At 33.9% G+C, this 70833-nt stretch overlaps 7 protein-coding genes across 17 annotated transcripts in view; 4 read left to right on the top strand and 3 right to left on the bottom strand.

The window, feature by feature from the left end:
* The window catches only part of LOC109710984, a 4546-nt gene extending 1317 nt beyond the window's left edge, over window positions 1–3229 (bottom strand). Inside the window, exons 1-8 of one of the 4 annotated variants that reach the window (XM_020233829.1) lie at window positions 3188–3218; window positions 2296–2412; window positions 2112–2183; window positions 1910–2004; window positions 1040–1107; window positions 830–902; window positions 271–380; window positions 67–171 (exon numbers count right to left, since the gene is read on the bottom strand). In XM_020233829.1, coding sequence (XP_020089418.1) covers window positions 67–171; window positions 271–380; window positions 830–902; window positions 1040–1107; window positions 1910–1993 — 440 coding nt within the window. In that variant the 5' untranslated portion in view covers window positions 1994–2004; window positions 2112–2183; window positions 2296–2412; window positions 3188–3218. Of the gene's footprint in view, window positions 1–66; window positions 172–270; window positions 381–829; window positions 903–1039; window positions 1108–1909; window positions 2005–2111; window positions 2184–2295; window positions 2413–3187 lie in introns of all 4 variants that reach the window. The other 3 variants (XM_020233828.1, XM_020233831.1, XM_020233830.1) reach the window with 3 other exon arrangements.
* LOC109710310 (protein MICRORCHIDIA 4-like) lies at window positions 6265–13988 on the bottom strand. Its single transcript, XM_020232820.1, has 21 exons — window positions 13895–13988; window positions 13724–13816; window positions 11696–11770; window positions 11161–11195; window positions 10984–11062; window positions 10793–10885; window positions 10562–10646; window positions 10219–10294; window positions 9794–9922; window positions 9341–9439; window positions 9112–9213; window positions 8625–8786; window positions 8436–8531; window positions 8142–8193; window positions 7937–8048; window positions 7773–7843; window positions 7307–7671; window positions 7094–7200; window positions 6936–6999; window positions 6668–6790; window positions 6265–6555 (listed from the first exon to the last, which is right to left on the bottom strand). Exons 1-21 carry the CDS (start codon window positions 13986–13988, stop codon window positions 6484–6486), a joined length of 2184 nt encoding a protein of 727 aa, XP_020088409.1. The 3' UTR covers window positions 6265–6483.
* On the top strand, window positions 19500–25349 carry LOC109710787. Of its 4 annotated transcripts, none has more exons than XM_020233542.1 (7): window positions 19500–19623; window positions 21297–21352; window positions 21976–22269; window positions 22720–22826; window positions 22938–23070; window positions 23572–23766; window positions 24796–25349. In XM_020233542.1, exons 2-7 carry the CDS (start codon window positions 21347–21349, stop codon window positions 25078–25080), a joined length of 1020 nt encoding a protein of 339 aa, XP_020089131.1. In that variant the 5' UTR covers window positions 19500–19623; window positions 21297–21346; the 3' UTR covers window positions 25081–25349. The 4 variants fall into 4 exon arrangements, with proteins under 4 accessions (XP_020089131.1, XP_020089133.1, XP_020089132.1 ...); XM_020233544.1 differs by having other exon boundaries at window positions 21297–21378; XM_020233543.1 differs by lacking the exon at window positions 21297–21352.
* On the top strand, window positions 30699–40131 carry LOC109710955 (uridine kinase-like protein 4). 5 transcript variants are annotated; one of them, XM_020233780.1, is made up of 16 exons: window positions 30699–30895; window positions 32160–32326; window positions 32467–32558; window positions 33409–33478; window positions 33837–33952; window positions 34524–34620; window positions 34969–35048; window positions 36044–36238; window positions 36392–36475; window positions 36554–36614; window positions 37757–37817; window positions 38097–38190; window positions 38264–38336; window positions 39059–39141; window positions 39280–39501; window positions 39822–40131. In XM_020233780.1, the coding sequence occupies exons 1-15, from the start codon at window positions 30741–30743 to the stop codon at window positions 39427–39429; spliced, it is 1578 nt and encodes a 525-aa protein (XP_020089369.1). In that variant the 5' UTR covers window positions 30699–30740; the 3' UTR covers window positions 39430–39501; window positions 39822–40131. The 5 variants fall into 5 exon arrangements, with proteins under 5 accessions (XP_020089369.1, XP_020089371.1, XP_020089370.1 ...); XM_020233784.1 differs by having other exon boundaries at window positions 30757–30911; window positions 32423–32558; XM_020233782.1 differs by lacking the exon at window positions 39822–40131 and having other exon boundaries at window positions 38097–38182; window positions 39280–39334.
* On the top strand, window positions 42906–45684 carry LOC109711026 (60S ribosomal protein L7a-1-like). The gene is made up of 7 exons (XM_020233901.1): window positions 42906–42988; window positions 43216–43263; window positions 43375–43576; window positions 44510–44679; window positions 44862–44990; window positions 45083–45175; window positions 45287–45684. The coding sequence occupies exons 1-7, from the start codon at window positions 42986–42988 to the stop codon at window positions 45416–45418; spliced, it is 777 nt and encodes a 258-aa protein (XP_020089490.1). The 5' UTR covers window positions 42906–42985; the 3' UTR covers window positions 45419–45684.
* LOC109710309 lies at window positions 50189–60161 on the top strand (the record flags this gene model as incomplete). The annotated part of the gene is made up of 10 exons (XM_020232819.1): window positions 50189–50270; window positions 50712–50774; window positions 51488–51582; window positions 52578–53342; window positions 54730–54823; window positions 54937–55605; window positions 55709–57739; window positions 57829–57901; window positions 58696–58817; window positions 59548–60161. Coding segments are annotated over 10 exons (4329 nt in total), but the record flags the coding sequence as incomplete, so codon positions are not given.
* Window positions 69199–70833, bottom strand: part of LOC109710308 (ACT domain-containing protein ACR4-like) — a 6116-nt gene continuing 4481 nt past the window's right edge. Inside the window, exons 6-8 of the mRNA XM_020232818.1 lie at window positions 70009–70626; window positions 69781–69885; window positions 69199–69702 (exon numbers count right to left, since the gene is read on the bottom strand). Coding sequence (XP_020088407.1) covers window positions 69358–69702; window positions 69781–69885; window positions 70009–70626 — 1068 coding nt within the window. The 3' untranslated portion in view covers window positions 69199–69357. The remainder of the gene's footprint in view (window positions 69703–69780; window positions 69886–70008; window positions 70627–70833) is intronic.

The raw sequence follows: 70833 nt of genomic DNA, 5'->3' as shown, positions 1-70833 counted from the left end.
TAGAAAAATGGCTTTTTCTGAAGAAGAAAGGAAAGAACCATAGTTTAGATAGAAGAGATAACATACCTATGTTTCTCTATGTGAGCTTGAGCTTCTGCATCCAATCCAATAGGCTTTCCTAAATCAGTCTCTTGCGGCTCATGAGAACCTTCTCCAACTTCTCTATGAGCTCTGTTTAGTTGCAGGAAAGCAACCAATAACATTAAAAGAATAAATAAAATTTGTTGTACATGAGCACGACCAATATGTGGACGTATTAGATTTACTTACGTGGCTCTCCTCCTTAATCCTGCTGAAGAGGTTATAGGATCTCGCACCTGTTCTGATTTAGGAGAATTTTCCTCCACTCTGTTTTCATGAAGCTCACTCACAGCTTCTGGCTGAAGAGATTTTTGTCAACAATTAGTAAATCATTGGTGCAGTGAATAAGAACAAATTTGCTCTAGGCAGGAGCATATACTACAAGTAAACAAGATTAAAGATCTGTTGGTCACAGGGAAGGAATGAAGGGGAAAGTTCGGTCTCATGGCATGGAGATTGTTTGTGAGGCAAGAGAAGCACAAATAAATGAATCGAAAAGCACGGTATAGGAGTTAATGCACTTTTTCTACAGGGCCAAGAATCATAGAATTACAAATACAAGAAAAATACTTGACAATGAGAAACATAAGGGTGTTTCCAGCTTAGCCTTCAATGAACTTGCCAAACAGATTATATAGATGTACTTGAGATATCTCTAATTTCTGCATAACCATTACCCGCACAATCAAGTAAAGGGCTACTTCAGCAGAAGATGGAATTGAAATTCAAACAAGAAAACATAACATACAGGTGAAGCAGCTACTTTTGCAGCGAGGGCTTCAATCTTCTCCGAATATTCATTCAGCTTTGCTTTTGAAACACTGAAAACCAATCGAAAAGAGCTTCCCTTGAAATTGTTATTTAATGGGATTCACATGAAAATACTTACACCGACATTCACTCTAATTCTCTAGCAAAATGTCTGAGAAAAATAAAGAAAAAGGTAGGTGAGACAAACCTTGGTATTCCTTCTGGAGTAGTCTCTGCCCCTAGCTGCTCTAATTGTTCTCTTAAAGTGGTGACATACTGCAAACAGTTACACGCAACTTTTCAATCAATAAAATCCAACCAACAGCAACATAGGGCATGATTCTGAGACAGTTCAAATGTTAAAACAAAGACAACTATCCACTGTAAACTCCACCGGAACCTTCTGACTAATGTAAATAAACACAAAAGAATCCCTACTCTGAAGACCTAGAAAACCAAAGGTACAAGTATTGTACAAGATTAAGATGGTGATACTGATACGCAGTAATGTTCATGCAATCGTTGTGATTAATGATTTCAGGAAACCTATAGTGATATTATAACAGTTCATTTTACTTAAATTTAAAAGTATGTTTCTGTAATTCCTGTGTTTTTTAAAGATGATTCCAAGTCAGAGAAAGGATGAGGATTACATTACCTAACATATGTGAAATCTTTCCAAGACAATAAACAACGCATCCCAACAAAACAAATGACACAAATTATTCATTACTGACCACAAATAATCTGGACTTAGCAAGGCTTCACTGTCATAATAATTACAGTTATGTTGACATGGCATCTCTTTTCCAGAAAACTTATTTGTTATGCTACAGAAAGAAAATTCAAGGACTAAATAGTTAAGTTGAAACTCTAAGGATAAAATTGAAATAAAGGACAAAATTCAAAGAGAACTATATGGTCAGCAGTATAAATATAACATATAATGAAAAGATTCAAGATCCTTCACAAGCCTATGAAGTATCAACAAGAATACTGCTGTTTAAAACCAAAATGCTCTTAAAAACAAAAAAAAGGGTCCACTTTTACTGCAAAATGAAACTGAATTTTCACCCACATGAATAAGCTTTGCTTGATTTTGCTGTTGCGGAGCAGCCGCGAGCAACCTTCGTAAATTCACTTCAGTCTTGCTGAGTCCCATTATAAGGAGACCTAACAAAAAAGTTGCACAAGATTATAAATTTGCACCCGAAACACCCCAAAAACTACCCCAATTTGGTCTTAAATGGCTCAAATTCTCAAGTTTGGTTCTAATTCACCTGGTGATTGTTGCCGCACTATGGTTCAATTTGTATCATATAGTTTGGTCATACTTTATGGTATGCTATTACCTACATGTTAGATTATATATTAGTTATTAGTCTCAGAAACTGTCAAACTTTATGACCATTTCAGACCATCACCAATGTTTGCTTTCAATATTAAGGACCACATTATTGTGACCTCACTATTCTGTGGCCCCACACTGTGGATGCAGCGCCTCCACGTCCAGCGGGCGCATGTGAGGCAGCAGATGGCGCGGGGAGGAGAAGGTCACGTGCGAGCGACATGGGATGCGGCCTGTAGGAAAGAAGAAGAGAAGAAGAAGCACAAGTAGTAGTATAAGGCAACTACAAATTAGGCATTGAAGTGGGAATTTGGGATCTTCGAGGAAATTCTACAAATAGGAGTTGTACAAAATAATTGGATTATGAGCAGAGAAAAAATGGAGATTAGAGAACACGGGAAGGATTTTTGCATAAAAATTGAAGCTTTTGATTCAAAATTACGTGGTCATTGAATCAACACTATTATGCGTACTAAAGAAGATGAGTTGAATTGGGTATTAACAACAATGGGATCTTGAGAAGAAGAAACGAAGAATTGAGATTGAAGATGAATCTGTGTATAAAGATCGAAGCCTTCGAGTATGAATCAAAAGAAAGGAACGAGAAATTTAACAGCAATAGTGTGCAATTTGAAAGTGCCGGGACAAGAAAAAGTGTTGTATAAGACCTAGGTCACCTCAAGCATTATCCACGAAACTAATCACAAAATACACCAAAAAGTTCAAATTAACTTGAATATATCACAGAGAGAGTTAAATCGGGTAGGGAATCGCTCCTGAGCCAAAACCGAGCCAAAAATAACCCCCCAAAAAAATAAAAAAGAAACAAACAAACTGCTACGATCAGTGTTTACATCAACGGATTAGGTCGATTAGGGCACCCAAAATCAGGAATCGACGAGAGGAAACATAAATCGAACGCGAGATGTTTAGAAAAAAGCTAGGGTTTTCCATTTTCCACTATGACTCCGGAGGAGAAGGGATGAGAAGGGTAAAAGGCTAACGCACCGAGCGGCGGCGGCGGCGGCGGCGGCGGCCGGGATCGGCTCGGCGATGAGAGAGAGAGAGAGAGAGAGAGAGAGAGAGAGAGGAAGGGAGAGATACGCGAGGGGGAGAGAGAAAGAAATGAAGAGGTAAGTAGAGAATTTTGGGATTGGGAGGNTTAGTTTTTTTTTTTTTTTTTTTTTTTGATTTTTGTGAACCGGAGAATAAAGGCTCTTTTAAAATATATATATATATATAAATAAAATTTTTATTATATTTATATATATAAATAAATTCGGTCGCATTTATAAACTTTAAATAAAAATGCAATTGGCTATTGTTAGTTAACCGTTAAATTTTTACTGTTTCAACTGATATGTTCCGGTAAAATAATAGCTTTTTTCAAAAAAAATTTAGCTACCGCTTGGTTTGAGGTTAAGAAAAAACTAGTTATTCTAGGAATAGAGTTAAGTTCAAGGTTAAGGTAGGATTAGAGTATTTTTTAGAGTTTATAATATATAGCTTACATAGAATTGTATAAAAGTTAAATTAAAAGTATTAAATTAATAAATAATTTAAATTATAGTTAAAAAGATATACTACTTTAGAAGGATATATATAAAGTTGAGCTAGAATACTCTCAAAAGCAACAAGGGAACGGTGCTTTTGAGTTTTTAGCCATTGGATAGAGAGATGTAGGGTTGAGATGATGGTGGTAGGTAGAATAGTGTTTGATCCAAAGACTATTAGTAATGAAAGAGTAGATCCAAGGGCTAGAAACCTAGAAGCACGAATAGGTTAGTACTTCTAAAAGCATCTTAGCTCAATTCTATATATATATATAGAGGCAGAGTTGAGCTAGAAAACTTTCAAAAGCACCAAGAGGTTGGTACTTTTGAGTTTTTAACCCTTGGATAGAGAAATGTAAGGTTGGGATGATGGTAGCAAGTGGTGGTAGGTGGAATAGTGTTTGATCCAAGAGCTATTAGTAATCAAGGAGTAGATCCAAGGGTTAAAAATCTAGAAGCACCAAGAGGGTGAAACTTCTAAAAATATTCTAACTCAATTATATTATGAGTAGGACTGCTATGCTCTCAAAAGCACGGAGGCTTCCGTGCTCCTGAGCCATTTTCAATGATAGAATTTTCGAATCGACGATCGGCTCCGTTAGACTTGATCTAGCATATTTGAAGTTTCTAGAAAATAATTTTTGTGATTTTTTGATATCATTTACCTAGTGATCAAATGGGTTCAAAATCAATAATTTTTAATGGTTGATATCTGCCGTTTTTAAGTTTTATGGTGCAGAAGTATTCAAATCAGATGAAATTTTAATACAAAATTATTTATACTATCTACAACAAGATCAATATTTCTAAGTGAAAATTTTAGTGCTGTATCATCACTTTTTATAGGATTTTTATTTTCAGCCGTTAAAAATTATTGATTTTGAATCCTTTTGATTGCTAGGTAATGATATCAAAAAATCGCAAAAATTATTTTCTAGAAACTTCAAATCCGCTAGATCAAGTCTAACGGAGCCGATCGTCGATTCGGAAATTTCATCATCGAAAACGGCTCAGGAGCACGGAGACCTCCGTACTCCTGAGAGCACAACAGCCTGCTCATTATATTTATACATAGAGAGAGAGAGAGAGAGAGAGAGAGAGAGTGTGTGTGAGGGTACTATGCTTCTGGAAGCATAGAGTCTTCCGTGCTTCCAGGTCGTTTTCGATGTTGCGACTTTGGAATCGTCGATCGGCTCCGTTAAACTTGATCTAGAGTATTTGAAGTACCTAGAAAATAAATTTTGCAATTTTTCGATATCATTTGCCTAGTGAACTAAGAGGCTCAAAATCAACGGCTGAAAATAAAAATCTTACAAAATGTGATAATACGATATTAAAATTTTAAATCAAAAATATTGATCTTGTTTTATATAGTATAAAGAATTTTCTATCAAAATTTCACGTGATTTGAATATTTCTACACCGTTAAACTTGCAAACGGCTCACCACGGCCATTAAAATTATTGATTTTGAGTCCTTTCGATCACTAGGCAAATGATATCGAAAAATCATAAAATTTATTTTCTAAGTTCTTCAAATACTCTAGATCAAGTTTAACGGAGCCAATCGACGATTCGAAAGTCGCAACATCGAAAACGATCTGGAAGCACGAAAGGCTCCGTACTTCCAGAAGCATAGTAACCTCACTCTCTCTCTCTCTCTCTCTCTCTCTCTCTCTCTCTCTCTCTCTCTCTCTCTCTATATATATATATATATATAATTGAACTCCTATGCTTTTAAAAGTACCAAGTCATTGGTGCTTGTAAGTTTTCGGCCCTTGGATTAAGGGATGTGCGGTTAGGATGGTGTGGGTCCCTTAGGGTTGAGTGGTTAGTTGGTTGAATAGTATAATCTAATGGATGAAAATGATTAAAGGCGTAGATCTAACAGTAAAAAATTCACAAGCACCAAGTACTTGGTGCTTTTACAAGTACCATAGCCGGACTCATATATATATATATATATATATATATATAATTTAATTCACCGACTCTATTATGTGTTGTTAGTAATAATTCTATATTATTGGGAGGATTACATACGGGATGAACAAAATGTAATGATCTTAAAAAAAAATTCCCATAAGATTCCAGTAATCCTAATGTGAGTAATTTTGTATTTAACGATGTGGTATTGTTAACGGGATTACATCCATCATGAACTAAAAGAAGTTGAAAAAAGTCCTTGCAAGATTCTCAATAATTCTGGTTAAATAGCATGAATCAAATATGCCCCAAGGACTTTTTGCAACAAACACTTTTATCTGTCAGTACAAAACTTCACAAATTATTCTTTTTACTGCTTCAAAGATACTTTTTTTTTTATTATTTTCTCTTGCAAGATTAATGGATTCTGATTGCAGAATCATTGGAGAGTCCAAAACTGCATCTCATATGATGCAAAAGAGTACCAAATATATCACAACATATAATTAAAATGAGCAAATGGAAACAATCCAAAAATTAATCTACTTCATAAGACCTGTTTATTATTTATTTATACATTAAACTGTACAAACTATCACATCTTGCAAGAAGTTCTGAACAACAAATTACACCGCGAGAAAAGAATAATAAATGATTAAGCTCTTAGGAGCACCGTCACTTGCGCTTTAAAATTACTAATTTCCTAACCATCTATCGATCTTCGAATGCTATAAACCTGCTAGATGAGGCAACCAATCTGCATAAGAAAGAAAAGGAAAAAAAAAAGGGAAAAAAAAAACTTCTCTGCTGCTTCTCTTGGAGCTAGCTAGTGTTCCAGTTTCACATTGGATACTGTGGAGTTCTTTTTTACCAACTCTCTTATGGCTGCAGTAGCATCCTATAAAAAGGGCAATAGCTTTAATCAGATTAGTAATATGTTATATTGAATACCGCACAAAATATTATAAGATTAGGAGATTAAAATGTAGTTTTGGTATGATTTTTCAAACCTCTAGTTTCTTTCTCAATCTTTCCTCCTCTGAATCCCTCCGACAGCGTTCTTCGGCGAATATGTCGAGAAGAGCCTCTTGTTCCTTGGTTAGCTTTTCCACCAGTTGTTCTGCTTCTTCCAACTGAGTTTGAAGAAACATAAAAGAAAAAGGAAAAAACCAACACAAAAATTTGGAAATTAGCCAAATATTGCATGAACATTCCACAAAGAACATTATTTTTCAGAGAAATCCATTTACTGTTTGTTTAATTGGGTATAAGACTTACTTTGGCAGCTAGTAATTTGGTTCTATCCCTCTCTTTCATGCTTAACTGCTCAATTTCCTTTATCCTGAACGATTCGAAAATAACACTGTTTGAATCCACCAAAAAAAGGAACCAAAAAAAAAAAAAAAAGAACCAGAAAATGTGGGTACCATACTAACCGATTCTTCAAAGCTTCATTCTGAGAAGTTAACTGTTCAATCCTCAGACTAGAGTCAGTACGGCTTGCGCCATCTCCGTTAAATTTAATATTCTTGGTGTCTTGTACCTGCCAATTATCATACTATCAGCATCATCATCATCTTTGAATAAATTAAAACGCAAAATTATAAAAGTACACATTCTAGCTAGCAAAAAAACAAAATATAGATTACCTCCGCATTATATCCGCGAGGAATTTTGGCAATTTGAGTGCCTCCATTTGAAGTACAAGCTTCTGCCATTCTGCAATTATCTGTATTTTTTACTTCAACATAGTTTCCGTTCGTAAAATTCTGCGATTCCTTCCTCCTGGCAGATGGAATGTGACTAACATTTCCTGATTCCGCGGTATCTGCAGAATCTTTATGTCGAGTACCACCACATTTCTCCACATTGTGGTAATTCGAATGCGAGTAAACCTTTTTGGGTATTTGGCACTTGCCAAAATCGTTTAATTTGTCGTCGTTATTAGGAGACACATTTCGCGAAGAACAATTATGATTAGGATTGTTCTTAGACGACAAGTTTTCTGGGCTTTCTGTTGAGAAAAGAAAAGGAAAGGAAAATCAAACATGTTTAGAATCAAAAGGAAACTGCGATTGAGTGTCCTCGCTAAAGTAATTTTGTTTATTTAAGTACCTCTGTCGTCTAGCTCGTTTGTCGACTTCTTCCTCTTCGCAGCATAACCAATTCGATCGCAATTGTCTTTCCTGAACACCGTTAAAATAACATAATTCTCAGTATCTCCATGTAGGGTGGGTAAAAAAAAAAGAAATGAAAAAGTTAAGATGAAGAGTGCAAACCAATAATTTTTCTGTATCCAATTTAATCTAGCTTCAAGCCGTGTAAACACGGTCGTCCGCTCAAAATCTTGCTTGTCATGAGCCGGTTTGATAAAATTGGCCTCAAGAACACCTAAAAGAGAGAAAAAATAAACAAGTAAATAGCGGCATAAATTAAAATTTGAAAATCAAGTTATTGACAAGCATAGAAATTAAGAAAATTCACCTATTACTCCACGCCCACCACTTCCCGCGGCATTCCAAACTCTCCAGAAAGGCTGAGATGAGGGGAGAAAAATTAATCCATCTATTGAAAGGCAAATTTAGGCCCCTAGAAGACCCTTTTTTTTGTTTGTTAATGCCGAAGCGAGTTTTAGTTTACTTCTAAGAAGTGACAATATTAAAGCTACATCCTAACTTCTTCTTTGAATTTATCACAAACAGAAAAGGGGAATTTACTAAGACTTATATGCAGGAAAAATAATATATATCAGAGATACAAAAGAAGTTTTAATACAACCTTTATTAGCCTATTTTTGTGGTAGACATTGAATCCTTGAATATCAATGTGATCTTTTGCATCCTTCGCGAAGCCCAAATTCACAACAACACACATCTAATGGAAAAAGCCACACAAAGTTAGCAATTATTTCGCGAAAGATTTGAAAACTACGAACTGAGGGATTTGAGAAAATAAAGAAAAGGTTACATTTGGATCTTTCGAAGGCCCGTAAGCAAAAGTTTGGGGACGATAAATGACTTCGGTTTTCATCATCATATCATCGATAATGTTGTGATGCTCGATTTCTTTACCGCGCAGGATCATTCTAAAACTGGGAGGAAGCCGAAGATACAGAATTGATGCATAGCTCTATCAGAAATAACGAAATTCCCAAATTAGAAAGAATTTTAACGCAGACGAATAAGTGCAACAAAATTAACTCATATGCATTTTTCTTAAATGGATGTAGCTTGTTGCAAATCAATTAAGAACAAGAAAAATATCGATGGCCACTAAATAAATCATGATTTGCATTTTAACCTACATAGAACAACTCACTAAATGGAAAAAAAAAAAAAAATCCTGCATTTTACCTCTCTATGTATTGGGGGAAATTGCACATCACCATGTATTTGTTGGCTTATCTTTATGTTAGCCTTAATTGAAAAAGAAAAAAGAAGCACAAAAGAATTACCCTTAATGAATGGCGGTAGGTTAGAAAATGGCAGGAATTAGGGAACTTCTTGGCCATTTCGATTTTCTTTTCGTCTCGGTTGACTCCTCTAATTTGAATGTCCTGCCACCATTGAATCTTACTGTTAAAACTCATATTACGCATAAGAGTGAGTACAGAGAGAGATGAACACACTAATTGAGTAATTTTCTAAATCATCAATTTAGAATACTAAACAAATTAAACTTGCATGCTCATCAGCAACAAAGTCGAGTTCAAGTTCTCCTTCATCATCCTCCCAAAGATTGTATATGACTATCCGAGTTCCTTGATCAGTCATCGAATTGAACTGCACATAAATGTATAATATGTGGATAAGTATCCGGCATGCCAACTAATATGTAGAAAAACAAAAGTGCGACGCAACTCTCATTGATCGTGTAGAGAAAAAAGTTACAGTGGATATTTAGATGGTTCTATTGTTAAGCAATAAAATTTTCGCCCAGAGAAATATCTAAAACAATAAATTAACCAAAGAAGTCTCTGTTTTAACTGTGAGCTGATGTCTAAATAAAGGGTTTTTGTGAAATGAAATTTAAAAATTGCCAAAATAGAGCCTTAGATCTTAGTAGTCCTATAGAGGACATGGCTTGAAAGATAAACATTTAAATCTGAAAAGCTTCAGAAAAGAAAAACAACTTACCTGCTGAAGAAGATCAGCTTCACTTGAATATGGAGACCATTGAATTATAGTGTCTAAGTTATTACTCCACGATTCCGCACTTGTTCGCGTTAGCATACTCCATCCCTGTTCTCTTCTTTCGTAATCAACCTGCATGGGTACAAGTGATGTATAATATCAAAATATATTATGTTAATTTCTAATTCCACAAGCATGAACAAGTACAATATCTTATACGCATGAGTGTGCGTTTGTACAGAGTTTATATTTCCACAGAGATGTTGATAATATGTAGGACTAAAAAGGAGTCTTATATAACGATTTAGCATGCTTTCCAAAGGCACTTACAAGTTCCATACATTGGTATACATAGAGAATTAAAAAGAATAGTGTTAACAAGCAACTTTTCAATCTGAGCAATCAACGAACAGAATATATATACTTACAATGGGGACTACAATATCTTCTTTTCCAGTAGATGTAAGGAATGTGTAGGACAACATTCCAATGCTCTGAGTAGGACTAAAAGACCGAGAAGAACCAAAAAAGAGCCAGTTAAAGTTATTTATGAAAAGATAAAAAAGCACAAAACACATAACTACCACATTGATTTGAAATTAAAACTTGAAATTTGAAATCTTAAATTTGATATAGATCTCTCAAATATTATGCAAGGAAACTTGTTTGTTTTACTAAAACTTGCTCAAATTGAATAAAATTTTATCTGAGGAATCCTTTACTTAAAACAAGGAATCTAACAAAAGTGGAATTGCAAAAAAGGCAACAAACCTTTCTCCATCTTTTCCACTGCAACGGGAGAAAACAATCACATCCGCTCCGAGCCTCATGGTGCTTGTCTTAAAGCCATTTCCATCTGAATAAAGTTCGAAACGAATATAGAATGATGGTAACATCTTGGAAGAAAACATAATAATAATAATAATAATAATAAACGACAATAAATGATGAAAATGGCCAGGTTATCGCACAAATATTTTTCATTTAAATGTGAGAACTCACATTGTCCAATAGTATTCGTTGATTTGCTCTTAGTTGAATAGCCCAAAGACATGCATTGTCGCATTTTATCAGGGTTTATCCCTCCTCCATTATCTGTACAACTCGGAAAACATAAACATGAGATATTGTTAAAGAACCGATTAATATATATACGTCTTATTTGGACAATCAAGAAGTAATTTAGGAAATACCTTCAACAAGCAACATTTTGCTCCTACCCTTCTTATTTTCCAGCGTATCTACGTTAACAAATGTAGCTCCATTGCAAACCTTTAGAGAAAATGAAAATGCAACTTGTAAGTTTACTAGGTATGATAGGGAAATTATTTACAGATTTATTTAATGAATTTGATTTAAGGAAAAGGTACCTCATCAAGAGCATTGTCCAAAAGCTCAGCCAAAGCTAGTAGGATAGATAAATCAAAGTAAGTATAGTTAGATGTCGAATAAAGCAGCACAACTAGAAACTTGATTCAAATTTGCCAGTAATACACATATAGTTTACACGATATAACATGAATGCTGCCGAAATGATTAAAGATATATTTATTAGTTTGTTAAATGCACACATGTCTATCATTGCCGCATATGTTTTCTATTTGTTTAGACTTAAAAACTCTATGTTAACGCGATTTGTTCGATAGCTAAAAACGAAATATATGTAGTACACTTTTCTGTTTCTTTATCTTAAATTGTTAGTTAAGCAACAAGAAGCTAAAAACTAAACAATTAGTCCTTGGCTAGATGCCTCTCACCATATAGAGTGAAAAAAGAAAAAAAAAAAAAAGGTTGATAAAAAAAACAAAATGTAAACAGTGCTAAATGAGCATTTAAAGATGTGGAGAGTGAGGAAACAGTTAAAAAGATGTTTTTAATATATTAAGTCTCATGGCATAAGATTACCTCCAAGAGCCCACTTGTGGCTTGTTGCATTTGAATGAAGAAACTTCGGATGAACCCTTACATGATCCATGCCAGCTGAAAAGAAGAGAAAATAATTGTGATTTTCTTTTACCAATAGAAGTTTTAAAAAAATATATACATAGGATTATTAGGACCTTTTTACAAAATACCCTTTAAAAAATTTGTATTTGGCCAAAATAACTACTTTACAAATTTATGCGGGCAAATAACTCTGTTTTTTTTCTAACTGAGAGCCAGAGTAGAGTAAAAACTCAAAGATGCTGAACAATTCACTGTTCTTAATAAAACATAAAAGCCAATTAATAAATCGTTCACCGTTTTTCTCTTTAGAAAGAAAACGATGAATAATTCACTGTTTTAATTTATATTCTTCGCATACAATCCTGTTAACCACACAAAAATCTCAGTAACTTGATTCACCGTCTTTCACTTCTCTTTCCAACATGACGCTGAGTTAGGTAAAATAGACTAGTTCATCAATTAAAATTTTAATTAGGTTATTTAGCAAATTAGAAATTTTTCAAGGATCAACTTAAGAAAAGGTCTGAATTATTACTATTCAAATTAATGAGTAATTTTAAAAGAACCATAGCTTTATCAAAAGCTAATATATATAAGGAGTCCAACTAAAGTGCTTTTAGAAGCACTGAAGCCTATGTACTCTCAAGTTATTTTTTTTTTTATGATAAAATTTAAATCACCGATCGACTCTATTATACTGGATCTAGAATATTAATTTGAAGTATGTAGAAAACACTTTTTTCGATTTTTCAATATTATTTACTTAGTTATTAAAAAGACTCAAAATTAATGATTAAAAATAAAACTCACAGAAATTAATAATACAACACTAAAATTGTAGATAAAAGATATTGATCTTATTTTAAGATAATATAAAAAAAAATCAATTGAAATTCTGCTCTTGCTTTTAGGTAATATAAAGAATTGTCCACAAATTCGTCTAATTTGAATATTTCTACACCATTAGCTTTGCAAACGGCTCACTTTGACTATTAAAATTATTGATAATTTTAAATCATTTCGATCACTAGGTGAATGATGTCAAAAATAATAAAATTTATTTTCTAAATATTTCAAATACTTTGGATTAAATCTAATGGAGCCCATCACCGAATTCGGCAAATTCCATAATCGAAAAAAATTGGGAGCACGAAGGCTTTTGTATATTTAAAATCACCTCTACTGTACACTATAGATATATGTAAGTAGATAGATAAATATAGAGTGAGACTGGTATACTTCTGGAAGTATGGAATCCTTCATGCTTTCAAGTCGTTTTCGATGTTGGGACTTTCGAATCGACGATTGGCTCTGTTATACTTGATCTAGAGTATTTGAAGTATCTAAAAAATAAATTTTGCGACTTTTCAATATCATTTGCCTAGTGATCGAAGGAGCTCAAAATTAACTGCTGAAAATAAAAATCTTACAAAATGTGATTATATGATATTAAAATTTTAGATAAAGATATTGATCTTGTTTTATATAGTATAAAAAATTTTCTATCAAAATTTTATGTGATTTGGATATTTCTACATCGTTAAACTTGCAAACGGCTCACCACGGCCATTAAAATTATTGATTTTGAGCCCCTTTGATCACTAGGCAAATGATATCGAAAAATCACAAAATTTATTTTCTAGATACTTCAAATACTCTAGATCAAGTTTAACGGAACCGGTCGTCGATTCGAAAGTTTCAATATTGAAAAAGACTTAAAAATACGGAGGGCTCCGCACTTCTTGAAATACCAACCTCGCTCGATATATATATATAGATACAGATGTATGGAGCGATAAAATTGAGACTGATCAATATATTATACTGTTAAAAAGCTACTGGTTAATCATTAAACCACCCAAGAAATATATTGTGACTTGATCATGCATCTTTTTTGTAATCTAGCAAAAGATATATCCGAAGAAAATGAATTATGTCCTCAAATTCACAAAAAAAAAAAAACAAAAAAAAAAAAAAACAGTTTACCGGATGAGGAGGCGGAATCCTCCGCCTGCGGCGGCCCGTCGTAATCCCCGGCCTTCCAGAACTGCCTGCACCGCGCCGCCGCCGTCGCGACCGCGCATTCTTCCCGATCTTTATCCTCTTCGTCCTCGTGCGGAGGCGGGGGGCGAACGACGGAGATCGGCATCGGCATCAGGACCGGGGCCGGCCCCGGGAGCGGGTCGAGGAAGCCGAATGGGAGCAAGTCCTCGACCTTCGCCCTCTTCGCCGGCCTCTTCGTGCTGATCATCCTCCTCCAATCCTCCTCCGAATCTTTAATGAAATAAGAGTCTATTATCTCAAAAGTTTTGATATTAAGAAATACGTAATAACCTATATTTATAATTTTTGTAGTTAGACTAAGAGTTTATTCTCTAAAAAGTTTTGAGTATTAAGAAACATGTCGTAACTTATATTTATGATTTTTGTATCAAGAAACGATCAAATTTAAAAAACTCTTGTTGCTATATAGCAAAGGGTATTAAATTATAGTTTGAGAAGAGGCCCAAACAACTAGATTAAATTGTACGTATTTACAAAACTGACAAAGTCTAGCACTTTATAAGCCACGCCGTATATTTCATATGTTCTTGTGGACCACGTCCGTTATTAAAGGTTCATGAATTTCTTAACTTTGGGGGGGAGAGGAGAGAGAGAGAGAGAGAGAGAGAGAGAGAGAGGCACCGGTACCCTCTCGTACACTTCCTCCTCCGCCACCGCCGTCCGCGTAGCGGGGAGCTGTCGCTGAGCCTCCNAAGGGTACTAAAGTGAATATTCGATAATATTAATGGAGAAGGTGACGAAAAGATAAAAATGAGACCACGAGACACTAATTTGATACACTTTAAATCATAGTACACTAAAGTGAAAAAAGTGTGAAACTACAGGGGTGATATTTGAAGTTTATCTTTTTTTTATTTAAATGCATACAGTACATGCAAATATAGTAAATTAAAAAATATTTTTATGAAATTCAACTTCCATATATATTTTGTAAAAAATTTAATATTTTTAAATATTTCATATCTGTTCATGTAAATTTCTAATATTTTTAAATATATCATTCTGATTTGTTACCGTTGGAGAATTATTTATATTTTAACAGCAGATATGTAAAATATCAATTTTACCATCACAATATACCCTCCAAAAGCCATAACAACTATATAATTGTACAAAAATATTCCCCAAAAAATTTCAATGTTTATCTTCTTCCTCATTTTCTTCTTATGTAAAATTCAACTCATTCCACCGTTGTTGCAATATCTTTTTTCACTCCTCTTTTTTCTAAACTTTTTTTTGAGCCATAAAAAATAGAGAGAAAATTGAATGGAAAAATAACACGTGGGCAAAGCAACATGCATCGTGATCTTCGTGGATAAATGGAGACGGAGAAATTTTAGCTGTGGGTTCGAAACCAACACGAAGGAGAGAAAGGACAGAAAAGAGGAAAAGAATTGAAAGGGGAAGAAAAAGAGTTCTCGTCACTAAAATTTTGATTAAGAGCATAAGCTATAATATAAAAAGGATAAAAATGTCGAGTTACCTCGTTTACTAATCAGGGTTAAGTATTTAACTTATAATTAACTAAAATTTTCTAACGGTATGGACATACTTGAAAATATTAGGACTTTTGTAGAAACAACATATAAAAATTAAACTTTGTAAGTATATATTTGCAACTTACTATATTTTTACAGGGACCAATATGTAATTAATCCGTTTGTAAAAGTCCTTTCTTTCTTGCACCGGGTGCACCTCTAGGAACGAAAATATTTTATGCGGACCATGTATCCACCGTGCATCACCTGCCCGAATATCAAAGCAGTGATGAACGGTTGATTTAACGATCTCACAATAGAGATGTTCCTTAAAATTAGAAATTGACGGACTCGATTGAAAGTTTGAGATGAATAAGGACCCATAAGTTTGTGGTGTATAGATATGGCAATACCAGGTGCAAGGATTAAAATGCGAACTATACCGTGTTCACGTATCGGACCCGGATTCGAAGTTTGGAAGGCATGTTCGATCCGAAAAACCAAACCCGGTTGGGAGAAGGATGTCCGAATCACATCCGATTTGGCTTAATTTTTAATCAATCAATGTTTCAAATTAGTGAAAATATAATAATAAATAAAATTTAAAGCGCATGGTTATACATTAAAAATGAAAGTACTGTAATCATAGAGACGCTTTTATATAATTTCAAATCAAACTAGTCAAAACTTTAAAAAATTATCTAATATCATGATAAAATTTGCTTTTTAAACTATTAACACGAAATCGGATAGTTTACAAGATTTTTTTTTTCAAATATTTTAATCTGGATCCGATCCGATTTTTAAACTAGCCATAGAAGAATTTCGTGGACTCAATTTTCCGAACCGAAATTTTTATTCAAATCAACTTATTTTTTTAAAGTTGGATCGGATTAATAAACGGGTCGGATTAAATTTTGCCACCCGGAGGAAGTTGAGAGAGAGAGGAGAGAGAAAATATGGGTTGTTACACATTTGATGTCATAAACTCATAATAATGTTGTTCTTCAAGATATTACTTAATCATATCTATCCTCAAATAAGATATGCACAAAAATTTATCTTAAAGATTACTTTTTAAATCATCCCAAATTTGAGCCTAACCAAGTTAAAGATTACAATTTACAACCAAATAATATTCTAATGTGTATCTATATTGCCTACGTTATATTATAGACAGAATACATTACATAAGATAAAAAAATATGGTTAAAGAATATATCAGATTGAAAAAATATTTTATTTGTTTCGATAAATGATAAAGCATATATATATCTTTAGTTCAGTATTAAGTCAAGTAACCTTTTATATCAAATGGGTATTTACTTTTTAGTAGTTTAGATTAGATATATTATATATATTTTTTGCTTTTTAAAATTACCTACTAGCCGCTTTAACAGTGAAAAAACCAGCGAATATCTCTTAATTTAAAATACCCATGTTTAGGGGTAGCAATCCAGCTAGCTGTTCGCGAGCCAGCTCGTGTTCGGTTCGAAATAAACTTAAGATCGAATTGCTCGTTTAGTAAACGAACTGAAATTTTCAGCTTGTTTAATAAACAAGCCGAATAGGAGCTAAGACCAGCTCACTCGTGTTCGACTCGATAATAATTCGAATATATTCCATATGGGGCGCATGCCGCATATGGGAAGAAGTTACGGTATATTTTCTCATCTCCTCAGAAAATGAAAAATTATTTTGCTGTATGTTTTCACCGTTACTCTGTTTTGCCTAAACTATCACGGGCCTCATGACACTTCTCTGATTGGGTTTAAGTAGCCGGTCCACCGTGCACCACGGTCCAGGCAAATTTCCCCCTGTTGCAGCCGGCCCTCATTTTTATTGGCCGCTTCTTTACAGTATCTGAAGGCGGGGTTCTGATGCTGCCACGTGGCAGAACCGAGAGGTATTGGACGGTCGGATTAAAAAAATATCCAAAACCCGGTGTTGCCCAATCAAAATTTAGTTTGATATCTAATAATTTAAGACATATTAAATACTCGGCTTTAGATTCAACCGATTTCAAATTTTGTAGTCGAATTTTAATTTGACTTTTTTTTTTTCTTCGGATGCATCTATATATGATTGGATTTTTGGGAGGGCGGTGTACGGTACACAAGGTGCAGGGAAAAGTTGCGTAGCTGTTGGATGTTGCGGTGGGCCGGGTCCAGGAGTTATAACCTGTGGAGAGATAGCGGGTCGTTTTCCCACCATCCGAGTCAACAATCCGGTCCACCTAACACCCCCATCTCTCGGAGGCCCCCATATTTTACTTATTTTCAAATAAATCATATTTATGGGTACCCCAAAATCACCCTAGCACATTGCTTCGCTTTTAAACACCAAATTTCCCCCTTTTTTTTTTTACCAAATTTCCCTTTTTTTTTAATACAGCAGTGAAAACGGCGAGTAGAAAATAGGAATCGACGTGCTATATATATATATATATTTTTTTTTCCTTCTCTCAAACATTTTCTTGTACTACTACTTTCCCTCTCCTTCTCATTTCCATCTTTTCATTTTCACTCACTTTTTATATCTTCATCTTTTCCGGATATTTTGATACCTAAATGCCTTTTCCTTTGTGCCGAGGATTTGAGCCCCGCATAGAAAACGACAATAAAAAAAGAGGGCACCTTGTACTTCGCTACTTAGAAATAAATATTATATGTACTCATTTTACTATTTTCTGATCTTAGCCAACCTACCTATTTATATGTTCTAAAATATATCAAACTTGGCAACTAATCACTCACAATTACTTACCTACTATGCCTACTAAAACAAAGAAAATAGCCCTCATCATTACAAAGTGAATCCCAAGAGTTGTCTCATGATCTTTGAGTTTTTGATAACAGTTATAGAGCCTTTATGTTCAACAGTTATATAACCTTTTACCTCCCATGGCTGAAGCAGATGAAGAAAATCTCGGTTGAAGAACGATTTAGGGTTTAGGCTAAAGAGAAGAATTTGATTCAAGTAAGCTGGTTTGTTCAAATAAAGAAATAAAGAAAAGCAACAATTGAGCCAGTATGGTTCAGATAAGAAGAGAAGAATCGGGTTCAAATAAAGTATATAACAAACTAAATCGGTTCGGTTCAAAGAAAGAATAGGAAAAAAAGATGAGCTGGTTTAGTGAAGAATATAATTCAATACATAGTATATAACAAAATAGACCAGTTCAGTTCAAAGACAATCTAAGAAAAAAATGTGGGCCGGTTAAGGGGATTCAGTTCAAAGGAGCACTACTTAAAGGTATAGCCCACAATCCAAGTGAAGGAAAGAATTTAATGTGACAACATATTACAGTTTAATATCATGGTATAGATAGATGGTATAAATTCGTGAAATTGCAGACGTAATCATTATAACTATGCCAATTTTATTTATCATTTTCTCGCATTCTGCAGGTAATAATTTTTATTTGATCGTTAAAATTATATTTATTTATTTTTAAAATTGGATTATTGATTTCTGGCCAATTGTTGTAGGTGAGATTGTAAATTGAATTCAAATACTATTCCAAACATTATTTTTGAATTCATACAGTAAAGTTGATAAGATTTTTGTTGAAAGAAATTAATTGAAAAGACATTAAGATCTCAAAAATTAGGAATTATATTAAAAATCGGTAAATAACAAGTTCTCTCGTCAAACTATGAGTTATGTGTAACACTGTGATTCTCAAACTTTGATTTACTGTATTTTTTAACTGAAAATTTTTGAATTATTATAATTAATTAAACCTCATTACTTAATTTAGTCGACTAATAAATTAGTAATATAAAAATAATATAAAAGTCTTATAATTGATGATACAATAATAATTAAGATGTTATATTATTTTACATTAATGATGCATCAAGATTTAGTCGACTAAGTTAGATTGCAGAATATGATTGTAATAATTCTAAAAGTTTAAGCTAAAAATTACAATAAATTTAAATTTGAGGTCAAAAATATCACCGAGCTCATAGTTTGAGGACCAACGTGCAATTTACGCAAGATGAAAGTTAAATGGTTGGTAAAAATAAGGGATGTGTGTAATTAAACACACAAAGTTATTGGCGGGGGACATTCTTGGTACGTAAAGCCAAACTATAACTAAAATAGCACAGCTCTCATAAATAGAAATTTTTTTTTTTAATAATGGTAGTTTTTTCGAATAAATTAATTTACAAAAAACAAGAATAAAAAAAAAAAAACTATAACTCCCGACATTTCCACGAGGCGGAGAGAGAGAGAGAGAGAGAGAGAGGGGAGGAGAGAGGAGAGAGAAGCGAGAGCGATCCCTCCCTTCGCTACCTACGGTCCCGTCCATTTCCCTCTCCGTCGCTCTCTTCGGTAAGCGCTCTCTCCTCGCCGATCCTCTCCGCTTACTCCAATTGGTTACTGTTTACACTTCTCTTTTCGAATCGACTCATGTAAGTTTTGTTCGATCTCGTTCAGGAATCTGGTTTTTTGTTTTTTTTAATGGGTTAAGCTCTTCGATTTGATGCGTTTGTACTAATTCGAGATTCGTAGATGTCAGATTCGTTTCTTTAGTGATTCGTGGTCGGATCTCGTGTGGTAGATCTTGTATTAAGCGCTATGAGATTTGGGAGTGAGACCGGCGTGATCTGAAGAAGTTGTAGCTGTTGATTAGGGTTTTTACTTGCACTTTCATCGTTGTTGAAGCCGAAATTAGTATGAAATGGGTATTTTGTTGGAGAATTTCAGTGTAGTTTTGAGCTGAAAGGTGGTAACAAAGTCGAGTTCAGGGAGTGAAGATGAGTTCAATTATGTTCATGATTGGTCTCTAAGTAGTGAGTGAGTAAGAAATGATTTTTTTGGGAATGTGATCGTTCGCTGTGGCTACTTCTTTGATGAGATCTTGCATTGATTGATCGGTATGTAGATTTAGATGTGTAGTCTATGCGGTTGTGATGCAGGCAGAAGCGAAATATTTGATTGAATTGATGTGTTAGTCGCCTAATTTATTGGGTGCCGTAACTTGAAAATTGCTCGTGCTGTAACTATCTTGGCAAGGTTTGATAATGACCTCCCATGAGGCGAGTTTCCGTGTACTCTAGCCTAGATCTGTTAAGAACATTTACTTATCATTATAACTTTGTTGTGCAAGTCCTTTTCAATTAATGTTTACATCTTTTCGGCGCGCAGACCTAAAGTTCTGTTCATTTTCTTCTTTTGTAATTCTGCAGTCTACAACTGACCACTGCCTTAGAAGAAATAAGTGAATTAGTCTTCCACATAGAGTGGCAGAGAGAAAAGGAAAGGGAAAAAAAGAAGCAAAATGGACACAATGATTTCTTTTACTTGGCCGATACTGTGTAGTGTAGAACAGTACTATAGTTAATGCTACTACTGCATACAGGGTGATATGTGTGAACTGGATGATTCCATTTGTTCCTCTAGCGTATTTGTGTTCAATGATGATCAGAGCTTCCATCTCACTTTGTTAATATGCCAAGGTGCATAATGGTATATGCACATTTGAGGATGTCACAGAATTGTTCAGCAGTAGCACTTTCATTCAGTGCTATAGTTTTATACAAAACTGATTGTACCATCAAAATGCATTTGGAAAGTTATAGAATTTTAAGAGGCATTAGTTGTCAGCTGTTCGAACATTTCCTAGATGGCAAATCTTGTTACAATCCAACAACAACACGAGATTGATAACTGGTAAGGTGCAAAATCTAGAATCTAGAAACATAGGAAAAAAGGAAGTTTTTCTTGTCTATCATGTGTTTAGCATCTTACCATTGGTTTATGGCAGTCAACGCGTTATTAGTGACTTAATTCTTTGCATGAATGGCCATGCTTAGTATCCATGTATCTCCTTTTTTCTGATTAAAAGTCTTAGATCTAGTGCGTATTGAATGCGCTCTAAAGGCATGCTTTACATTTGTTGCATATTTGGTTTCACAGTGTGTACCTCTTTTCCTTTCCCTTCCTAGCTGGCTGTGTGTCCTTTGCTTTACCTTACATCTCTGACATCATTGTTCTCGTTTCAGGAGATTACATTAATGTTATTGCCCCATCATGTAGATCTGAACCTGCACTAATGCAGGCGCAACTACTTTTCCTATTCTTCAAGTACTTTTCTTTTTAAGTTCATTTTCTTCCAGCCCCAACCTGAAATGCATGATTTGTCAATTGAGTGTTCCATAGAGTGCACGAAAGATGATTTTTCTTGGGTGCTGTGGTTTTCTTGAGAGTTATTCAAGCTTACTGGTTTCTGAGGGCTCTTGTTGATTTGGCTGAAAGGGATTATTGATGCATTGATGGAGACTGCCTCTTGATTCTTATGATGAGCTGCATAATTTGCATTACATGGTTCAACATGAAAGGAGGATATTTTGGCAATATGTTCACCGAATATACCATAAATAAGGAATCAAGAAAATAAATTTCCATTTTAAAAGTCTCAAATCATAAGTACTGCCGCATGGTTGAATATGGACAATTAGTAATGCACAGACATGGCTTGCAAAGAGAGAGCATATTCTCTAAATTCAATGCGAATGTTTGGTCAAGTTGCAATTTTGCAAGCAAAAATTTTGATTCACCCAAACTTTGATTTATATAATTTCTTTTTTTTTTTATTTTCTTGTTCGGTGGTTAGAGGAAGTACCTTTTTAATCCTCATTTGCTATGTGTTCTGTTTCTCCTTTCTTTGCCCTTTCAATCCAGAGTTGCAAGGTGAACATGTCAGGAACAGCCCTGAGAGATCTTAACGTACTTCCACTTACAGAATTAGAAAAGTTACATGAAAGCTCTGCTAAAGGAAATATCACTAAGCATTATATCTGGAACGGCAATGAGAGTATTGATAAGTCGCAGAGCAAGAATCCTCCCTCTGTGACCTCTTCTCCACTAAATGAGGTTAATGCTGCAGTTAATGGATCAGAAGTTGGGAATTCAGAAATCGAGTATATAGAATCTGAGAACCTGACAGATCTTTCAGATGTTGATTCCAGTCTTACTGTACGACTTAATATCCGCTTCTTGATTTCTTCATTTAAAAGTAGAGCTATTTACATGTATATATCCCTGCAGAATTTTTCATTTGTATATTTGTTCCTGCTAAATCTTAAGTTTCATCTACGCCCTTCAAAAACTTAATATTTTACATATATAGCCTCATACTTTTGGAGACGTCCCTCTTTATAATACAATACCAGTTCATCCCATGAAGTGGATGACTCCCCCCCAACTTAAGATAGAGTTAATTTTGTAAGAAACTGCATTTTAAGGATTAGAAATGAAATTTTAAAATTTTATAAAGGGTAAATGAGTAAGATAGTTGATTTTGGGATTTACATGTAAATGGCTCTAGAATGTTTTTTTTACTTATCAGATCTATTTTCATCATGTATTCCTTTTCATTTTATCATTTGTAATAATATCTTCAATGTCTTCCATAATCTTGCGCAGACACTAGTTAAAAGATTGGACTCAAAGGATTGGATGGTGATATGTGAAGCATTGAATAATGTTCGCCAACTATCGATATACCACAAGGAAAAGCTGTTTGAGCTGTTGTAAGTCCTTTTTTTTCGCATATATATAATTCACTTGCATAGGTTTTCTTCCCCATTTAGTTTGCATTTTTGTAACACTATTGTAATTAGAAAAAATTATCTATGTAACAGGGGAATTGTGATTCCACTGATTGTGAAGTCGGTAAAAAATCCGAGGAGTGCGGTCTGTAAAACTGCAATTATGACATCGGCAGACATCTTTAAGGTTTACAATGATTTAATAGTTGATTCACTTGATCCACTGGTATGTCCTCATATATTTTTTAATTTCTCATTTTGTTCGGTTGAACTGTAATCAAGATAGATACTATAGATTGTTCCTGTACTGTGGCGATATTGTGACCAAGTCCCAGAACTCTTTGTACATTTTAGTCCTTGAACTTTCCTATTTATTGCAGGTACCGCCTTGGACCCACTTGCCATCCAAAATATCAAATATTTTTAAATGACCATTTCGACCCAGTTTCTGATTAACTGTGTAATTTTATAGGGAAAAGGTCATGTGCCGAGTATGTGACTTCCTAAACATCGGGTATTTTGTACGGCAGACTGGGGGCAGGGATGCGATTCAATATATGAGGAAGTTAGGGGCTAAAGTGTTTGAGTGAGTTCAGGGACTAATTAGCAATGTTGCAAAAGTTTAGAGGCTACTGGTTAATTATATTCTATTTACTAGGTGCTAGCAACTAAATAGGCATTCTCAAAATCTTCTTAACCAAAAAAAATCTTTGTGCTGGTGTTTCAGCTTGTACAACTGCTTCTGAAATCTTCACAAGACAAACGCTTCGTTTGTGAAGCGGCTGAGGCAGCCCTAATAGCCATGACAACTTGGGTCTCTCCTTCTGCATTGTTGCCAAAATTGCACCCGTATCTCAAGAACAAGAATCCTCGAGTACGAGCAAAGGCATCAATGTGTTTCAGCAGGAGTGTTCCTCAACTTGTAAGTTACATATTTGACTCATCTTTACAAATACATGAATCGGCAGTTTTCCCATAGCCACGTGGGGTGCTCTCGTAATGTAACATTTCAAGCAATTCTACTTTTTTTCTCGATGGAAGCTAATCATTGCTATACATTGTACTGCAACCTTGAGGGGAGGTTGTTTTTTTGTTCTTTTTCTCTTCTTCTGAAGTTCACAAAGCAAGGGACCTTCAGTTGTCAACCAGATTAGAAATTGAGTAACTAAATAACTTGACTCTATAATACAATTGACCAGAATACTGGTCAATATTGTTTTTCTGTGCAAACTAAAGTCATAAGAGCTTTTTATCTATGCACAAAGTGTTATTCTTCTCATTAGGTTTTTTCTGTTGTACAAATATATCAGTTTTCAATATATGATGCATCCTATAGAAGTGTCTAATTGGTAGTTTGTTGCATGTTCTGTTTCGCATCAAAGTCGCTATGTTTCTTTCTATTTCTTGCCAATTGAAAATATCTAAGATTCTAAATGTCATTATCCCTTGATTTATTGCTTTTTCTTGTTCTTGGTTTATAATAAAGGTGTATTAGATGGATTTGTTTTGATGTATAAGTATGTATGTAACTATATATACACGGTTAGATTTTCTATATGTTTAACTACATTTCAGGAACACTGTTTTTGGTTATACCATCGAAGGTTTCTGAGAAACCTCTACTGCACAAGTCTTTATGTAGTATCTCTCTTAAACAGTAACTTGTTTTAGACAGAAGTTTGAAATAACTTGAGAATAGTAAATAAGAAATAGCAATGGGAGAAGATGGCTACCCTTGTCTTATATCCAATTTCTACTGCGAGTCGAACAAGGGGTAAATCTCAAGAACTGCAATTGAATGAAAATTTCATGGCTTCAGAAATTGGTTAATAAGATGTAACTTATTTGTTATAGATTCAACCATGGCATACAGGTTTTATGCCGGCAGTACTAGATCTAAGTATGAGGTTCAATTTATTTGCATACAAGATAACAATCATATCTTTTACAGGGAATAGATGGAATTAAATCATATGGGATCGATAAGCTAATCCAGATTGCGGCATCTCAGCTTAGCGACCAACTACCTGAATCGAGGGAGGCTGCTCGGATCCTTGCATTAGAATTGCAAACCTTCTATGGAAAGTTTCAAGCCCAAACTTCCAAAGATTCTCTCGAGGAATCGGACATCGATTCTTGGGAATCCTTTTGCCAAAAACAGCTTCCTCCCTTAAGTGCTCAAGCAATTCTGCGTGTCACTTGCGCTCCAAAAGAAGGTATGACTGCTGGTTCCTAGCACGAAGTAATGCTTTCGGATGTTAGATTTCTTTTACTTTTTTGGTGTACATGCTATTATGACTGTGGGAATGATCAATTACGGCTTGGGCTATTTGTTGAGGGGCTCTAAATGGCTTATGATTTTTGTTATGGTTGTCCATATTGATTTTCTAGTCTTGACCATCTTCTTCCTAATTGTTGGTTTTGTCGATCAGTTTCAGTTTATTGCTTTAATTGTTCGATTTCGATCAATCTTTGCCAATGGAAATTTTTGTAGGCTTGACTTAATAGTCTTTTTGTTGTTCTGGATGTTGAAGTACGGAAATGGGGAGAGAAGATCTGAAAACTGCGTAATTTGTGGAACTAATACTCTTAATAGAAACTGCTTCTCAAGCATCTTTTTTTCTAAACATTACTCGACTTTTATTTCCATAATTCAAAATGGAAAGAGATTATGACACAATTGGCATGTTATTAGGAGAGTATATTAGCAAGCAAGAGAACTTGTAAGTATTCCTTGGTAACGTTCAGAATCAAATCTATCAACTGCTGTACTTATGTGAAGGGTATGAAGTAGAATCTGTGGAAGTACTTAATTTTAGTATATTCTGACCACATGACTGGAGCTAGTGTGCCTGAGTGGTGTAATGCGGGACTGCCCACATTCACCGGCGGCCTGGGCCAAAATCTGGGCCAGGCTGTGCCGGGCCGGATTCATGGATATCCTGCCCAGCACCATCCTTCGGCCTGGTGTTTATTATTATGTGCATTAGGGTGCGTTTGGTTCGGGTTATCCTGGCAGGATAACAAACAATCCTGTCAGAGTTACTGCGTTTGGTTTATTTGATATGTAATATGTTCGGTATTGCGTTGTTCGGTATTGCGGCATTACAAAGTGTAAGATTACACTGAAAATATTATCGAGGAGGTGTGTATCTTGAATTACTGAAAGCGACTAATCTTGCATGTTATATAAAATTACAAATTTACCCTTCCAACTCTCGAATCCTTTCAATACGTCATTTTAAAAGTTTTAATTTAAAATTTTGAATAGTCAACTTTCTAATTTAAAATTTAAAATTATAGATTATAAATTTTAATTTAAAATTTAAAATTTAAATTTAAATTTTAATTTTAAAATTTAAATTTTAATTTAAATTTTTAAAATTTTATTTTAAATTTCTAAATTTTAAATCTAAATTTAAATCTAAAATTTTAAATTTTAAATTTTAAAATTGAAATTTGTATTTTAAATTCTAAATTTTAAGTTTAGATTTTAAATTTTAAATTTTAAATTTATATTTATATTTAAAATGTTAGATTTTAAATTTATAAATTTAAAATTTAAAAATTTAAATTATTTAAAATAAAATTTAGTGAAAAAAATATTATTTGTAAACAGTAAAAAAAAGTTTGCCAAATATGGCTAAGGATGATTTTGAAATAAACTATTTTTTATTGTGAAAATTACTAAATTTTACAGACTGAATCAAATATAGTAATGTTATAAACACTATAATCTAGTATTACATTACTGCATTAAATCAAACGCGTTAATACATCATTAGTAGTAATCTCATTTAGAAATTCAAGATACTTGGTTCGCATTATCCTGTCAGAATTATAGAATATCCTACAAGAATATTTTCATATTACTATATTTTCAAATTATTATATTTGGTTTATCTCGCAAATAATCCGATTGATAATGCAGCATTAATACTAATAGCACAAGATATACAGTAATCCGATATTATATTATTGTATTGAACCAAATAAAGTAATACAGCATTAGTAGTAATCTGAATAACAGATGTCGGATTATTAGTCATGCTGAGATAACCGGTAATACAACGTAACATGAACCAAAGTACAATGGTAAGTTCCAAAGTTAATCTAACTCATGTATATATATTGAGGGGTCCACTAAAAAGTACCCATAGCATGAGTACAAAACAATTAAGTTTCTAACACAATACATTTCATGTGCTGATGATGATGCGAATGAAAGCACCAACTCAACAACTTCATGTTCATGCACCTACGTTGGGACGTCGCAGTCGCCACCGAATTCAAACTTAGAACTCCCACCAAACCAACGGCTAAGTGGACACACAAAAACCCTAGCACTCACATATATGTTTGTAATTTGTGCTTGTATATTTCCAATGAAACTAAGTTTAATTTAATCTTCATCACCACTTCTTAATTTTAATTTGTTTGTTTTGATTCGACTTTTTCTTTTCTTAATGAGTTGAGAATTTTGTTTACGGGAGCTGTTTTGTTAAATTTTTCATCTTCGTCTGAAATTTAGCTAGCAAATATGTACATTTCAGTTTACTTACTCTGTTTGGAATTATAAGAAGATTGCGGTACGTACGTACAGTGAGAAAGTCCGATTACGCAAATCGTAATGAGATATATTTTTTTTATGGTCCATCAAAAAACAAAAAAATTTATTTTATTTTATTTTTTCCTCCAACTCTGTTTTGCATAATAATATTAGGCTTAATTTGGTATTGAGGCCTATCAAACACTGTTAGATAAAATAGAGTTGAGAAAAAAAATATATAGAGATATGATTCTGCGTTCTCCGGTGGTACCGCAGAAATATATTGTAACTGACTCATCGCGATATGCGAAACGCAATATTAAATACGAAAATAAACATAATATTTTTTCAATGTACTTTCTCACCGCACGTAACGCTATCTCCCCGCAATCCTAAACTAAGCCTTAGATGAAACTCCCTACCAGACGGGCTTTAAAATAGAAACAACAAAAGGGAGTCAATGCTTATATGTGTTGTTGAGAGGATTAAGGTGTTGTTTTTCTTATTTAAAATGTGAAATATATATACCCGTACTTACATACTCAGATTCTGAACTTTTATTCATATTACACTCTAGTGGTAAAATAAATACATATTAATTTATTAAATTTTATCTTGAAACAACCTTTTTAAAGCTCAATAATCAATATTGCCAAACAAATAGTATAACAAATATTTTACAATACTAAAGAGTATATGAACTATTTGTACATTATTTTATATTTTAAAACTCCTCTATCCTTCCTTCTCCCAGATCCAGTAACAGTGAGACCCATAACTTATCAGATCCAGGAGAGCTTTTATTATTATTATTATTATTATTATTATTGTGACATAGAAAGTTACTATGCTATCGTTTTTTTATTTTTTTAAAAAATAAAGTTAGCTAAAAATATAAAATAAAGTTTTAAATTTAAAATCTTATATGCCAATCATTAAGATTTTAACCAAATGTGCTAGATATGGTACGATCAGTGCATTGCTTTGAAGTGAGAAGTTTGATCCTTATTTATCGTGCGATATTATTGGGCTGAGTTTTGAAGCTTTTCCAAAAAAAAGTGAAAAGTAAAAAAAATTTGAAGATGTGCCTCTCAATTATGGGAAAAAATATATGTATACCTGTAACGGATGTACATCTTATATCCTCTTAATTTAAGGATTTATAAAATCTCAATAGATTTTATAAATTTTTTTTAAAAAAATTAATGTGAGAAGTGAAATCATATATACACCACCAAAAAGTCTAGGATGTAAAGTTTATATTTTATTATACGGTGTATGGATAATATTGCTGCTCCACTATAGGGCTACTTTAAAATTACCTCCTCAATTTTTTTTTTAATTGAGATTGTTTTACTTTTAGTTTTTTTTTTTTATAATTGATCAATTGTTTTAATCAATGAAATTGAGAATTTTATTAAATTGGATTCTATAATCACTTTTATAGCAAATATAAACTTGGACTAATTGGTGGCTAGTAGCTACTATATATAGCCATAAGTTTAATAAAATTTTTTAACTTAACTAAATATAATAACTCAAAAAAAAAAAAAGAAACTATAGTTGGGGAGTCTATTTCAAAATTCTATTGGTGAGGGGTCTCCATACATTTTACCCAAAAAAAAAAAAAAATGAACGGTAGATATTTGTATGTCCCTATAGGGCTTTTATGCGGACGGTCGGAGATGAACCGGTCCGGCCCGTGGTCCCCACCTATCGCTCCGGAATCTGCGAATCCCACCGCTTCATCCCCCGGATTCTTCGATTACTTCTCCGACAATCCCACTCGCGTAGTACCGTCCACCGTCCTACCATTTCGCGCCACGTGTCCCTCACCGACCCAATACACAGAAAAGTACACCATGCGGCCCTCCACGGGTCCACGTGGAGGTCTCTCGACCCCATCGCATTAAAAAGCTACAGAACGCTAATATTTTTTGGGTGTGGTAAATATGCACCGAGACCCCTCTCCTATTGGCTACTAATATATCTCACCTGAGTTATCTAAGTTAATTACATTTACAATTTTTTTTAATAAGTTTAAAGAACTATATTGGCATTAAATGTAAGTTATCAATGCCTTTTGTAATTTTTTTCATTTGTTAATGTAATAAAATATTCAAGCAGTCAAATAAAAGATTTGTCGAGCGCCAGAAAATAAAATAGAAACTTCTGAATATATATGTCATTTGAAATTATATTTTTCAAATTTTAATATTTTATTATTCTCAAAAGAATATGAATGGTTTATTAATAGCTCTAAACTTTTGATTTCTAATTCAAATTATTTCTAACAGTTACCTTGCAAACTTTTGATTTCTAATTCAAATTATATTTATCGAATATTCATTTTAGTACTCTTTAGTTTTAACTTTGTCATTGATTTAACAAAAAAAAATAGTAGAATCAATAATAAAAAGATAAAAATGAAGCCACATGACACTAAATTGGTACGCTTTAAACCACACGATACTAAAGTGGAAAAGTGTGAAATTACAGGGGTAATATTTGAAGTTTTTTTTTTTTTAAAACGACACCCACCCTACTCGAAAATATTTTGAATAATGTAATTTAACCAATTTTGGTTAGAAATTCTGACAAATTCATTGGTAAATTTATCAAATTTAATAATCTTTTAATCAATTTTATCAAATAAAACTAGTGCAATTTAACGGCGAATGGTTTGTGGGGTTCCTTTGTATATTTTAACTGAAGAAAAATAAAAATATTCACAAAACTCCAAATAAATTATAATAAAAATCAAAAAATTAATCTGATAAATAAAAAATTATGACTCAGAGGTGTAAGAGGTACATATATATATTGCACAACAAAAAAAAAAATTCAAATACTATTTTTGTGATTTTTAATTTTCTCACTTTAGTATCCTGTGGTTTAAAGTATATTAATTTAGTACCCTGTGATTTCATCCTTCTTTTTTTATTATCCATTTCACTAATTTTTTTTCGTTAATTCAGGGACAAAGTTAAAACTAAAGGGTATTAAAGTAAATATTCATAAACCTAGATAGGATATCTGAAATTTTTATATATAGTTTAATAAAATATTAACGGATGAGCTGATGAAAAGAGAAAAATAAAACCACAGTGTACTAACTTGGTATACTTTAAACCACATAGTATTAAAGTGAAAAAGTGAGAAACCACAGGGGTGATATTTGAAGTTTACCCAAAGAAAAAACCTGTTGCAAACCGAAATATAGTTGAGGGGTCTCCATACATTTTCTTCTTTCCTTTTATTTTTTTTATTTTTTATTTTGTTTTTTAAATTACATTCTCGTCCTAGTTTCCTCCTCCTCCGTCCCCCTCGCCCCGCTATTCGAGCGCATGCAAAGGTGTTCGAACCCCACACACACTCTCTCTCTCTCTCTCTTTCCCCATTATTCCCCAATCTCTTCGGATTCGATCCCCGTCGACATTGTCGCCGATCGGAGACGCAGCGCCACGGAGATCGCCGGAGGCGGAGGAGTCGATCGGTACCGGTATCTCCACACCCTTGTACGTTCAGATTCTAGCTGGATCTGGGAACTCGTTGAGTACGATTGGTTCCATAATGTCGCGATCGGAATTCTGATCGGATTCTGTTGTTGTTTAGATCCTCGCATTGCCTCCAAATCTTTTCTCTTTTTTTTTTTTTTCTTTTTTCAAGAGATCTGTCCTTTTTATTTGATTCCGTTAATTAGATTGTGGAAGGGTTATTCGGGTTTAGCGAAGTGATTTGTGGTTGGGAATCAAATCGAGGTGCATTTGCTTGTTAAATTATCGATTTATACTATCGGGATGTGACTATGTTTGCAAGATTAATCCCACTAGTAGCACGGAGGCACCACAAAACGAAGGCCATTGCCTTTTGTGTTTCCACTTTATTTTTTGATGATAGGGCATCACAATTGTCGATTGACATTGTTAAAGGTGATCTGGTATATTTACCTGATGAACGAAAGATGTTAAAGTTGACAGTTTGATGACCGACATGGTGTTTGTTCATTTAATCAGTCTATTTTTTCTGGGAATATTCTCTTCACTGTCCAGATTTAGATCAATAACCCCAACCCCGAATTGAACAATCTTATTCTCCAGTTTAAGAAAGCTGTTTAGTTTTGACATTCGTTTTGTAGTCAATTGATGTGGTAGAAAATTTTTATCCAAAATCATGAAATTTGGTTTTTGGGTAGTTCAAATACCTTAGGCCATGTTTAACAGTGGTGACTGTTGATTCAGATGCCATGTTATTGAAAGTGAAGCAGAACCATGAAGGTCTCCATGGTTCCAAAAGCACAATAGCACCACCCCAAATTAATCTACTCTTTCCTAACATCTTGTTCTTTTAACCATTTGTTTTCGTTGTTAGGCTTAGAAGAGTAAATAAGCTCTTAGATATGCATAATGATGTTTGCTTCAGCACAGGATTCAACTTGTTATTGTAAACGAATGTAATATATCTGGTCGTTTGGAGAATTAGAGGCTTACCAGCAGAATTTCTACTTTGGCCGTATTTCCTTGGGCCTTTACCTTGAAGATTAAACTATAAATGGAAATAAACGGTGAAGACTTGCTGGGTATCGTTTTTTAGCTTTTTAGCAGTTTGATTGGTTATGGCATATCAGATAACCTGTTGATGCTATCTCATTAGTTTATTGAGGAATTATATATTTGGACTGAAGCTTATGAAATATTAATAATTTGGAAGATTCTTCTCATCTTAAGAACCAATTCTGTTTTGCATGTGTTATTCCCCCACATAAGCTCCCTTCTAATGGGCTCAAACTCCGTGAATGGTTTTCTGGAGAGCCCTGCTGGAGTTCATTTCTCAGGACTTCATCTGGATGAGTCGCAGCTAAAAAGTTCTCAACAGGAGAAAAAACCAACAACCTCACCAAAGGAGTATGGACACAGAGAACCCTTTGTTATTGGTCGGTAATCTTAGTGATTTGCTTTTTGCTATTTGTGTGATTATTTACAAGTATCAGAATATTTATTAAGTGGAAGTTTTGAATGGAATATTCAAGTGGACTAGAATTATTCCCCCACCTCTCCCACCCCCCATTTTTAGGTGTTGGTGGTGGTGCAGCTTCAGGAAAGAGCACCGTATGTGAGATGATTATTGAGCAGCTACATGATCAACGTGTTGTCCTTGTAAATCAGGTAGTGCAAATCTGCCATCTTGTATGTTACTTCAATGTATTTCAGTTTGTTTCAATCTAACAGAGGCAAATCATTTATAACGCTAAACTATTTCTGAATCCTCTTTTTGTTACAAACTAACGATCGTGCACTAAGTTTCTAGTTAAGCCTATTTATTTTATAATTTACTCTTGTGGCTGCATTTTGTTGGTCAACTTATGGCCAGAGACTGGAAAGTCGAAACTAAACTATTCATCATACTTTTTTTTAATTGATCTAAGGAAAGAGAGCCTTCTTTGGAAGGAAATTAGCTTTCATTGACTAAGGGAAGATGTTCTCTTTTAAGTAAGAAAGCCTTCTTAGGAGGGAAAATAAGCTTCTATTAATCGAGAATATCCTTTTTTCTGATGTTTAAAAGCACACTGCAAAGAATTATAGCCTGAAACCACCTCGAACTTTAAGCATAAAGAACCATACAGGAAGTTTTCTTGTCAAGTAAGCTTGAAATTGTCTAAACCATGATCTTGCTTGGAACAGTTGATTATTGACCGGTCATCAGCTATGTTGGTTGATTAACTGGCGAACCACTTGGTTGACCAGATACTGAACTCTAGACAGTTGTCCTGGGGCTGATTGTATCCTGTAGAGATGAAAGAAGCTCCCTGTGTGATTGATTAATTTATTTTTGAGGCAATTATTAAGTGTAAATGGCATAATAGTAAGGCCTATTTGAGCATGGAAAGTAATCTGAATTTTCATTCTAATTATGTGAGTTACTATTTTATTCTTGCAACAGTTCTCAACATCATTCCATTAACTGAATTATTGTTCATTATATGGTACATTGACCTATTCAAATATGCTGTTGCAGGAATCTTTTTACCATAGTTTATCAGAAGAGGAATCAAGTCGAGTTCATGAATACAATTTTGACCATCCTGGTACATCTTATCTTCCTTTTAAGTTTTATTTAGGGTGCTTTCTTAGGAAAATCAGCAATATTAGATCAAGATTGCTCACCACACTAATAGCCATATTTCCACTTGCACGAGTGTTTTTCTATATTTTCTAATATCAGCCGATTTCTCTGTAGTGAAATACTGTGGAGTTACCACGTTGTCGAGAAACATTTTGTGCACATTATCGCCTACCTATCTACATGCATGCATGGCGACAAATGTTACCTGATTGTATTGTTTTGCATTTTAGCTACTTCACCGGTAGTTAGTATTATATTTTCAAATGAACTTATATGAGAAAGCCTGCTTTTCCTTATATTGAACCTATTTTTCATTGCAGACGCTTTTGATACTGAAAAGTTACTTTCTTGTATGGAGAATTTGAAGCACGGAAGGCCTGCTGATATCCCTAATTATGATCTCAAAACTCATAGGAATGTATCGCCGGCCCGAAAGGTATACCGCACTTTCTGATAGTTTGTCCATTTTCATTTACACAACATCGTGCTGATTGCAATAGAGTACTTCCCTGTGTTGCTAGTATTTCATTTTGCTCTCACATATGAATTTTCGTTGCAAGCCCATCATTCCTGGAATACTTGGTGGAATTCTTTTGTGTAAAACATAAATTTTACAGCAAATTGCTCTTTGTACTTGCGACAAATGTAAGTAAATCCTTACAAAGCCCAAGCACTCTAATAATCTTTTCTACAAGACTTGATCATGCTATGAAAAGATATCCTCTGAATGCACTCACAGTCATATTTCTTGCCATTCACTGTCATTTTAATTCTGCATGAAAATGATTGTTAATTAAAAAAAAAATTACCTAGCTAAACTGATAATCTGTATTGCTATTAAATGGTTACAATCTGCCTTTGCATTCACGTCCTACGCAACTCTAAAGGCTGCAAACTTAACTATCTTTTCTGTGTACTCGAGATGATTCGATGTATTTTCAGTCTTTTTTTTTTATTGTTTGTTTTCTGGAAAGGGTTGACTCCAAAGCCTCACCAATCTTTGTCAGGTTAACCCTTCAGATGTAATTATTTTGGAAGGGATTTTAGTATTTCATGATTCACATGTTCGGGAGCTAATGAACATGAAGATCTTTGTTGACACAGGTCATATTTCTTTCCTCTCTTGTATGAATATATATATATGTAAGCTTGTTTTTCCTTCTATTTATGTTCTTATAGACATCAGAAAATAAATAACACATAAATATGCACATAAATATGAAGTTTGACTTCTTGGAATACATCGAACATACATAATTGTCTGATACTGATTTACTATTGCGTTAATCTTCTGTTAAAGATTAGGTTGTTATAGACACCAGAAAAAAAGAATATCATGTACACGTAAATGTAAAATTTGACTTTTGTGAAAATACATGAAATCTGCATAATCTTCTGTAACTGATTTACTATTGCATTTCTAAGAAAATAACTACTTCTCAACCTGAGCAGATGCTGATATACGTCTAGCAAGGAGGATTTGCCGTGATACTGTTGAAAAGGGCAGAGATGTCAGAACAGTACTCGATCAGGTTATATATCGATCATATCTTTTGCTTATAATTATCACATTTTTTTTTCTTTTTAGGGTGATGCTTAATAGTTTATAGCTTCTAGTAGGCCAATTCATCATAATTGACAGATTAGGGATTGTGGACTATCAAAATCAAATAAGTAGACATTTCAGCTGTTACACAACATATATCCAGTTGTGCCTTTTCTAGTTGGGTAAACTGCAGTATCAATTCCCAAACTTTTAGGCAGGTTTCATGTTGGTCATCAAACTTTAAGTTGGACATTCCATACCAAAAACTTTGAAAGTGTTTCATTTCAGTCCTTATCCTCATCTATTTTTAGAGGACAAACTATTGCCCCCGACAGTGCTTCCATTAGTTCATGTATCATGCTTCCCATTGACTCTTGATACCATCTCCTATTTCAGTGCCTACCACCCTCTTTTCTTTCTCTCTTCTTCGAAATTGGATGGCCAGATTGAAAGTACTAGATTGATGAGCAGCCAATGGGCTCATGGTGTGCAGATGTTCTGAACTTCTGATGACCCGGATGCAGGCAATAACTTTTCTCTAACTGTAGGTACAATAAGGAGTAAAATGAAGCACTTCCAAAAAGTCCCGTGTGTCAAGTGTCCACCTTAAAAGTTCGAGGACCACAGTGTAACTTGACTAAAAGTTCAGGGACTGGCATTGCAATTTAACTCTTCAACCCTGGTGTATGCTAAAATCTGATGCTATTGAGTGCTTCGGAGTGACATGTGAACATATGCATGGATGACAACGAACAGAATATGAAATTTTAAGGAAACTTTGCCAGACACCTGGAGACCTAGGGCAATTACCGATCACCATCCAAACTTTAAAGAGCTGAACAAAGAATTGCAGAAGAATTTTCATGTTTCAACCAACCATGGAGCTCCTATTTCTGTCAATGATTGAAGTGGCTTGTAATTTTATGTAGTTCTCTCTTCCTGTTGTTGCTAATATAATTTTTTTCTATTTTTTGTTTGCAGTACTCAAAATTTGTGAAACCTGCTTTTGACGACTTCATACTCCCGACGAAGAAGTATGCTGATATTATCATTCCCCGAGGTGGAGACAATCACGTGGCAATTGACTTGATCGTGCAACATATTCGCACTAAGCTTGGTCAGCATGATCTTTGTAAAATATATCCAAATCTCTATGTCATTCAATCAACCTTTCAGGTGATTTTTAAACTTGAATGTCATCTACCATTTAGCCTTCATATTTGTTTTGTTTTCAAGAAAATGCTGCAACTCGTGGCTATTGTTCTTCGTGCATTCATAGCTATATCTATGTTTTCTTCTGACATCAAGCAAATCCCGATACTTCTACAGATACGTGGCATGCATACGCTAATACGTGATGCCGAAACTACAAAGCATGATTTCATCTTTTATGCTGATAGACTAATTCGTTTGGTTAGTATGAGAATTCGTTTAGTTTTAAGTTCTTCATGGGTTGATATTTCTGATGTTAAAATATTTTTAATTTAATAGGTTGTTGAGCATGGTCTTGGTCATCTTCCATTCAAAGAAAAGCAGGTGATAACTCCTACTGGTAAGTAGATCTTGATTTTCATGTGATTATGTGAATGTTTATGTATTTTGCTTTTGTGTCACTTAATCCTTTGTAAATTACTAGCAGTAAAGATTACAAATTAGACCGTCTAGATCCTTTCGTCTTCTATTTTGCAAGCACAAAGTGGGATTCACCCTCTTTTCCAAAATAAAACGACATACACAGAAAGAAAGGGAAAGACTTTCTGACCTTCTATAAGACCGCTTCTCTATTTACTGCTATTTGGTTTACCCCTTACTATAGACCTTTTCAAGTGAGCACTCGACACCATAGAGAAATTAGGAATTTACTATGATTTATCTGAGTTGTAATTGACTAAGAAGACCTCCCAGAAAATGTGTACCTTTGTGGTTGTTACTGGGTTAAAGCAAATTGGTTATCTATGATTCAGATTCTCAATACTCCTTTTCTTTTGTGGGAGAAAAAGTGCTCTCTCTCTCTCTCTCTCTCTCTCTCTAGTCTCTACACTAGTACATAAATAGGAGTTTAGCTAAGGTGCTTTTAGCAGCATGGAGATCTCCATGCTCTATGTTGTTTTTAATGATGTGACTTCAGAATCGTCGATCGGCTTCATTAATCTTGATTAGAGTATTTGAAGTATCTAGAAAACCAATTTCACAATTTTCGATATTATTTACCTAGTGATCGAAGGAGCTCAAATTCAACAATTTTAGTGGTCAATGTGAGCAGTTTGCAAGTTTAATTAGTGTAGAAATATTCAAATCAGGTTACATCATGATAGAAAATTCTTTATATATATATATAGTAGAGAGAGGGGATGATACCTGAGCAACCAGACATTACACCTTATGCGTATTCACACAATTGGATCACAATTAACCAAATATGAATCTCCATGATCTCCATGATGTGTGCGTGTGTGTGTGAGAGAGAGAGAGAGAGTGTGTGATTGTTCTCCATAATGTGTCTTTTTTAACTTTCATAAAGAGATCTACTGCTAGAAGCATGTTGTTCTGATGCTCTTTTACCATCAAGTTCTCATGGAATCACTTCTTTTCCTTTTAACTATGCATATCTTGCTAAGTGTGATACCGCCAATTTGCTCGTACTTCTTTCTATGTAGTAGAGCCATTGATACTTAATATTTGGTCACTGTGCAGGAGCTGTATATACTGGGGTGGAATTCTGTAGGAGGTTATGCGGTATCTCGGTGATCAGAAGGTAATCATTTGATTTGCAGCTTGCCATGACCTCTTATATTCTCTACTAGCAGTAGAGAATATTCTCAATTTTTTGTACTTCACGCATCACCGTTGATTATCAGTCGAAATCAAATTACACCTTGAGACATATTGACCGAGGGAAAAATTTTGAAATGATACATCATTTGTATAAAAATTAAATAATTATTCCCTCTCTCTCTCTCTCTTTCAACCCCCCCTTAATCTACCTTTATATATCAAACTGAGTATAACATAATATAGTAACTATGGTTAACAGTGGTGAGAGTATGGAGAATGCACTGCGGGCTTGTTGTAAAGGTATTAAGATTGGCAAGATTCTTATTCATAGGGAAGGAGATAATGGTCAGCAGGTTTGCACTATGTCAATCAATTATTCAATACATTTGCTTCTGTTGATTTCCTGATGAATCAAGTTTTATACAGCTAATTTACCAAAATCTCCCAAAAGACATCTCAGATAGACATGTTCTGCTGCTGGATCCTATACTTGGTACAGGTTGGTTTACTATTTCAACACGTTTACATGAATCTTTTGGTTAGATTGTGCTAACATGGTTGTACCTTTCTTGCCCATTTTCTTAATGGAAGTTTCTTGCCCATCTTCTGAATTATTACTTTATGTTGATATTGAACTTAATGGAAGATTAAAAGCTACAATAATTTGCAGTAGTTACTAGTAAATGTCTTTCTAATGTAAGTTTCTTGAGTTGGCAATGTTGTTTTCCAAAGAAGTCGGATTCAAGAACTGTAAATGGCTTCCATTATTCATCTAGAATATTTTTTCTGCTCCAGTGTCAGTTTATCCCACCAAGTTCTGTTGATTACATACAAGCTCCACTTGCTATTATTTCATCTGAGCACACCATTTGCTTCTATACCTTCTATTTTGAGCAGTTTTCTCAATGCTTTCATATTTTAATGCTATTACTTCGTTTAAACTTTTGTTCTTCTAGTTGAATGCTCAGATTCACTTTCTTCTCAACATTACATTCCTACTCTTTGTGGTTCCTTTACAACACGGCCTTCATAGGGACCTCTTTTGGTTAGTGTATTGCTTACTATAAACCTATCAAATTGAACAACTTGAAAGATTTAGTCATGAATTCAGAATGAATTACTTTTCACAACCTTAGAAAGTGCTAGGCTGGATAATTCACAGTAGCTATGAGAGCTTCCTCTGACGACTGTTTTCTTTCTTTTCTCCAATTCCTGTGGTAGGCAATTCGGCTGTTCAAGCTATATCATTGCTTTTACAGAAGGGTGTACAAGAAGGCAACATTATATTTCTTAATCTCATATCTGTAAGTTTTGAGTGCCAGCATGAAAATTTTCCTTGTGTTTTTTTTTTGGTTTTTTGCTCCCCTTTTACTCGTTTACGGATGTTTTGCTTACCAATTTAGCCTATGATATGAATGGTGTTATTTCCTTCTTATCATCAGGCTCCTCAAGGGGTGCATGCAGTTTGTAAAAGATTCCCAAGAATCAAGATTGTGACATCGGAGATTGAGGTTGGCCTAAATGATGATTACCGCGTCATTCCCGGCATGGGCGAGTTTGGAGACAGATACTTTGGAACAGATAATGATTAGAAGATGGCGATCAACATTAAAAAGAACCCCCCCAAAAAAAAGAGAGTGAGAAAAAGCGACATACCAAATCCGGTAAGCTTTTAGTTCAGTATCAGTACTATATTAGGCCATGTTATAACTTTAGAAAATACAAAAGTTGTTAGTATTACCACGCATATAATATGCATATATTATTATCCACTAAGAGCCCGAACTAGCTTACTAGTAGTAATAACTTAAATGTTAGCCTCCAATCACATGGTGGTTACGCATGTCTCCCTGAGTTTATAAATCCCGTGATTTTGTCGCTCTTATCATCTTCTGATATGGGACTATTTGAACAGCAAAAACAACTGAAAGCAATCAAGCTCAACTCTTGCTTTTTGTTTTTTTTTTTTTTTTTTTGGTTGCAGGTGCATTTTTCCTATTTTCTTAATTGGGAATTACGAAAGAGAGAGGGTACCATATTCTTCTGCGGCAATTCTTCATCATTTTTTGAGTTTTTTTTTCCTCTCCTTTTAATTTTGTCTACGCCCATGCAGTTTTATCATTCATTGTTGTTATAGATTGTCACAAACGAAAAAGAATATATATATATATATATCTGTGAGTCATAAGTAGTGTATCTGGGTTTGGAATTCAACTCCAGTTACATTATTCTTATCTAATTAAAGAGGACAATAATATTTGGGCTCAGATGGAGTGTTTTCATTACTTGTCGAAGGTAAGCTTTTTGTGTCCATTCAAAATTTTTAGGCTTAATTACACAATGCTACATTGTACTTTATATAAAAAAAAAATTCACTTCCTATGTCGTACTATTATTTTTTATTTTTCAAATGCACCATTCAACTGTTCTTTCTTTTCTTTTTTTTCTTTTTTCAATTCCTACATTGTAAGCCATAAACCTATAATTTTATATAAAAGCTGTTAAAAAATGCCGGTGAAAATTTGCAGAGCATATATTCGACTCATTTTGACATAAAAAATAATAAAATATATAAAAATAATTAAAAATAATTTGATATAAACTTTTAGGGCGCGTTTGGTTCGAAGTCGGAATCGAAATCGGAATCGGAATCAAAATAAGCTAGAATCGAAATCGGAATGACTCATTACCTAATTTTGTTTGGTTCATCACCTGAATCGGAATCGGAATAAATCATTCTCATTGTCGGTGTTTGGTTCAGGTGGATATAAAAAATGTAATTAAATTAATATACTAACATTATCTTTATAATATATTAATTTAAATTCAAATTAAAAATTAAATATTAAAAATTTACATCAAAATTTTAAAATAATGCCAAAATTTTAAATCTATTTTTTTAAAAAAATTAAACTTTGAAGTTGAGTGGATAATTTAAAATATGAAACTAAATTTTGATTTATTCACATTCAAATTTAAAATTACAATTTAAATTTTAATTTGAATACATAAATTTAATTTAAGTTTGAAATAAAATTTGAATAATATTTTATATAAATTAAAATTTAATTTAAATTCAAATTCATAAGTTAGATTCGAAATACTTTATTAAATTTTAATTTTTAATTTAAGTTAAAATTAAAATTTAAAATTATATATTTAATTTTAAAATTTTAAGTCATATTTTAATTAAAAAAGTTGAAAAAATAAATTTAATCCGAATAAATATCCATTCCGTCCGAATTCAACTTTCAATCCGGCCTCCTAAACCGGATTGAAAAAAGAGATAATTGGGAGATTCCCATTCCACTCGGGAATCGGAATCGGAATGGAACTCCCGCGTACCAAACACCCACAAACGGATTTATCCATTCCGATTCCGATTCCAGGGTGAAAAAGAAGCGAACCAAACACGCCCTTAATGAGTTTAGTATGGAGATTTATTTTATATTTTTTTCTACTATTTAACTAGTGCTTTTTAACAAAGTTGTTCAATTTTATCTAATATAATAAATTTGTTAACGGTAATATAGATATTGGTGAGAAAAAATAATACTCGGGTAATATCTATAAAAAAAGAAAATAGTACAAGATAGAAAAATAAAAATAAATTTAAATTACAATGTAGAGATTGATAAAATGATTATCAATCTCTACATTGTATTTTATCAACCATTCGGCCCAACAATAAAATAGTACATTAGGTCAGGCTTGGAGAAAAAGCGCCTTTTCAAGGCCCATTTTGTTGGGCCGAAAGGTCAACTTCCAATGTCAGACCAGAATGAGCTGAATCTGGGCCCGGACCAACTTATTATTATTATTATTATCATTATAGTTCCATATTAAAAGAAAATAAAATAGAAGTGAATTTTAAAGCTTCGTAAAATACTCTTCAAGAAGAGTAATTAATATAAACTAAATAGTCACTGAAAAATCACCTTACGTACTTAATGCTAGTAAACACTGGGTTAAATTTTCTCAAGAATATATATTTAGCACGAGAACAAAACACAAAATAAAAAATTAGGCGATTGAAAAATAAAAAGTATGTTTTTTTTTTTTTTTTTTTTTCTTTTGAGAACTCTGTGTTGGAGAAATTGTGTAGAAAAAGTATATAAATTAGAAAGATGAAAAAAACTTCAAGATGTGTAGCAATACTATTCTTCTTAAAGCTTAATTCGTCTCAACCGTTCGAATAGTTCGGTGTGCATTGGGTCACCGAATAGTTTCTCAGAATATAAAGAAACATACAAATTTTAACTATGTTTGCACACACGAAGTCGAGTCTTTAGCACTTACTCGATTAAGTTGTTAAAAATAAATAAAAAATTATTATTAATAGAAATTTGAAAATTTCAACTGTCCTTCAGCATCAACGTTATGGACTTATATATTCAACGAACGAGTGTTTTACGAAGTGATAATTTATGAACGGATGTTTTATAAAATGACTTTTATTTGATCATAACTATCGACCAGTTACATAAGACAAGTTCAATAAATATAAAAATTAATTTCAATGGACATACATTCACGAGAGGATACACTATAAATTTGCGCCTTTTTGTATCTTATTCTTTCACTACAAGTCACCTTTTTTTTCACATTCATTCACCAACAAGAGTCACAATTTCTAATTTGAGTCGCATCTACTTACTAAAAGTTGCATCTATTCACTAAAACTCAAAAAACAAAATAAATATATATTTTAAAAATTTTCTTATAACTGGTGCGTTGGTCATAAATATCATTGATAATTAAAATTGAAATGGATATTGACATGTTATTTTGGGTATATTTGGAAATTAAACACAAAATTTAACTGCATCTTAAAAAAAAAAAAATCAGAAAAGAAAAAAAAAAAAGAAAAGAATGGAGAGTATATGGCGGTCCACGGCCAACATGGTGGACCACTTCCACTTATTACTAACTCGTCCTAGTTTTAAGCGTTTCCAAAGGAGACTCTGTACATTCCTTTAATCCAAACCTTTACAAATCTCAATCGGACGATCAATATGAATCGAACATTTTTTCATCAATATATCCGACGGTCGAGATCATAGGAGATCGGTTTTGCCCTTTATAAACCCTCTCCTCTCCTTCCTATCTCTCGCACCCTGAAACCCTAGCTCTACTCGAAGCGGCGTCATGGTACGATCCCTCCTCCGATCCCTAAACCCCTCTTGTGTTCTCAAAATCGGATTTTTCCGTCGCTTTTTGTGTAAAACTAATCGATCTTGTTGTTCTTCGTCCCAGTTTCTCGCTTAAAATCGTTGATTTTTGTAAATTTCTTAAATAAAACATCCATTTCCGTTTAATTTTTGACAATTTTTGGTATTTTAGGGTTTGATGGGTTACTATGTGTTTGAATCTAACAGGCCCCGAAGAGAGGTGGGAAGGCCCCGGTCGCGGCGAAGAAGAAGACGGTATTGATCTACATTATCGCCTTATTTTAAGAATTTATTGGTGTTTTTTTTTTTTCTGTTTTTTCGCCCTAGATGATGATACATTTTGTGGTGTTGATGCGAATTCCACAGGAGAAGGTCGTGAATCCGTTGTTCGAGAAGAGGCCGAAGCAGTTCGGGATCGGCGGGGCCCTGCCGCCGAAGAGGGACCTCACCCGCTTCGTGAAGTGGCCGAAGGTGGTGCGGATCCAGCGGCAGAGGAGGATCCTCAAGCAGAGGTTGAAGGTGCCCCCGGCGTTGAACCAGTTCACCAGGACCCTTGATAAGAACCTCGGTAAACTACTAATGTTCTTCTTCTTTTTTTTTTTTTTGTTTTAGAGATAGAGATTTTGTTAATGCAATTGCCTCATCTTTATTGAATTGTTAGTAGTATTCACATGTGTATTGTTGTCGAGTTTGTTTAAGGAATTATTTGCTGATGAACCTTTTTAAATGTTTAAGTTGTTAATGCACGAAACCAATGCAATCTATACATAGAAGCTCTTTCATGAAGAGTGCATGAAAAAGAATTCATCAAAATCTTAAGATTGTCATGATTTGATGAATCCTATGCAAAAGTCTAATCAGTGTTTTAGTTGCTCAGGAATGAATGATTGATGAATCAGTTTGGTATGATTCATATATTTGGTTATTTACCCTTGTTCTCACTTCTCTGTCCCGGTTGTCGACTCAATTGCATAGAAATGAGATTGAAAGGACCCTATAACCCTTTATCTTGTTTTGACCATATCTTATTCAATGAATTGCTGAACCTCTCCTGTGCTGTTAATATTTGACCACTTGTATCTTGTGCTTGTAATGATGGATTATTGCGTGGTCAGTCACGGTATGAAAACCAATGTATTCTGCTTATCCTCTTCTGAGTCGTTTGATGTATTGTTTTATCTGGGCGAGGTATTGTGTTATTGTTGGGGTACCTGCGTCTTAGTTATTCCTGATTCACTGGGGGCAAAATGATATGATTAAGCGATACTCTTTTCAAATAAATATGTAAAAAAAGGTCGGCTTTAATCTCTCTCTTTGAGCCATCTATTCATCTGTCAGTTGTTTTTTTAATTAATACTTCAGCTTCTGGTAATTATTGTTTCCAGTGTTACTAGACTTTCCAGCCTTCTTGAAATCGAACGATTACAATCAATTTATGCATTTTGAAATGAAAAGTTTGTAGATTTCCTATAATAGTTTATTTGGTACATTTTGGCTGCAGCTACCAACCTATTCAAAATGCTTTTGAAGTACCGCCCTGAAGACCGAGCTGCTAAGAAGGAGCGGCTTCTGAATAGAGCTAAGGCTGAGGCTGAAGGAAAGACTGTCGAATCTAAAAAGCCCATTGTGGTGAAATATGGCCTCAACCACGTTACCTACCTCATCGAGCAGGTATATTGGGTCTTCTATCTGCTTCTATCATTTACTGCATAGCGTTTTTTTTATGCTGACGGTTCTTTCTAGCAATCGCTGCTATATTTCAAGCATCTTATCCTCAAATTATTTTCGAGAAACTGAACTTTTGCATGGAAAATATAATTGAGCTATTGCATATTTCTGTGTATTTTCTGCAGAAAAAGGCACAGTTGGTAGTCATAGCCCATGACGTCGACCCGATCGAACTTGTTGTTTGGCTTCCTGCGTTGTGTAGGAAAATGGAGATCCCTTACTGCATCGTCAAGGGAAAAGCGCGGCTTGGAGCGGTATGGTCTCTTAATTTGATTGAGGTTCTATTCTATTTCTAAGATCAATTTATGCGTCCTAATATTTATACTCTCTTATAAATGACATGCAGATTGTTCACAAGAAGAACGCAGCTGTCCTCTGTTTGACCACAGTCAAGAATGAAGATAAGCTCGAATTCAGCAAGATCCTTGAGGCTATTAAGGTGGGAATGTTAAAACGTTTTTTTTTTTTTTTTTTTTCTTTTTCAGTTTGCATTTTAGCAATTGTATATACATTTATACTTTATTTACTAATGATGATCTTCCTTTTTTAGGCGAACTTCAACGACAAGTTTGACGAGATCAGGAAGAAGTGGGGCGGCGGTATTATGGGATCGAAATCACAAGCAAAAACAAAGGCTCGCGAAAAGCTTCTCGCGAAGGAAGCTGCTCAGAGGATGAGCTAGATTTTTCTCTTCAAATTTTGGTTTTCATGTTTTCTACTTAGTTTGGGGCAGGAACTTTAGCAGTGGTGGTAATCGTAGTCGCCTGAATCGGACAAAAGAGTTTTTGTTGTTGCTTTGAGGAACTCAAATATGCCATTTTTTTTTTTTCAAGTCTCTTTTTAAAATTCTAAGGTAATACACTTTGGATTTGGGCTTTAGATGATTGAATATTTGAATTGTGTTTTTTATTTTTAATGAATATTTTCCTGTTGCCACTCAGTTCCAAATCTTGAGACTTTTTAGGGGACGCTTAAGAATGTGTGCTATGACACTTTCGTTTGGTTAATATGTGAGGAGTATTTAAAAGTATATTCTCGCAGTTATGAATTTTTTTTAAAAAAAAACATTTGTAAGTTTATATGATTGAATGTGCGTTTGTCTTTCTTTTATGTGAATAATAATTATTGCACCAATTTTATATGGTTTTAAAAAGAATTTCTCTCATACTACATTTTTATTCTGTTAGATCAGTTAATATGTCGATCCTTATGATTCGCTTGAGCTAAATCACCAATGCAGAAATTAAGGACAGTAAAAGAAAGAAAGAATTGGTGGATTAGAGATTTGGGTTGGTGGATCTTTTGTTCCGATTTGTTTTGATTCAGGTGATGAGTGAGAACAAAATATACAGAAACTGTTATTTTATTTTGATCCCTCTCGACCTGATCTGTTTAAGCTCTGATTATTTTATTTTGATCCCTCTCGACCTGATCTGTTTAAGCTCTGATCTGTTTCGTTTGCATTTCTATTTATAAATATAGACTAATTTTTTTTATAAAAAAAAATTAGCTGTATAAAATTAATTCTAAAATTCAGTTTTACGCGTCTCGCGCCCCCACCCATCATTTGCGGGCCCCACATCCCCAATTTCTTTGATAAAATGTCTCCTTGGATGTCCTCGTCCGCTGTCGCGTGTTAATCTTATCTAGTCCAACAATTTCTTAAAAAGTTTCGATTCGCTGTCACTATATTTGTTTCATATCAATTCAGTAATTTACTGTCGCGTATTAATTTTATCTCACTCTAATGATCTGTTGGAGAGTTTCGATTCGCTGTGCACTATTAATTTTATCTCAATCTTATGACTTATTCATAAAAAGATTATAATTTTTAAATAAAGATAAAAAAAACTCTTTAGGTAGCGTTTGGTTGGGGAACAAGGGGGGGAATAAGCCCTTGTTCCCCCCTTTGTTCCCAAACGCTATGTTTTGCCCCCGGGAACAGTAGTTCCCGGGAATCTGGAACTAGCTGGAATAAGGCTGGAACTGCTGTTCCACCTGTTTACTGAAACAAGCTTGTTCCTTGATGAGAACAAAATTAATTAAAATCTAAATTTAATTTTAATGGCAGTAAATTATTAATTAATCTAATTAATATATTTAAATTATTATTTATTATTTTAATAATTAAATAATTAAATAATTAAATAATTTATTATTTATAATTAATTATTAATAATTAATAATTATTATTATTTATTATTAATTATTAATAATTTTTATTCTTAATAATTAGATAATCGATATTATTATTAATTTATTATTTATAATTAATTATTTATAATTAATAATAATTATTATTTATTAATAATTATTAATAATTTTTATTCTTAATAATTAGATAATCGATATTATTATTAATTTATTATTTATAATTAATAATTAATAATTAATAATAATTATTATTTATTAATAATTAATTAATAATTCTTATTCTTAATAATTAGATAATGGATATTATTATTAATTTATTATTTATAATTAAATAATAATAATTATTATTATTTATTAATAAATATTAATATTAATTATTATTAATAATTAGATAATCAATATTATTATTAATTTATTATTTATAATTAATTAATAAGAATAATTAATAATTATTATTATTTATTAATAATTAATAATAATAATAATTATTATTAATTAGATAATCGTTATTAATAATTTATTATTTATAATTAATTATTATTATTAATTATTATTTATAATTAATTATTAATAATTAATTTTTTATTTATTTTTAAGTAATATTTTTATGTTAATTAATTACATAATATAATTTTAATTTTAAATTATAACGTTTATTCCTCTTGTTCCAATCTAATCATCCAAACACTATTTACCCTATTCCCAGGAACAACCCAATTTTCATCCAAACGCAAAATTGGTCTAGTTCCTGCTTATACCTGAACTTGTACCTATCCCTAGAACTAGCAGTTCTTACTTATACCCGAACCAAACGCAGCCTTAGTGAAGTGTTATGGGAGAGCTCAACTTTGAAGTTTCTTTCTATCTTCTCGTCTTATTATTATTTTATTTTTCCTGAAATTCCTTGGAATCACCCCCAAAGTATCTTTTCACTGTAAAATTTTTAGAAGGAGCATTAAAATTCCACTTTTAAGTGAGATAATTGTTTGTATTTTAATTTATTTTTATTGAGTTCTTTAGGATAGCAGGTGGAAATTTTCTTATTGTATTTTTTTTAACCGTATCTAATGCATTAATTCTCCGTACAATTTGAAATAACATCTAAATGATGAATGTTTAAATGATTCGTTTAATTGTCCGAATAAATTACCTAGTTATAAATTATTTATTACGAGTACTTCATTTTTATTATTGATCTTAGCTCATTAAAAAGGTTTAAAAGCCACACCAGGAGGTGATTTATCATAGAATGATTTCGAGGCCCAATATTTTATATCTTTTTAAACATTGATCATGCACATTATTGGTAAATAGAAAAAAAAATTATTAATTAAAATCTTCATGCATCCAAATAGACTCTAAAAAACTTGATTTGAACACCTTTTATGGACACTCACTACCATCCATGATACTCAATTTTGTACCTAAAAAAATAAAGTTTTTTTTTTTTGCAAAATTTATCAATCATTAGTTATATTTTGTTTCGTGCTAAATCGAGGTGAATTGAATTGATTTGTAACTCCATGAATTTAAGACTAGTGAGAGAAAATTAGTTTTTGAATGAATGAGTCATAAGATTTACAACTGTTTACAAGTTTATAAATATCATTTTTAATACAATATTATTACTAAATAAAAAGTGAGTGAAAGTTTCATTATATTTAGAAGATAAAATCATACATACCTTATCTGATTTATGCCCTATTTTGCATTGGCCACCCATCATTTTAAAATTTTGATTTTACTATCGGACATTTTCAATTTATTTGATTTGAGTCGGTTAACGATAATTTGACTTTAAAATTTAAGCTAATTACTTAACTTAATAAATGTATAGTTGCAAAATTATATAAAGTATATATTAACTAAATTTATTTAAATTTTAAAATCAAAGTGCCATTGACTAATTCAAATCAAACAAATTAAAAAGATTGAATAGTAAAATTTAAATTTTAAAAAAATTGACAACCAATTCAAAATGGTTTATAATTTAGATAAATTCCATACGTTTTCACCTATTTAGAATTCCTTCATATTTGGATTGGGATATTATGAGTCAGGTCCAATTTAATTGACTAATAATAGGCTCCAACATCACAATCATTAATCATAACTCATATTTAGAAAATGATTCAGTGATAAGTCAAAAGTTTAATGGAATTCATTTATTTAAGTCATTAGCTGTTGGGGCAAGTTTAAGCCAAAATTTAAAGAATTTTTAAAATTTATCTGTGAACTTGATTTAAAAAAAAATTACATATTTTCTTACCCACCAAAGAGGATAAATATTCGTCCATTCAAATCAAAAAACACGATTTTTTTCGACATTTTATTGATTACTATTCTAAAAAAATTTAAAAAATATGCAGGACATTCAAGCAAATTTCACATCAGACAAAAAATTTTCAAAAATTTAAAGAAAAAAAACACATAAATCTGATTATTTCAACCGATAAAATATGTTTTACTTCCGTTAATTTTCTCTAATAGCATTGTCACATGATCTTTAAGCCCTTGTTTGGTTGGGGGTTAAGGGGTGGAATAACCCCCCTTAACCCCCATTTTATCCCCAAACATCCCAAAAAATAGGTGGGATTAGCTAATCCCACCTAACCCCACCTCAAATAAATTATCCCGGGTTAGCTAAACCCACCTAACCCCACCAAACTCCAACCAAACACTATTTTCTATTCATAATAACCCACTATCTTTCTTATCATACGTACTCCAACCAATCATTATCCTTCTTTATCAATTATTATCTTCTTATCCCACCTACCCAACCAAATACTATTTTTCATTATTCTAGACTAACTCCAACCCCCAACCAAACACAAAAAAACTTTAACCCCACTTTAATCCTGAACTTAACTCTCTGGAATAGCTAGTTTTTCCTTAACCCCGAACCAAACGGAAAAAGTATAAATTATAATCATATTTTACAAAATCTTAGATCGTTTCAGAATATTAAATAGTTTATACAGTAATTACTACTTTATAAAATAAAATTATTATCCATAATAAAATGTTGAACCCATTTTCGGTTTTAACGGGGTTGTAAATAAGTGATTGGCTAGGGAGCTAAATGCATATTTCCTTCAGATAAATCTCTCTCATCTCATCGCTTTAGTTTTTTCTCGCTCTTGCTCTCGTGTTTCCAAAAATCTCACAACCCTCTCAAAGCTCGCTCGTTTGCGAAACCCTAGCCCTCTCAAACCCTCGATCCCTCGATCGATTGCAAACTCTCGCTCTCGAACCCCTCCGATCCCTAGGTTTTCCAACTCCGGGGAAACCCTAATTCGGCCCCCTTGACCACCTTCGCCGGGCCGCGAGGTCGGCGGCGGCGGCGGCGGAGGAGGTGGCGGCGTGGGCCGCAAAAGGTGAGCTTGTCGCCATCCCCTCGCCCCCATTTCGATCGGACGGGATCGATCGCGCGTGCTCCCTACCCGTTCGATCTCTGTTACCCGCATGCGGAGATTTAGGGTTTTTGTTGCGCGATTAGTGTTTCTCTGCGTTAAGATCTGTTTTGGTTCTACAGTAGCTTCAGTCCATGGTGTTTGTGGTTGATAAGTGCTTATATTTTGGAAACTTCTTAGTTGGTTTTCCATTTTGATGTGCGAAGGATCTGAAACTGTGTTACTTTTTTAATCTTACTATATAATTTGTATCAGAGGCCTTAATTTGAGCATATAAGTATACAGATACTGTGGTTATTCCTTTCCTTTTTCCTTTGTTTTCTTCGTTTAAATGCTTGTTGGTTGCTCCTTTTTTGCTAATTTGGTTGGTGGGCTTTTTTTTTTTTTTGCCTTTAAATTTGGCAGGTGGTGTTTCTGCTGAGCATGATGACGAGAAGGCTCTTGTGGGATTTCTCAATGAATCAAAAGGTGATTTCGTGTAGTTTCTCGCCGATGACTTTTGTAGTACTTAAGCAGTTCATAGTTTTATCATCCTTGTTGTGGAAGTTGGGGTGATTCTCAGGCAGCTTTATTATATTCTGGAGGTTATGTAGTACGCCTGGTTACTTAGTGGGTTTGGAGAGCAGCCTCTTTCCGGTTGTGCTTGATGCTTGATGCAGCAGTAGATTGTTCACCGTAAAGAGTTTGGTAACTCTATCATAGCTTGAAATGTGAAACTCAGAGCTTTTGCTAGTATTTGATTGATTTAGATTTAGCTGATTTGGCGGATTTGATGAAAAATTTAAATATGAAATTTGGTAGAACTGTTGTACACGAAGAACTTGGAATTCGTCGTTCGTTAGGCAATCTTTAAGTTGTTTAAAGAAGGTGCGAGTGAGAATACTGTACTACCATCTGCACACCTTTTTGATATTTGCTGCCTTATTTATTACTGTATTTATGGTTTCCGCAGACTTCACGATGTTCTAGCCACCCATCAATTGAATACATACATTACCTTTTCTGGTTGCTGCTTGTCATAAAAGATTGTGTGCATTGTTTGTTTCTTTCATATGTTTCATTGTTTGCACAAATTTTAGTCTTTTGTAGTGGATTATATTTTTACAAGCTGACAATATTATTTTTAATTTTTCGATGTATCTGCAACCACTGTATTTATAATTTACATGTTCTGTCTGCAGATCAACCTTCGGCTGAGAATAGCATTCCTCTTTCGCCACAATGGCTTTATGCTAAACCTGCTGATAGCAAGTTTGGTGTTGTTGCTGCATCAGGGGTATTAGTCTATTCTCTTCCCCCTAAATTTATGCAACCTGTGTAGCTATTCGATAAATGGAGCATGCAAATGCACATTTTTAATGAGGAAATTTATGTTGCCTCTTCTTTGAAGGTTTAATTCTTTCTTGTTATGTCTTATTCATGTCATTTCAGTGGGAAATTATACTTAATAGATGTAATATCAGATATAAGGTTTTAGCTTTCCTTTTCTCCTCTTTCCTTTCAATGTCTTGACTCTTGAAGATGTTAGTTCAACTCCTGTATGATATCAGGATTGCAGAATTAGCAATCATAATATGTCCAGGAAGATGGTTTTATAATCCTTTTTCTTTGAAACTAGTCAGTCATAGGTTGCTGTATGATTGGTGAACATGTATAGAGGAATAGTGGGCTTCAAAGGAATCTAAGATTGGTTAGAAGGCCCAACGGCTGGATCGTGGTTGTATATCTGCAATACCGATGGATAACCTAGTTAATGAAATCCAATTCCCAGGTCTATTGGGAAGACCCATAACTACACACCTAAGAAAGGAAATGAATGCTTTAGCTGCAGGTCATCATTTTTCTTTTTTAAATTGACTGGTCTGCTTTGTTATTAACATTTTGTTATTCATTCTCGATCTTCATCTATATCTAGTTACATTTTTTGTTGTTTATCCGAGTTGCATCTCTCCTGGTACTCATGTGATAAAAATTTAAACTTTTGACTTGCAGGATATTTAAGATTATTGTTAGTCTGAGACATGTAGTTCTATGTTTTGTAAAATAAGATGCTTAAGATTGTCACTGTTTAGTCTACATCCTGCTTTAGTTCTTTTGAACGTTTATCCATAAGAGTTGATATTAAGACAACTTTTATGACTTTGGGTCTCAAATTACCTATTGCAATGCTAGCAATCAAATGGTATTGCATTCTCATGTTTTCCTCCCACTATATCTTCTTCATCTTCTTCTTCTTTTGTCTTACTTTCTCTATGGTGCTTCTTGCTACAGGATGCTCGCCCACCCACTCCAAAAGATATGTGGCGGTTGGATAGTTCTCTGGATAAGAAAGAATGGAGAAGGAATGTGCCCGATATTGATAGTAATCGTCGTTGGCTTGAAGAGGAAAGAGAAACTAGCTTACTTGGTAGGAGAGAGCGTAGAAAGGAAGGAGATCGAGAAACTGCTGAATATCGCAAAAATAATCGCCGTTCTGATAATATCTCTATGAGAGAAGTTGCTGATAGCAAATGGTCATCGAGGTGGGGCCCAGAAGACAAAGAGAAGGACTCTCGACTGGAGAAGAAGATGGATGTAGACAAGGACGATTCTCATGTTCAAAAGCAGCAGCTGCCTTTTTCTGGTGGGCTCCGTCCATTGTCGGAGTCAGACTCACGTGATAAATGGCGGCCTCGCTACCGCCAGGAAATTCAATCTGGTGGGTCCACTATGGCCCATCATGGGGCTCCTGGATTTGGGTTAGAGAAAGGGCGTGCAGAGGGATCAAATGTGGGATTTGCCCCTGGAAGGGGTAGGTCAAATTTAAGCAGGTCGTTCTCTACTGGGCCTATTGGTGCTTTGCCAGTAGAAAGGAATGTGTCTGAAACTGTTCATACTTTTCGGTATCCAAGAGGAAAGCTTCTTGACATTTATAGGAAGCAGAGGACACTGCCATCATTTGAAGCTACTCCTGAGGGTCTAGAAGAAGTTCCTTCCATTACGTTGTCTAGTTCTGTGACTCCATTGGCCTTCCTCACACTAGATGATGATGAGAAGGTATGCTTAATTTTTAGTTAAGTAAGATTAGTGCTTTTATTAACTTCCCTTTGAGAACAAAAGTTTTTCTTCATATCAATATGGGAATTTGCTTTATATTTTTTTTGTATCATTGGAATGGCAATTCATACTGATCAAGGTAGAAAAGGTTGTTTATAAAGAATGTTGAGTACCAAGTTCTGATCACTTAGTTGAGTATAACTAGTATATAATATTCTCTCTGCAAAAGCGTAATGCCTTGTGAAGAAGGGGAATTGCTGAAGGATGGTATTGATTTGAGTAACGGAAAGAATGGTATTATTTTTTCTGTTTGCTAATTTTGTTGCACATATGGCCCTTAAATTAGATGCATTTGTGTATACTTCTCTAAATATATGCAAAAACCTAGCCAACACATTGTGCGATTTATTCCCAGAACATCTAAGGCAATCTAAGTTGTTCTTATTTTTGTGTGAGCTTTGGGATTAAGTGTGTTTTTTTTTTGTTATGTTAATTGAGTAGCGAAGTTAGTAAATTTTATATATACCAGGGAATTGTACTAAGTTGTTGCACATTTTTTATTGGTTAGGCTGAATCATGTTGAATAGCAGTCTCTCTGTCAAAAGTTTTGCTTTGTTGTCAAAGTACCTACTGCAAGCCTTCTCTTTTATCCTGACCTGGGACAAGGCAAACCAATGGATATATTTGACTTTATTCTTATGTTTTCTAAGATGATTTTTTCTGCTGACTAGACAAGTTTTAAGTTGTACATGATAAGAGATGTTGATTTTACTGCAAATATAACTGGACTCTCTTATTTTGACGCCTTGTTTTATTGCAACTAATGCAGTCTTCTTCCCAGTATTTTACTGTACAAATAAAGGATTTGAAGGGTCAAATTGTGATTTGATATTTATACTGTTCTTCTCCTGTTTTGATTTTTTGTATCCAAAAAAGTAAGTCCTATAAGTTGGATTGTAAGGCGGAGATTGCTTATCTATATTCGCTTCAGTAAAGCATTTTTTCATTTAGCCGGTCATTGAGGTGTCAATATGCAGGTGTCTTCAATCTGACTCAAAAGTGCATGCCTCATTTGTTTTCTCGAAATGAACTTTACGCCTTTGTTACATGTGTGGTAATTGTTAATGATTTCCATTTTTGAGGTTCATATCTGCTCAAATAGCATCTTGACACTGCATTTGCTTGTTTTAACATGATTATTAACTATTTTAGAAATTGGGTTTTTTCCCCATTGCCTTCCATCTTTCTTCAAAATCCTGATCCAGGAAAGAAGCCATGTGATCTTTTCAGTTAGCAAAAATGCTTTGATATGTTATTTTGTTTATAGGGAAATAAGCACTTTCTTTGACTTAGTTATTCTAAGGGAATTAAATTATGTGGGTTGCAGGCAGCTGTAAATGATATCTGGGAGGGAAAGGTCACTAGCAGTGAAGCAGATTCTCCAAGTAAGGAGCACGCGACAGGAGTTGACAATGAGATAGGTAAGAACAATTTCTGATACATTTTTTTTCATTAATAACAATTTTCTTTTATTAGCTTGTTGGTTAATTCTACTAGATTTTGAATAGTTGACTTTGGTGATCAATTTTTTCAGGATCAGATTACATACTTGGAGAATTCAGCGACAATGTCAAATCTTTAACTATTGCAGTGGATAATGATCGCATATCTCCACTAATTTCAGAAAATGATGCTTTCTATGATACAAAGGTCTCCTTGGGTACCAATGGCTCTGTAGAGAAACCTGGTGAGCGAAAATTGCTTAATAATGATGGGCATGCTAGAAATTCAGATTTTCTAAAGAACTCAAAGTTGGAAGAAGTGGACCCAGCTGCTACTTTTGATGTTAGTGCTAAGTTGCCATATGATTCAAGTTCGCTCTTTGTTACACCAACCGTCCAAGTTATTCAGAAAACAATTGAATTATCGAATAGTAGTGATGTTGCTCCAAATCCTTCTACTCCTCCCGAGGAGTTGAGTTTGTTTTACCGGGACCCGCAAGGAAGGATACAGGGCCCTTTTCTTGTTGCTGATATTATGTCTTGGCTTGAAGAAGGATATTTTGGCACCGATCTACCTGTGTGCCCTTCAGATGCCCCAGAAGGCACTCCTTTCAGGCCACTTGGTGAACTTATACCACATTTGACTTCAAAAAGTGAACAAGTCCCTGTTGTATCTCCTGTTCAAAATATCGAGCCTTTGGAGTCTGCTAGAGGCAACTCTGAGTCTCGAATTCATGAATTTGCTGTACAGGATGCTGACGGTTAGTTTTCTTTACGGGGCACCACCCTCCCCCCCCCCCAAAATAAAAAAAATTCTTTTAGAAGTTTCAATTTATTGATTGTTTTCTTTCTTATTTGCTGCAGAAGTGTTGTACAGGGGAAAGCTTATGAGTATGGATAGGCCACTGGTGAATCTTACTAGCGACCAAAGTAATTTGTTACAGACCTCTAGTGGTCATATTCTAATGGCATCTGAAGTGGGACAAGTCTCTTTACCTAATCAAAGGGACCCAAAAGATAATGATTTGAATTCCCGTAGATTACTTTTCTCTGAGCTGGAAGGAACTCAGCCAAAGAACCCTCTTTTGTCAGTTGATCAGCCGTTTCCTGAAACTGCGGCTGTGAAGGATGTATCTCTTTTTAGCCATAGACAGGAACAACATATGGTTCCTGATGAATTTTCCACCAAGTATAGGAAGAATAGTAGTTCAAATGTACTTCATGATGCTATTGGTGCTAGTCATTTGCCCACTATTGAACACCAGTTCAACTTAGAAGAGCATCTCCTCTCCCAGCAGTTACTTAAGCAGCGACTACAGCAGGAAGAGTTACTGGCCCAGCAAAATCTCGATTTTCTGCACCATCAACAATCTAATAATCACCAAGTGCCGGATTTGGAGCACATGTTGAAACTCCAGTTTGAACTTGACCAACAGCAACGTCTTCAGCAGTTGCAGCAGCAGAATATAAGACAACAGCTTCATCAACAGGAGATGCAATTTCTGCAGCAGCAGCAGGAGCAGCAGCAGCAATTATTGCTGGAGCAAATGCTGCATCAGCAATTAAATGGCGATCCACGCCACAGAAATAACAACATCCTTGATGAAGTTCTGTTGAGGCAGCACCTGTTGAATGAGTCACAGCAGCAATCCCACTATCTTCAACGAGAGCATGATGCACTTGTCGAGCAGCTTATCCAAGCAAAATTCATGCAAAACCGTCAGCATGGTCAGAATTTGTTGGATATCTTATCTCATTCCAACAGTAGGCAGATGCTTCCTTTCGAACAACAGAAGCTGCTTTTAGATCTTCAGCAGGAACAGATGCTCCGAGCACAGCAATTTCCGATTCCTTCGAGGCAGCAATCGCACATGGAAGAAAGATTTAACCAGTTCATCCAGCCATCACCTAGTGCACACCTTAATCATTCTTCTAGACTTAGCCCATTGGATTTTGTGCACCCCCCTCAGAGAGCCTCGTCCGTTGAGCTCAACAACCAAATTGAGCGGAATGTTGCATTGCATGAGCTATTAAACAGAGGTCAGGGGATCCATCCTCTTGATAGGGCAATTTCATTACCTACGACCTCTCTCTCGCCAAACATTGACCTTGTGAATGACCTTTCACACATTCATTCTAGTGTTCATCCCTATCAACATAGGATGCCTGAACAGTATGGTGGTTCACTCATGGATGCCATGGAGGGGCACTTGATGGTTGACTCTAATAGGCAGCTGTCTAATAACCTTATAGAATCACAGTTGAGACAGTTCCAGATTGAAGCAGAGAGGCAGAGGAGAGGTGTGAAATTGAGTTCATCCTTTGAGAACCGAGAACATGATTTAGGAAATATGATGAACCAAAAGATGGTCCTGCAATCTCATCAGTCATTAGGGCTTTCTGATGTCTCTCCTTCATCATCTTATGGCCGTGGGGAGCCTTCTTGGCTCTATTCTCATCCTATTGCAGACAATTCCTGTAAGCTTGCTGCAGATAGAACAGACTACAGTGAATCATTGGTAGAAAATTCTCTTTTCGCTACGACAAGGCAAGCATCACAGGATGGATTAGTAAATGCTAATTTTGGCAGTCAAGGTATGCCTTTTCAATCTACTAGTGGAATGTTTCTAGAACAGAAGCTTTTCCCCACAGATGCTGATGGAATTCACAAAGAAGAGCTTGTAAATACCATGGGTCGCAATCCATCTATAGAAAGATTGAACTTTGCCGATCCAAATGACGGTAGGAGCAGAACAAAACCTGGTTCTAAAGCTAATTTCATGGGTAAATCTATTCTGGACAATCTTGAAGCTGGGGTTGGGCAAATGGTAGGCAGAGGTCAAGAAGAAATGGAAGTTGCTGCTCCTAACAGACCTGCCACTTTTGGCAGTGCAGGTGATTAGTAGAAGAATCTTCTTTAAATATTATTTTCCTGCCTTTTCTACTTCACAATATCCATGTGAACTTTACTGTGATTTGTCCAGGTGGGGATGCTATCTTTCAGAATTATGAGGTTGGAGATGATAATGCTTTTGTTGGCGAGATAAGCAAGAACAGGTATATAAATTTCTTTCAAATGTTATGACAAGTAGCAAATAGTGAAGTTTTTCCAGAATGTCTGAAACTCTCATATGTAAGCTTACTTATTACTTGAATGCTTTGCTCAGTATGTTTTGATAATATGAGTAATATATTGCAGTATTTTCATAACTGAACTTCTTAATTCCTCTGGCTAGCATGTTGCTTATGCACTCTCTCTTATGTTCCAATTAATTAGTCCACAATTGCTGAAACAACTATATGTATTACTGGAAGCCATTGTTACATCTGTCTCACTGCGATTTGATGGTATAACTAGATCACTGAAAGCCCAATATAGGCTTCAGTGTAGGCTTCTTGAGTTTAGTTTTGGCTATTTTCAGAGTTTCAGGTTCTGGTTTCTGTTGTTGGTGAAAAATTACTAAGCTTTTCAAAAGATAAATATTAGATAGGAAGAATTGAAATAATCATACTCTCGGAAAATAGTTGCTTTAGAGTTTCCGAAAAGTAGGTTAACTTGTATTAGACTGCTTTCTGGGAACACTAAATTCTATTGATTTTTCAGGGTTTTTTATAGTTCGGGTATTGGTAAATGGTCGAAGAACTGCTAAACAATTTTGAGAGGAAAGAGATGAAATTGAAACTACCAGAATGACATCGCAAAGTAAAAGAGTTGTTAAAGAATTAACTATCTCACTGTTCCTTGATTTTATATTGGACCAAGTAGCTAATGACAATGTAATCGTAGTGGATATATAATTCTACTATTAGCTAAATTACCTTCACTTTTGCTTAAACTCTTTTCCTGATAGGAATTCTAGTGCTACTCTGAAGGGGACTGATAGTTCAACACTAAAGCTCGCCCATGATCAGAGAGCTTCTGTTTCATCAGAGGCTGCATTTTCGGAGTTAGTTTCTACTCTTCCTGTCAAAGGTAAGGATTCCTAAAGCCCCCTTCTCTCTCTCTCTCTCTCTCTCTCTCTCTCTCTCTCTCATCTCTTTTGTGCACACAATCTAGATGCATGTTTATATGTATGGTAAACTTCAAAAAGGGGCCATGTGTATAGTGCATTTTCACATCGATGCATTGTGGTTTGTTTGTATCACTTCAGCTCACTTGAGGGTGCTATTCTGGTTTTCTGAAAGGACTTCCTGTCAGCACTGTTTTGGAATGGGTTTTGATCCAAATGAACAGGTTTGGATTGTGTCACGGTTGCATTTTGATATATACTTTGTTCAAAACTCAAATCCAAAACCAAATTCTTACATGATTGGGTCAGTTCAAAACCTGAACCAAAATATAATCCAAACTGGTTATCATGGAGCAAAACCCAATGGTACCAACAGAAAGGTCAGTACAGAAAACTAGAATGAGATGCCCAATACCACTGGGCCCTTAATGAAGTTTACCCTCATATGCGCGTATACTTTTGTCGTGTCTATGTATATGCTTCTATTGATGCTCTACAGTATGTGCGTTGATATTTATGCAGTGTGTGTTTCAGATAGGTTTATATTCTATGAGGAAACTGCCTATTCATAATCGAATTGTTAGAACTCTTTTCTCCTTTCAAAGAGGGAAAAAAAAGGAAACTTCGTGCACTTCAGTAAGCATTTAATTCTTCATTTAAAAATAAGCTTATGATCTATTCGTGGACATGCAGATGCTAAGAGAGAACCTGGAGGCGTTTCAGACGTTCCATCGTCTGCCAAGAAAGATGCAACATTTCGTCGAGTGCCGTCAGGTGGCATCATTGCCGGAGCGTCGGAGCCTTCCTTCATCGACATGCTGAAGAGCACCAGCAAAAAGCCCACACTGGAAGCCGACGCGTCTGCTTCTGCTCCTTCCGACTCCTCAGAATCCATGCAGGGTAGCGGCAGCAAGAGCAACATTAAGAAAAAGGGGAAGAAGGGTCGGCAAATCGACCCGTCGCTTCTGGGTTTCAAGGTCCACAGCAATCGCATCATGATGGGCGAGATCCAACGCCCCGAAGATTGAGAGCTCGGTTTCGGTTTCTTTCCTCTCCTTCTTCGGCTGTATAGGTTTGTAAAGTTATTTTTTTAGTTTTGATCTTTCTTATTTTTCATGATATTTGTTTTTGGTTTAAAATATTTGTGAAAATAAATAAATAGGGTTCAATTTTGAAATTAAGCAGAGTCCCTAATTAAGAGTGTGAATTTGCAGAGTATAGTGAAGGGGATTAATGAAAAAAAGATTTATATGGAGTGATAATTGATTACTACTATACCTCCAAATCACTAGATTTGGCCAATTCCATTCTTTAGCAACTCATTTTTCTAACTGTGTCAGTGTCAGGCATTTTTTAAAATATTTTTTTATATTGTACATAATATTTTGTTTTGTATATCACAATAAATTAGTTACGATATATTTTTTATCGTCTAATCGAAAAATTCAGAAGTATAATATACTTACATTCAACTCTATTTTATCTATTACTATTATTATTATTATTATTACTGTTATTATTACTGTTATTATTATTATTAATAATAACAATTTTCAAATCGTTTCCAAATCTATTATTATTTTCGATTATAGATAATAACAATTTTCAAACCTACTCGGAAACAATTATTTTTTATTATTAATAATAACAATTTTCAAATCGTTTTCAAATATAGATGTGAAGCTCGACGATATTAACAATTTTCAAATCGAAAACAATTTTTTTTAAAGCACACATATTATTATTATTATTATTATTATTATTATTTCTGTTATTATTTTCACAAAAAATAGATGTGAACCAAATAAAGGTGGGGGATAATAATCAAAGGTAGGGAAAGATCCTATGGTAAAGAACTCAAGTTCAGGTGTGTATGTACGTACATGCATACATACTACAATACATAATACCAAGTCTAAGCTCTTGGTTCTCTTCTACTTAACACTTTGCTGCGAAGTGTTTGTGTGTACAAGTGCTTTAGTTAATAGGGTTGTTTGAAGTCGATTAATCACGAAACTACTTTACAATGTTTTGAGATACAGAGTATCTTTAAGTTAACCATAAAATTATAGTTTCCGAGTAGGCAAAAAAAAAAAAAGAAAAAAGAAAAAAAAACTAATAATAAGGAGAGAATAATCCAATTTCAAACAAGAAGTTTTCTATAAGAGCAATGTTATTGTTGGGTGAACCCATCTCACACTCTGCTGAGGGTAATTTGCACTTTTGGTTCTTAAATTACGCGGTGCATGATATTTTGGTCTTTAAATTTGTCATTGTTGCAATTTTTGGTTTGAAAACATTGTTAATGTGATAATAATATAGCATCTTAATTGTTATTGTATCATTAATTATAATATTTTTACATAATTTCTAGAATAATAATTTGTTAATATTTTATCAATTAAGTTAGAGTTATGGAATAAGAAACACTTCAAATATCTTTTCTATGGTTTAGCATTCTCACTTTAGTACTCTCATATTTTGAATGTCTCATTTTAATACTCTGTGATTTTATTTTTTTTGTTAATTTTTTAGTTAAACTAATAATAAAGTTAAAATTAGAGGGTATTAAAGTGAGAAGGTGGTAAACCACTGGATTGTTATTTTAAGTTTCTTTTATATATTTTTACAAAAAAAATTAAGGGACCAACAGATAGTGAAAATGAAACTAGAAAGTACTAAGTTATATGCTTGAACTACAGTGTATTAAACTAAAAAATCGCTAACTATGGGAGAAACATTTACAATTTTTTAAAAGTTAGTTCCGTATAAAATAAATCATAAAATTGTTCGGTATGAAAAATATTTTTACGCTTGTTTGGTTTGACGTAAAATTATTTTTTCGTAAAAATATTTTTACAGATTTGGAGAAAAATTTAAGTTTTTATTTTTCATTATTTTTTTAGTAGAAAACGAAAATTCAAGCTACGTAAATTTTTTTCATTCATATTTTTTCACCGTATCAAATAAATATAAATTTTTTTTCTTTCAAGCAAACAAATATCGATGAAAAAATATATTTTTTTCGCGCAAATCAAGTACTACAAAAAGTAAATTTTTTTCTCTATCAATTTTTTTTACAAAAAATTATTTTTTACAGTTTTATGTTAGAATTAAATGAATCCTATCTATAAGAGAAATTTTTACTTTTTTTTAAGAAAAATTACTAGATTAAAGTTTGGAAATCAAACTATAATCTTGGCTCATAGTTTGAGGACGAAAAGTGTAATTTACTTATTTCTAATGTCCTTTTTTAGGGGGGGGGACTTTAAATATCACGCTTATAATTTCATTTTTTTTAAAATTTTAATATTCTGTAATTTAAAATATATTAATTTCGTATCTCTAATTTTATTTTTTTTTATTTTTTTTTTCTACTAATTTTTTTCGTTAAATCAATGATAAAGTTAAAACTAAAAAGATATTAAAATAAATATTCGATAATTTTAGATGTGGTATTTAAAAATTTTTATATATAATTTAACAAAATATTAACGAAGAATTTGATGAAAAAAAAAAAAAATACTAAATTGATTTGTTTTAACCGGCAGTAAAATAGAAAAGTACGAAATTTACGGAAATAATATTTAAAGTTTATTTATATATTTTTTTCCAGTTACTATGAACAGGATTCGTATACAGCAAGCAACGTGGTGGGCCCGAGATTCGAGGTGGTGCAACATTCGAATGGTTGCTTTCTCGCGGGTCTCATCTGCGCTTTACGCGTGTCCCTGTGGCGGCACGTGCGGAGCCCCGTGACGCGGCGGTTCTCGCGGATCCTTATTGGGTCTCGCGCCACGTGCCTCCCTCCCGAGCCCCAACCCGTGCCGAGTCACGTGACAATTCCATGCGCGGCGAGTAGCTCTATTCGGAAAAGCACTGACAGATCACTTTTTGCGGCTTAAATGGACCGGCATTCTGTGCCGTGGCTGAGAGATCATGTTGAGTCGAGTCATGTTCGAAATGGCGTGAGGTTAGATGGGCCGAATCATGTTCGAACGTTGTATCTGTACACTTTAAGTGAATTAGTTGCGTATTTCTAGCAGCTTGAGCTTCTGGGATTAATGGTTAGCGCTAACGATCCGACAATTTTTTTGTGTCGCTACAAGTGATTTGCATGTTTGGTTTCCGAACTACGGGACGAGTGAAATTTTACTCTTCAAATTTATTATATATTTGTTAAAAATTAAATTTAACTTATAGATTTGAAAATCTATAATAATTTTAAAATTTTGAACTAGAAATTATAATTAATTAAAATTTGAAGATCAGAATATCACCTCGCTCACAGCCTGAGAATCAAACATGCAGTTGTTTACCCTAAAGTTTATAAGTTTTTTATAAATTATCCAAAATTTTAGAATAATACTGCTTCAAAGATGAAGCATTAATAGCCGTCCAATAAAGGAGTGTACAGATAATATTACTTTTTTGTACGAGGATCAAAATCTAGTCTTCAGAATCTCTTCGGTATTATGTTAGTTAATATTAAGAGCAACATTTTACCAAACACCAAATTTGATTTTTAATGGAAGAGTGGAGCTATAAAACTTTTGAATGCACCGAACTCTTCGCTCTTGTTTGGTTGGGGGTTAAGGGGTGGAATAACCTCTTAACCCCTATTTTATCTCCAAACACTTCAAAAAATAGGTGGGGTTAGCTAACCCCACCTAATCCTACATCAAATAAATTATCTCGGATTAGCTAACCCCACCTAACCCTACCAAACTCCAACCAAACACTATTTTCTATTCATAATAACCCACTATCTTTCTTATCACACCCACTCCAACCAATCATTATCCTTCTTTATCAATCATTATCTTCTTATCCCACCTACTCCAACCCCACCTACTCCAACCAATCATTATCCTTCTTTATCAATCATTATCTTCTTATCCCACCTACCCAACCAAACACTATTTTTTATTATTCTAGACTAACTCCAACCTCCAACCAAACACAAAAAAACTTTAACTCTACTTTAATTTTGAACTTAACTCTATCCCTGGAATAGCTATTTTTTTCTTAACCCCGAACCAAACGGAGGGTTCGTGTTTTCAAATTATTTTAGATAATGCATGAGATCTCCAAATAGACAATTTGCCCGGTTACATATGATGTATACTATTGAAGGCATCTGAAAATTAAAATGTATAATTTTTTAACATTATTTGTGTCAATCTATACCAAGTTAAAGGTACCGAACACAATCTAAATAGTGTAAAATTTTTTTCTATAAAATTTTATTTAATTTTAATTGTTTTATATCGTAAAATTTATAAATGTGTCATATTTGATAATTTAAATATACAATTTTAAGAATTTTGAAGCATGATTGACCAGTGTTGTCTAAAGTTGTATGGGTACAGTAACATGATCGGCTACCGTTTGGTTCGGGGTTAAGAAAAAACTAGTTATTCCAGGGATAGGGTTAAGTTTAGGGTTAAGATGGGGTTAAAGTATTTTTGTGTTTGTTGGAGGTTAGAGTTAAGCCAGTATAGTGAAAAATAGTGTTTGGTTGGAATAGGTGGGATAAGAAGGATAGTGGGTTATTATGAATAGAAAATAGTATTTGGTTGGGGTTTGGTTGGGTTAGGTGGGGTTAGCTAATCCGGGATAACCCATTTGAGGTGAGGTTAGCTAACCCCACCCATTTTTAGAAGTGTTTAGGAATAAAATAGGGGTTAAGAGGTTATTCCACCCCTTAACCCTCAACCAAGCGGATTAAGGTTTCGTTTGGAATTGCGGGGAGATTGCGTTACGTGCGATGAGAAAGTACGTTGGAAAAATATCCTGTTTCTATACATAATATTGTAATATTGTGTTCCGTATATTGCGATGAGTCAGTTACGATATATTTTCTGCGGTCCTACCAGAGAACGCAGAAGCATATCCCTATATGTCTTTTCCTCAACTCTATTTTATTTAATATCTCAATATCAAACTAAGCCTAAGAATACGAGGAGCATGATTAAAATTAGTCACAACATTGGAACATCGATCGTTAAAGTCGACACATACAAATATACACATATATATTATACATCATTAAAGCCGACATGTATAAATATTTTCTTTCGTTAAAGCTCAAATTTCAAGTATTTCATATAAAATCTATCTTTTGAAAAATATTTATCTAAGAAAAATCTAACAAATTGGATATAAAAATTGAACTGCCTTTTGCTTTTCATGGTTCACCATTTTTTGCTATTCATATAAAAATAATCCCACCATGAAAATTGTGATTTGGAGAGAGTGCAGTTCCAAAAACAATGCAACTGATGTGGTACACAAGATGTGGTGTAACTGTGGAAGCAATATTTTTTTTGAATATTTACAGTTCCTATATATATATATATATATATATATATAGGGCTACTATACTCTTATGAGTATAGAGCTCTTCATACTTAAAAGTTATTTTCGATATTGGGACTTTCGAATCGACGATCCACACTGTTAAATATGATTTAGAGTATTTGAAACTTCTAGAAAATAAATTTCATAATTTTTCGAAATCATTATAAAGTTTATCAAGCGGGTATAAAATGAACGGTTAAAATCGAACTACATCCTAAAAATGGATGATCGAATTTTTCAATTTAAGATCGGAGTTATTGATCTTTATTTAGGTAGTGAATAGAATTTTCTATAAAAAATTCAATATATTCCGATTCTTTTTCACCGTTAAACTAGCAAATATGTCATACCGGTCATTAAAAATTGTCAATTTTGTGAGTTTTTGATCGTAAGATAAATGATATTGAAAAATTATAAAATTTGATTTCTAGAAGTTTTAAATGCTCTAGATAATGTTTAACGGAATGGATCGTCGATTCGGAAGCTCTATCATCAAAAACAACTTATGAGTACGAAGGCGATCGTACTCATAAGAGTATAGTAGCCGAACTATATATATATATATATATATATATATATAGAGAGAGAGAGAGAGAGAGAGAGAGAGAGAGAGAGAGAGAGAGAGAGAGTTGAGCTAGCTAGAATACTATCGATAGCAAATGAGTTTCGTTGTCACCCATTTATTTTCGATGATGGAGCCTCCAAATCGACGATCGGCACCGTTGAACATGATTTGAGAGAGAGAGAGAGTTGAGCTAGAATACTATCGATAGCAAACGGGCTCCGTTGTCACCCATTTGTGTTCGATGATGGAGCCTCCAAATCGACGATCGGCACCGTTGAACATGATCTATACCACTTGAAGTGTTTAGAAATCAAATTTCATATCTTTTCGACATCATTGACCTAATGTTCAAAAGGTTTCAAAATTTATAATTTTAATGGTCGATATGAGGCGTTTTCTCGTTTAACGATGTAAAGCTATCCAAATTAATTGAATTTTGGTTAGAAAATTCTTTAAACTATTTAGAACAAGATCTATACTCTCGATCTTGATTACAAAATTTCTATTATAATCAAATTCCTATTATCACTTTTTAGAGGATATTTATTTTCAGCCGTTCATTTTTACGCCTACTTGATGAACAAGAGAACAATATCAGAAAAGCATGAAATTTAATTTCTAGATACTTCAAGTGATATAAATCATTTTCAACGGCACCGATCGTCGATTTTGAGGCTTCATCATCGAAAACAAATGGGTGGCAACGGAGCTCATTTGCTACCGATAGTATTCCAGCTCAACTCTCTCTCTCTCTCTCTCTCTCTCTCTATATATATATATATATATAATCTTTCAAGTTTAAGATTAAAGATAATATATATCTGCTGAAGTTTCTGATAAAAAATATGCCAGTAAACAGTTGGAAAGCACTGCCACGAGTGTGTTTATTAACTATGTTTTTTTTTTTTTTTTTTTTTTTTTTTTTTTTTTTTTTTTTTTTTTCTGAGAGAGAAAGATAGCATGCTACCGTTTTATTCAGTAAGAAGATAAATTTAGCAACAGAGTGAAGCATCGTGGTTTCGCAAGAGGACAAAAAAAAAAAATCACTGCCGAATAAAAAGGCCTGAAGCGTCTTTATTTCAGCCAGAGAGCTTTGGATAGACAGTAGCAATAAGTGGGGCATAGTTGGAAAGAAAGAGCTAACTATCATCTCCTTTTCTTGGTAGGCTTTATGGTTAGAGCGAAATAGAGAAATTTTCGACTATAAAAAATTTTTGTTGAGATAACTATTGGTGGACGTATACATACTCAAGAATATGTGGGAACTATGTTTTTTAAATAAAAATACTAAACATTTGAGAGATCATATAACAAAGGTTTTACTTATAAAATTAGAAAGAAACAAAATTCTATTCATCAATAATAGAGAAGTATAAAATAATGAGAGGAAAAAAAATTTTCACAAACAAAAAAGGGAAAAGTTCCACTATTGGGTTTAAAATAAATGAGAAGTTTAAAATGTGNATATCAAAAAATTATGAAATTTAGTTTTCAAATATTTTTAATAGTGTAGATCAAGTCTAAAAGAGCCGATCATCGATTTGGAAGTCAGAATATTGAAAATAATTTGGTAGTACAGGAGCCTTGGTGCTACTTTCTTATTGAATTCTACACGCAAAAGCAACTTATAATTAACCTACAGTTAACATTGACAGAGTCGGCGTTGGATATAAATATGAGTATTTAGAAGCTATACGAAGTCGGCGTTGGTATTACTCCAATGAGAGGGGCGTACGTCACTTTTATGTGGTGTTGTACGTAATTTTGTTATAGCTTAGTTTAAACTTGAACATAAGTGTCGGAAACCTTAGTTTTATTAATAATAAAAAATAATAATTATTTTTTAAAAGATTAATCTATTAATATTATTCATATTTAATATTTTCTTTCACGTTCGGAAAATTAGCTTTTCTCGAGATTATATATTCAATATTTTTTCTCAAGTTAGGTAAGGTTGAATTAAATGAGAGGATATAAGTTTGAATTTAATAGAAGAAAATTAATTATACGCATCCCCGCATCTGATATATAAGTTTGAATCAAGTGGGAAAATTTTTGAGATGCAAGCTTGAATTAAATGGAAGAAAAATATTTTGAGGTGTGGTTGAATTATATCTGGGAGATGTTTTTTGAGATGTAATTTTGTAAGAAATTAATTATTCTAGAAATTTTGAGACACAAGCTTAGAAAAAATAATCGTTATTTTAAAAAAAAATTAAACTATCGAAAAATAATATTTTTAATATTTATATTCAATAAATTAAAGATTATGAAAATGTGAGGATTGAAATCAAAGGCCTTAAAAATTAAAATACTCAGAATCGTTGTTTTCGACCAACCTTTTGGATCCTCTAGCTAAGATCCAGGTATTACGATGGGGATTTAAGAAAACTATATATGTATATCCAACTACTTTGGATAAATATATATGTCACGCGTCTAGACATAGTATATATATATATGATTAATATTAAGGTTAATTGTGTTGGTAGCCCTCTGAATTTTTATTAAAGTTTTACTTTATACTCTATTATTTAAATATGACATAAACACCCTCTAGCCAAACCATTGTAAATATTCCAAATTAACATATTTTTTCATTTGACGTTGATTTTACTGATGAAAAAATAATTTGAACATCATCAGGTAAATAAATTTTGAACCCATGTATATACTGAAAGATAAGTAAAAACTTACTTGTTATATTAAGTAGATGGTTAAGGCCTCACTTGATTTTCTTTTTTTTTGACTTGTCTTCGGTGTTATGATTTTTTTTTTTTTTTTTTTTCTGAGAGATAAAACTTACTTATTAGCTCGTCAATTTTGATTTTTTTTTCTTTTTTTTTTTGTTTTTTATAACTATCAAAATAATGAGGCGTTCAACACTTTTATAAAATTACTGGAATATTACAGTATCTGGTTAGGCATAATATCCTTGAATCAGTTGGAGCCCATTAGGTCTTAATTAAATAATGTCATGCTCAACTAATACTCGGTTAAATCTCGATTAGGTATCATTTGAATTTATTTGACTATTAGACATATATAAAGTACCATATATGCAGCTTTATTGAAAGAGTTAAATCTCAAATTGTATAGTTAATGAGTTAGTTTTGACGCATATATGTTAGCGTATATATACCGAAAAAATAAAAACGCATAGATATAAGTTTAATTGTCAATTAATATCATCATACAAAAACACAGAAAGAAGAGTTATCAACTCATCTCTCTTTTAATTATCTGCATAATTCAGAGGAAGTACAGTGATGAGTGTAAATTTTGAGTGCGTGCATAAACGAATCACAAATCTGTCGCATCATCATCATGTGTGTTAATACACGAATTAATAAAACCATGTATAGTTTGATAACTTGCGACAAAATTAGGTAAATGAACCCAAAAAAAACAAAACAAAAAAAATCAGTTCAGATGAGCAGATTATGAGATTAGGGCATATATTTACAAAATGAGGAGGAGGTCTCTCTTCCCCAGATATGTTACAAAGGCCATAAACTGAAGATCAACAAGCTGTTGATGAGAAGTTCTCACTGATTAATGCTAAAAACTAAATCTCAAGAGCATGATCTTATCAACCCCAGATTATACAGAAACTTCTCTGACCTAGACCTAATCATGTTTCCGAAAGAGGAACTCCCACTGTCCTTGGTCGGCGATTTCGACTTGAGATCATCTCTAACATGCAGAATTTTCTCCCCGATTTTATTTCTCACCGCCTCGATTGTTTGGCTCTCGACTGGACCTCCTGTCGCATCCATGACGTAGAACACATTCACTGCTTGAGCTCCCCTCGTCGAGACCTCCGCGTGAGTCACAGAAAGTCCGTTCTCTCGAAAGATTCGCGTCACGTCCGATAAGAGCCCGAACCGGTCTTCGCAGCAGAGCTCGAGCCTTATTCCCTAAAATGTGGAAACATGACGAAATTTTAGCATCCAAGTTTGGAGCAAGAATATCGGATTCAACAGCAATGCAAGCACCTCAGTGTTTCTCCTCTCGATCGCGGCTTCTAAGGAGTGGACTAATCGCCGCCCCTCCGCTTCGGAGATTATGGGGCTCTCGTCGAGGTGTCTGATATAGAATTCCTACAGTATATATGAGAGTAGTTCGCAGTTTCTATCTAAGAAAAGCGATCACATTGCCAAAGTAGTTCATGAAACCGATTTAAGATGGAAAAAGCAAGCAAAATTTCAAATTCGAGGTTGAACCTGATAAGCTTCTGGCCCTTCGGCGATAACAGTTCCGTGGAACACCACATACTCCATGTCAGTGAGAGTACAAACAGCGTCGAACAGCAGCTTCGGACGGTCGTTGCACCTTACATTCACGACCGTATACCCTTTCTCTACGCAGCTCTCGACCGTCACGACCGTCTTATTCGTCTCACTCTGCTCAGCTTCTTCCTCGTCCGAACACTTGCTACCTCCCAGCGCGCAATCCCGATCGGCGCACATCAGCTGATGAAGCCGTCTTTCTATGTGGGTCACTTCTTCGGAAATAGCTGTCCTCGCAGTACTCCGCTTATCTCCGCTGCCTTTCAGAACAAATCTTAGAAGCCTCTTCATCGTGTTGAGCCGATCAGGGTCCTCGATCGGGGTGCCGGTCGACTCGTCGGTTAGATAAATTACGGAAGCCATTCGCAAACTATGCGTCCACACCTCGGCCCCCACCACATTGCACTCGAGGTTCACGAGGACCGCGAAAATCTCCGAGAGGAGCCCCGGCCGGTCTTGGCCTAGAAGTTCGATGCAAGTGTATTCAGCAGTAGCTTGAATACTGACCGATCTTGTCGCAGACCGAAGGCTAAACGATTTCGCTCCTAACGACTGCGAATTTTGCGAGATTGTTCGAGAAATTAAGCAACGTTTAGATGAGAAAACAGGGGGAAACAATCAAAAAAGAAGGTGCAGTCGATGTGGCCCGGAATCGATTCGTTAGGATGATTGGCTAATATCAGTAAAGGCTAAAAGGATCATCTTGATAATGGCTTAAAAGGTACTCACTCAGCAAGTAGCTGAATATTTAAACTTGCC

The sequence above is a fragment of the Ananas comosus genome, linkage group 5 (genome assembly GCF_001540865.1).
Source record: "Ananas comosus cultivar F153 linkage group 5, ASM154086v1, whole genome shotgun sequence".
In the NCBI taxonomy this organism is placed as follows: domain Eukaryota; kingdom Viridiplantae; phylum Streptophyta; class Magnoliopsida; order Poales; family Bromeliaceae; genus Ananas; species Ananas comosus.
This window is presented reverse-complemented; position numbering and strand designations above follow the sequence as displayed.

What these genes read in the sequence shown, in the direction of transcription:
- LOC109710787 (XM_020233542.1), top strand. An exon ending in ATGTTGATTCCAGTCTTACT is followed by an intron (nt 22,270 to 22,719) that starts GTACGACTTAAT and finishes AATCTTGCGCAG; the next exon opens with ACACTAGTTAAAAGATTGGA. An exon ending in TTGATTCACTTGATCCACTG is followed by an intron (nt 23,071 to 23,571) that starts GTATGTCCTCAT and finishes CTGGTGTTTCAG; the next exon opens with CTTGTACAACTGCTTCTGAA.
- LOC109710310 (XM_020232820.1), bottom strand. Translation starts at nt 13,988, where the DNA reads ATGATCAGCACGAAGAGGCCGGCGAAGAGGGCGAAGGTCGAGGACTTG. An exon ending in TGGACAATGCTCTTGATGAG is followed by an intron (nt 11,063 to 11,160) that starts GTACCTTTTCCT and finishes TTTTCTCTAAAG; the next exon opens with GTTTGCAATGGAGCTACATT. An exon ending in CCAAATTACTAGCTGCCAAA is followed by an intron (nt 6,791 to 6,935) that starts GTAAGTCTTATA and finishes CTTCAAACTCAG; the next exon opens with TTGGAAGAAGCAGAACAACT.
- LOC109711026 (XM_020233901.1), top strand. An exon ending in TTACCTACCTCATCGAGCAG is followed by an intron (nt 44,680 to 44,861) that starts GTATATTGGGTC and finishes TATTTTCTGCAG; the next exon opens with AAAAAGGCACAGTTGGTAGT. An exon ending in AGATCCTTGAGGCTATTAAG is followed by an intron (nt 45,176 to 45,286) that starts GTGGGAATGTTA and finishes TTCCTTTTTTAG; the next exon opens with GCGAACTTCAACGACAAGTT.
- LOC109710955 (XM_020233780.1), top strand. Translation starts at nt 30,741, where the DNA reads ATGCAAAGGTGTTCGAACCCCACACACACTCTCTCTCTCTCTCTCTTT. An exon ending in TCATTCAATCAACCTTTCAG is followed by an intron (nt 36,239 to 36,391) that starts GTGATTTTTAAA and finishes ATACTTCTACAG; the next exon opens with ATACGTGGCATGCATACGCT. An exon ending in GCAGGTGATAACTCCTACTG is followed by an intron (nt 36,615 to 37,756) that starts GTAAGTAGATCT and finishes GTCACTGTGCAG; the next exon opens with GAGCTGTATATACTGGGGTG.